Here is a 72,089-nt window from a genome sequence, read left to right as displayed (position 1 = left end):
CATAACGCTGCTGACAGGATCCAACGGACATATTAGAATGAACTGCAGGAGGATGAACTAAGATTCTTCTCCCCTTCCCACACCGACAATTCCGATGTTCTTCCCATGCTTGAATTCATGATAATTTTCCCTTTTTCACTTAAACTCATTTGTTTCCTTTTCTTTTAAGGATAAAAGGTTAAAAGATATTATAATACTGCTCCTTTGTGCCATGTTCATAGAAGAACTGAACATGGATGCACTGGCAGAAGAACAAAGTGCAAAGTGAGATGTGGCAAATCAATTTATATTTTCAACGTATGCATTGGCAAATCCTGAAATTGTAAAGTAAAGAGGAGCTAAAGATCAAATGCCACAGTCTTTACCTTCCCGAGGAGTTGATAAAGTCCCACCAGATACTACTGACTATGAGCCCACAGGTCCCTCCGCCCTCCGCTCGAGAATTATAATGATTTCACTTGGAAAATAAGAACACATGGCGCAGACATGCAGAACATGACACCAACAAAAACAAGTATGATAGATGACATCACACAAAAGAAAGAGTTTACAAGACATACAAGAGAATATAAATGATCTATAAATAAAGGCGCGCACACACACAATACACACATTTTCTCTCTCCTTCGTTGGCATCAAAGACACCAAAATGTGAGAAAAGGAAACTAATCAGTCCACTAAGCTATGCACTGGCTAAAGGAGCAGAACTCTCTTCATCCTATGACCCCCAGCAGTAACTTCCAAGCCTTCATTTACATAGGAAGCTGGGCATGTCCATTTATCTTCTATATTTAATATCTAACTTTCACTAACCTATTTTTCTTAGCACGCAAGCATGGCATCTCAGCAAGCAACATGCATGGGGAAGTGCCCATCTCAACATTACAATCATGTATAGGGGAAAGCTCACCTCAACATGCAAACATGCATTTTTTTCATTATGCTATTTATATTTAATAAATATTTTGGAACTATACAATAATCATAAAAGTATGTATTTTTAGTTTTAGCTCTCATATTATTACTGAATCATGCATAGGAAAAGGTCCATATCAACATGCAAACATGCATGGCGACAATTCGATTTCATTATGCTATTTATATTTTATAAATATGTTACAACTATACAATAATCAAAAAATAGAATATATGTATTTTAGTTTTGGTTCTCATATTATTACTCCCAATATTTATGTTTCATACAATCAAATATCATTAAAAAATATGCAAAATATTCCCACAACAACATGCAAGGTACCATATACTTTTAAGAAGTGGACAGGAGCTCAATTGACAGAAGTGACTAATTCATTCCCAATCTTTTAAGAAAGTTACGCATCAACCGAATTGGAACTCGGGTTATAATCATCTGATACACTGTACCAGCATACGTGTTTCTCAATGCGGATCCCCAAATATATAGAAGATTTACTTTTGAAAATTAGCACCAGATAAGACTACTATAGTTTCTCTCCTTTTTTTAAGGAGTCGGGTCCATTATAAAGGTTCAATAGAAGTACAAAGCACCCGAAATTCTAAGATTAACACCGAGGCCCCTAGACCACTAAACGACCACGGTCACCGCAAGAACTAGTCACGGAAGTGTCATTGTAGCCCTAGGAATTCCGATGACAGCGGGAAAGTCTTTGTGCATGTGCCCCTAAGAATGAACGCTCCAGAGTTGCAATCGTTGCCAGTGAACCCATAAGTCATGAAGAAAGCAATAGCAACATACTAAACGATCGAGTGCTAAGCTAACGGAATGGGTCAATTCAATCACGTCATTCTCTTAATGAGGTGATCCCGTTAATCAAATGACAACTCATGTCTATGGCTAGGAAACATAACCATCTTTGATTAACGAGCTAGTGAAGTAGAGGCATACTAGTGACACTCTGTTTGTCTGTGTATTCACACATGTATTATGTTTCCGGTTAATACAATTCTAGCATGAATAATAAACATTTATCATGATATAAGGAAATAAATAATAACTTTATTATTGCCTCTAGGGCATATTTCCATCACCAAGCCCCACATGCTACTAGCAAGCTAGGTGTACAATCAAGTAAATAAAACAAATTAATGCAAATTCTCCCAACACGCATTTACTACAACACGGTGTTGGTGGACGTGATTTTTTCAAGCACAAATAGTATGTGTACATGCACTTGTGGAGCAAGAAAGTAACTGTTGGGTGGACTAGAACAGAGCCCACAAATATTGCCCTCAATCGTCGAGTCTTGCTAGTTAAGATAATTGTTGATGTGGAGAGCAGGGACATAGCAGGATTTAACATTGAGGGGGGTAAGTAAGACTGTGTAACACCCCGAGAATCCTGCTACAGTAACTCTCTGTGATTAAGCTAATCATGTTGCTAAACAGGGCTTGATCACATTGGCATCACATTTCTTTTCAAACTCCTAATTCAAACTTCAATTAAAATTAAAGTGAAAAATAAAAGTTTTCAAAAATTTAAACAAAAATGTTCCGTGGGTGCCAAATAATACACTGGTAATTATGGTGGAGAAAACACATTTTTATAAAATACCTAAATACTTTTAAATGAAATAAAACAAAAAATAAAATAAATAAATAAAAAGAAAATACAACAGAAAACAGAACAGACAAAGAAAAAGAAAGAGGAGAAGGCCCCCCCCACTGGACCCCTGGCCCAACTGGGCCGACCCCCCCGGCCCAGCCGGCCTAGCCCATCTCCCACTCGCCCCCCCTTCCCTGTTCCCCCGACCGGGGTCGGAACAGGGCCGGTCCCCGCCGCACCACCTCGCCGGCGACGGGGAGGATAAGGACGCCAGCTCCCCCCGCCTCCTCGGGCCCCTCTCCCACTCACCCCCGCTCACCTCTGTGCCTCTCTCTTCCCCCCCAGATCCACGCCGCTCCTCCCTTCCCCACGCCCGACGCGGTCGCCGCCGTTCACCGTCGTTCCCACGGCCACCGTGCCCGCCTCGCCGCCCCACGGTGTCTCCAAGGACCGCCGTCGCCCGCTGCATCGTCTGGTGCAGCCCGTTGGAGACCGGAGCCCCTGCAACGACCTCCCCGAGCTCTTCTTCCCCGCACGGCCGCCGTCGATCGCCGCCCCGTTTCGCCTCCCCGAGCACGCTGCCGTCCCCCTACAGCCTCGCCGTGAGCTTCTCCCCCTCCTCCCCTGTCCCTTCGCTCTCGCGCGCCCCCTAGCTACTTCCCCACGCGCGCCCGAACGCCGCGCCGCGGAGCTCGTCGCCGGCGGGTCTCCGGTGACCTTTTGGTCACGGGCTCAAGCCCGCTGCACTCCCCACAGCGCGTAGATGCCCCCCAGCCCCTCCGCTTGCTCGATAGCCCGCCGTAGCCTCGTTTCCGTCGGGCACCCGTGCGCGCCGCCGCCTCCGCCGCTCGCCGGCGCCAATTCTGGCCAAGTCCGGCGAAGCCCCGGCCACCACTGGATGCGGCGCTGCGAGCTCCTTCGAATGGGCCTAGCCCCGCTCCTCCCCGAGCCCCGTAGCGCGATTCCGGCCAACTCCGGTGAGGGGCCGCCGCTGTTTTGGTCGCCGGAGTCGCTCCGGCGCCGGGCGCCGACGTGGCTGGCCTGGGGCCACCCCAGTGCCACTGCCAGTGGGCCCCGTGGGCCCCGTTGACTGGGTCAACCCAGTCAACGTGCTGACTGGGCAGGCCCAGCCACTGACATGCGGGCCCCGCCGCAAAATTAAAAAAAAGAAAAGAAAAATGTTTTTGTAATTAAAACTAATTAATTAATCTAATCACTCACTGACAGGTGGGCCCAGTAGCTAATTAACTAAAAATTAATTAGTTTAATCTTCTGTTAGCCCACTGTCTATGACAGGTGGGGCCCACTAGTCAGTTTGACCTGGTCAGCCGCTCTGTTGACCTGCTGACGTCAGCATTGCCTCATGCTGACGTCATAATTCATTTTTTTGCTTAATTCAAATAATTCCAGAAATTCAAATAAACTTTGAAAATTCATATCTTTTAAACCGTAACTCGGATGAAAATGTTTTCTATATGAAAGTCGCTCAGAACGACGAGACGAATCCGAATACGCAGTCCGTTCGTCCACCACACCTCCCTAACCTATCGAACTAGCAACTTTCCCCCTCTGGTCCGTTTGTCCGAAAACGCGAAACATCGGGAATACTTCCCGGATGTTCCCCCCCTTCGCCGGTACCACCTACTGTCGCGTTAGGGCACACCTAGCACCGCTCATTGTCATGTCACGCATTGTCATGCTTATGTTTGCATTGTATTTACTGTTTCTTCCCCCTCTTCTCTCCGGTAGACTACGAGACCGACACTGCTGCTGCCCAGTTCGACTATGGAGTTGACGATCCCTCCTACTTGCCAGAGCAACCAGGCAAGCCCCCCCCCCTTGATCACCAGATATCGCCCATTCTTCTCTATACTGCTTGCATTAGAGTAGTGTAGCATGTTACTGCTTTTCGATATCCTATCCTGATGCATAGCCTATCCTTGCTACTACTGTTGATACCTTTACCTGCAATCCTACATGCTTAGTATAGGATGCTAGATTTCCATCAGTGGCCCTACATTCTTGTCCGTCTGATGTGCTATACTATCGGGCCGTGATCACCTGGGCGGTGATCGCGGGTTTATACTTATATACTACATACATGACACCTGTGATGACTAAAGTCGGGTCGGCTCGTAGGAGTACCCGCAAGTGGATCTTTGTGGCGGAGCGACAGGGCAGGTTGAGACCACCCAGGTGAGAGGTGGGCCTGGCCCTGGTCGGCGTTCGCGGTTACTTAACACGCTTAACGAGATCTTCGTATTTGATCTGAGTCTGGCCATTTGGTCTATACGCACTAACCATCTACGCGGGAGTAGTTATGGGTATCCCGGCGTCCTGGTATCAGCCGAAGCCTTCTTGACGTCAGCGACTGAGTGGCGCGCGCCGGATTGGACTGGAACGCCACTAGGCTAGGTCTGCTTCCGGCCGCGTACGCAACGTGCAGGTGTGCATAGGGCGATGGGCCCAGACCCCTGCGCGCTTAGGATTAGACCGGCGTGCTGACCGCTCTGTTGTGCTTAGGTGGGGCTGCGACGCGTTGATCTTACGAGGCCGGGCATGACCCAGAAAAGTGTGTCCGGCCAAATGGGATCGAGCGTGTTGGGTTATGTGGTGCACCCCTGCAAGGAAGTTTATCTATTCGAATAGCCGTGTCCCTCGGTAAAAGGACGACTCGGAGTTGTACCTTGACCTTATGACAACTAGAACTGGATACTGAATAAAATACACCCTTCCAAGTGCCAGATACAACCCGGTGATCGCTCTCTAACAGGGCGACGAGGAGGGGATCGCCGGGTAGGATTATGCTATGCGATGCTACTTGGAGGACTTCAATCTACTCTCACCTACATGCTGCAAGATGGAGATGGCCAGAAGCGTAGTCTTCGACAGGACTAGCTATCCCCCTCTTATTCTGGCATTCTGCAGTTCAGTCCATTGATATGCCCCTTTACACATATACCCATGCATATGTAGTGTAGCTCCTTGCTTGCGAGTACTTTGGATGAGTACTCACGGTTTCTTTTCTCCCTCTTTTCCCCTTTCTATACCTGATTGTCGCAACCAGATGCTGGAGTCCAGGATCTAGAGATCCCGAGGATGATGCTACTGTCGGGAATCGTAGCATAATTTGAAATTTTCCTACGCTCACCAAGATGCATCTATGGAGTCTACTAGCAACGAGGGGAAAGGAGTGCATCTACATACCCTTGTAGATCGCCAGCGGAAGCGTTCCAATGAACGTGGATGACGGAGTCGTACTCGCCGTGATCCAAATCACCGATGACCGAGTGCCGAACGGACGGCACCTCCGCGTTCAACACACGTACGGTGCAGCGACGTCTCCTCCTTCTTGATCCAGCAAGGGGGAAGGAGAGGTTGATGGAGATCCAGCAGCACGACGGTGTGGTGGTGGATGTAGCGGGTCTCCGCAGGGCTACGCCGAGCTTCTACGAGAGAGAGAGGTGTTGCAGGGGAGGAGGGAGGCGCCCAAGGCTGTTGTATGTTGCCCTCCCTCCCCCCCTTTATATAGGCCCCTGGGGGGGTGCGCCAGCCCCAAGAGATGGGATCTCAAGGGGGGCGGCGGCCACAAGGGGGGGAAGGGGTTGCCTTGCCCCCCAAGGCAAGGGGGAACTCCCCCTAGGGTTCCCAACCCTAGGCGCATGGGGGGAGGCCCAAGGGGGGCGCCCCAGCCCACTAGGGGCTGGTTCCCTTCCACTTTCAGCCCACGGGGCCCTCCGGGACAGGTGGCCCCACCCGGTGGACCCCCGGGACCCTTCCGGTGGTCCCGGTACAATACCGATAACCCCCGAAACTTTCCCGGTGGCCGAAACTGGACTTCCTATATATAATTCTTCACCTCCAGACCATTCCGGAACCTCTCGTGATGTCCGGGATCTCATCCGGGACTCCGAACAACTTTCAGGTTCCGCATACATATATCTCTACAACCCTAGCGTCACCGGACCTTAAGTGTGTAGACCCTACGGGTTCGGGAGGCATGCAGACATGACCGAGACGCCTCTCCGGTCAATAACCAACAGCGGGATCTGGATACCCATGTTGGCTCCCACATGTTCCACGATGATCTCATCGGATGAACCACGGTGTCGAGGATTCAATCAATCCCGTATACAATTCCCTTTGTCAATCGGTATGTTACTTGCCCGAGATTCGATCGTCGGTATCCCAATACCTTGTTCAATCTCGTTACCGGCAAGTCTCTTTACTCGTACCGCAATGCATGATCCCGTGACTAACGCCTTAGTCACATTGAGCTCATTATGATGATGCATTACCGAGTGGGCCCAGAGATACCTCTCCGTTACACGGAGCGACAAATCCCAGTCTCGATCCGTGCCAACCCAACAGACACTTGTGGAGATACTCGTAATGCACCTTTATAGTCACCCAGTTACGTTGTGACGTTTGGCACACCCAAAGCACTCCTACGGTATCCGGGAGTTGCACGATCTCATGGTCTAAGGAAAAGATACTTGACATTGGAAAAGCTCTAGCAAACGAAACTACACGATCTTTTATGCTATGCTTAAGTTGGGTCTTGTCCATCACATCATTCTCCTAATGATGTGATCCCGTTATCAATGACATCCAATGTCCATAGTCAGGAAACCATGACTATCTGTTGATCAACGAGCTAGTCAACTAGAGGCTTACTAGGGACAGGTTGTGGTCTATGTATTCACACATGTATCACGATTTCCGGACAATACAATTATAGCATGAATAATAGACAATTACCATGAACAAAGAAATATAATAATAACCATTTATTATTGCCTCTAGGGCATATTTCCAACAGTCTCCCACTTGCACTAGAGTCAATAATCTAGTTACATTGTGATGAATCGAACACCCATTGCATCCTGGTGTTGATCATGTTTTGCCCTAGGGAGAGGTTTAGTCAACGGATCTGCTACATTCAGGTCCGTGTGTACTTTACAAATATCTATGTCTCCATTTTGAACACTTTCACGAATGGAGTTGAAGCGACGCTTGATATGCCTGGTCTTCCTGTGAAACCTGGGCTCCTTCGCAAGGGCAATAGCTCCAGTGTTGTCACAGAAGAGAGTCATTGGGCCCGACGCATTGGGAATCACCCCTAGGTCGGTAATGAACTCCTTCATCCAGACTGCTTCCTGTGCTGCCTCCGAGGCTGCCATGTATTCCGCTTCACATGTAGATCCCGCCACGACGCTTTGCTTGCAACTGCACCAGCTTACTGCTCCTCTATTCAAAATATACACGTATCCGGTTTGTGACTTCGAGTCATCCAGATCTGTGTCGAAGCTAGCGTCGACGTAACCCTTTACGACGAGCTCTTCGTCACCTCCATAAACGAGAAACATATCCTTAGTCCTCTTCAGGTACTTCAGGATATTCTTGACCGCTGTCCAGTGTTCCTTGCCGGGATTACTTTGGTACCTTCCTACCAAACTTACGGCAAGGTTTACATCAGGTCTGGTACACAGCATGGCATACATAATAGACCCTATGGCCGAGGCATAGGGGATGACACTCATCTCTTCTATATCTTGTGCCGTGGTCGGGCATTGAGCTGTGCTCAATTGCACACCTTGCAATACAGGCAAGAACCCCTTCTTGGACTGATCCATATTGAACCTCTTCAATATCTTGTCAAGGTATGTACTTTGTGAAAGACCAATGAGGCGTCTTGATCTATCTCTATAGATCTTGATGCCTAATATATAAGCAGCTTCTCCAAGGTCCTTCATTGAAAAACACTTATTCAAATAGGCCTTTATACTTTCCAAAAATTATATATCATTTCCCATCAATAGTATGTCATCCACATATAATATGAGAAATGCTACAGAGCTCCCACTCACTTTCTTGTAAACACAGGCTTCTCCATAAGTCTGTGCAAACCCAAACGCTTTGATCATCTCATCAAAGCGAATGTTCCAACTCCGAGATGCTTGCACCAGCCCATAGATTGAGCGTTGGAGCTTGCATACTTTGTTAGCATTCTTAGGATTGACAAAACCTTCCAGCTGCATCATATACAACTCTTCCTTAAGGAAGCCGTTAAGGAATGCCGTTTTGACGTCCATCTGCCATATCTCATAATCATAGTATGCGGCAATTGCTAACATGATTCGGACGGACTTCAGCTTCGCTACGGGTGAGAAAGTCTCATCGTAGTCAACCCCTTGAACTTGTCGATAACCCTTAGCGACAAGTCAAGCTTTGTAGATGGTCACATTACCATCTGCATCCGTCTTCTTCTTAAAGATCCATTTGTTTTCTATGGCTCGCCGCTCATCGGGCAAGTCAGTCAAAGTCCATACTTTGTTTTCATACATGGATTCTATCTCGGATTTCATGGCTTCTAGCCATTTGTCGGAATCCGGGCCCGCCATCGCTTCTTCATAGTTCGAAGGTTCACCGTTGTCTAACAACATGATTTCCAGGACAGGGTTGCCGTACCACTCTGGTGCGGAACGTGTCCTTGTGGACCTACGAAGTTCAGCAACTTGATCTGAAGCTTCATGATCATCATCATTAACTTCCTCCCCAGTCAGTGTAGGCACCACAGGAACATTTTCCCGTGCTACTTTCCGGTTCGGAAGGGGTGACTATCACCTCATCAAGTTCCACTTTCCTCCCACTCAATTCTTTCGAGAGAAACTCCTTCTCTAGAAAGGACCCGTTCTTGGCAACAAAGATCTTGCCTTCGGATCTGAGGTAGAAGGTATACCCAATAGTTTCCTTAGGGTATCCTATGAAGACGCATTTTTCCAATTTGGGTTCGAGCTTTTCAGGTTGAAGTTTCTTGACATAAGCATCGCATCCCCAAACTTTTAGAAACGACAGCTTAGGTTTCTTCCCAAACCATAATTCATACGGTGTCGTCTCAACGGATTTAGACGGTGCCCTATTTAAAGTGAATGCGGCAGTCTCTAAAGCATAACCCCAAAATGAGAGCGGTAAATCGGTAAGAGACATCATAGATCGTACCATATCCAATAGAGTGCGATTACGACGTTCGGACACACCATTTCTCTGAGGTGTTCCAGGCGGCGTGAGTTGTGAAACTATTCCACATTTCCTTAAGTGTGTACCAAATTCGTGACTTAAATATTCTCCACCACGATCTGATCGTAAGAATTTTATTTTCCTGTCACGTTGATTCTCAACCTCACTCTGAAATTCCTTGAACTTTTCAAAGGTTTCAGACTTGTGTTTCATTAGGTAGACATACCCATATCTACTTAAATCATCAGTGAGAGTGAGAACATAACGATATCCTCCGCGAGCCTCAACACTCATTGGACCGCACACATCGGTATGTATGATTTCCAATAAGTTGGTTGCTCGCTCCATTGTTCCGGAGAACGGAGTCTTGGTCATCTTACCCATGAGGCATGGTTCGCACGTGTCAAATGATTCGTAATCAAGAGACTCCAAAAGTCCATCTGCATGGAGCTTCTTCATGCGCTTGACACCAATGTGACCAAGGCGGCAGTGCCACAAGTATGTGGGACTATCGTTATCAACTTTACATCTTTTGGTATTCACACTATGAACATGTGTAACATCACGTTCGAGATTCATCAAAAATAAACCATTGACCAGCGGGGCATGACCATAAAACATATCTCTCAAATAAATAGAACAACCATTATTCTCAGATTTAAATGAGTAGCCATCTCGAATTAAACGAGATCCAGATACAATGTTCATGCTCAAAGCTGGCACTAAATAACAAGTATTGAGGTTTAAAACTAATCCCGTGGGTAGATGCAGAGGTAGCGTGCCAACGGCGATCACATCGACCTTGGAACCATTCCCGACGCGCATCGTCACCTCGTCCTTTACCAGTCTCCGTTTATTCCGTAGTTCCTTCTTTGAGTTACAAATATGAGCAACCGCACCGGTATCAAATACCCAGGAGCTACTACGAGTACTGGTAAGGTACACATCAATTACTTGTATATCACATATACCTTGGGTGTTGCCGGCCTTCTTCTTGTCCACTAAGTATTTGGGGCAGTTCCGCTTCCAGTGACCACTTCCCTTGCAATAAAAGCACTCAGTCTCGGGCTTGGGTCCATTCTTTGACTTCTTCCCGGTAACTGGCTTACCGGGCGCGGCAACTCCCTTGCCGTCCTTCTTGAAGTTCTTCTTACCCTTGCCCTTCTTGAACTTAGTGGTTTTATTCACCATCAACACTTGATGTTCTTTTCTGATCTCTACCTCAGCTGATTTCAGCATTGAATATACCTCGGGAATGGTCTTTTCCATCCCCTGCATATTGTAGTTCATCACAGAGCTCTTGTAGCTTGGTGGAAGCGACTGGAGGATTCTTTCAATGACCGCGTCATCCGGGAGATTAACTCCCAGCTGAGACAAGCGGTTGTGCAACCCAGACATTCTGAGTATGTGCTCACTAACAGAACTATTCTCCTCCATTTTACAGCTGAAGAACTTGTCGGAGACATCATATCTCTCGACCCGGGCATGAGCTTGAAAAACCAGTTTCAGCTCCTCGAACATCTCATATGCTCCATGTTTCTCAAAACGCTTTTGGAGACCCGGTTCTAAGCTGTAAAGCATGCCGCACTGAACGAGGGAGTAATCATCAGCACGCTGCTGCCAAGCGTTCATAACGTCTTGGTTCTCAGGGATTGGTGCTTCACCTAGCGGTGCTTCTAAGACATAATCTTTCTTGGCTGCTATGAGGATGATCCTCAGGTTCCGGACCCAGTCCGTATAGTTGCTGCCATCATCTTTCAGCTTGGTTTTCTCTAGGAACGCGTTGAAATTGAGGACAACGTGGGCCATTTGATCTACAATACATAGTGTAAAGATTTAGACTAAGTTCATGATAATTAAGTTCATATAATCAAATTATTTAATGAACTCCCACTCAGATAGACATCCCTCTAGTCATCTAAGTGAAATATGATCCGAATTCGACTAGGTCGTGTCCGATCATCACGTGAGACGGACTAGTCAAGATCGGTGAACATCTCCATGTTGATCGTATCTTCTATACGACTCATGCTCGACCTTTCGGTCCTCCGTGTTCCGAGGCCATGTCTGTACATGCTAGGCTCGTCAAGTTAACCTAAGTGTATTGCGTGTGTTCCGAGGCCATGTCTGTACATGCTAGGCTCGTCAACACCCGTTGTATTCGAACGTTAGAATCTATCACACCCGATCATCACGTGGTGCTTCGAAACAACGAACCTTCGCAACGGTGCACAGTTAGGGTGAACACTTTCTTGAAATTATTATAAGGGATCATCCTACTTGCTACCGTCGTTCTAAGCAAATAAGATGCAAAAACATGATAAACATCACATGCAATCAAATAGTGACATGATATGGCCAATATCATCATGCTCCTTTGATCTCCATCTTCGGGGCACCATGATCATCTTTGTCACCGGCATGACACCATGATCTCCATCATCATGATCTCCATCATTGTGTCTTCATGAAGTCGTCACGCCAACGATTACTTCTACTTCTATGGCTAACGCGTTTAGCAATAAAGTAAAGTAATTTATATGGCGTTTATTTAATGACACGCAGGTCATGCAAAATAATAAAGACAACTCCTATGGCTCCTGCCGGTTGTCATACTCATCGACATGCAAGTCGTGATTCCTATTACAAGAATATGATCAATCTCATACATCACATATATCATTCATCACATCTTCTGGCCATATCACATCACATAGCACTTGCTGCAAAAACAAGTTAGACGTCCTCTAATTGTTGTTGCAAGTTTTTACGTGGTTTGTAGGTTTCTAGCAAGAACGTTTCTTACCTACGTATGACCACAACGTGATTTGCCAATTTCTATTTACCCTTCATAAGGACCCTTTTCATCGAATCCGTTCCGACTAAAGTAGGAGAGACAGACACCCGCTAGCCACCTTATGCAACTTGTGCATGTCAGTCGGTGGAACCAGTCTCACGTAAGCGTACGTGTAAGGTCGGTCCGGGCCGCTTCATCCTACAATGCCGCCGAAACAAGAAACGACTAGTAGCGGCAAGAAGAATTGGCAAACTCAACGCCCACAACTGCTTTGTGTTCTACTCGTGCATAGTAACTACGCATAGGCCTGGCTCTGATACCACTGTCGGGAATCGTAGCATAATTTGAAATTTTCCTACGCTCACCAAGATGCATCTATGGAGTCTACTAGCAACGAGGGGAAAGGAGTGCATCTACATACCCTTGTAGATTGCCAGCGGAAGCGTTCCAATGAACGTGGATGACCGAGTCGTACTCGCCGTGATCCAAATCACCGATGACCGTGTGCCGAACGGACGGCACCTCCGCGTTCAACACACGTACGGTGCAGCGACGTCTCCTCCTCCTTGATCCAGCAAGGGGGAAGGAGAGGTTGATGGAGATCCAGCAGCACGACGGTGTGGTGGTGGATGTAGCGGGTCTCCGCAGGGCTACGCCGAGCTTCTACGAGAGAGAGAGGTGTTGCAGGGGAGGAGGGAGGCGCCCAAGGCTGTTGTATGTTGCCCTCCCTCCCCCCCTTTATATAGGCCCCTGGGGGGGTGCGCCAGCCCCAAGAGATGGGATCTCAAGGGGGGCGCGCGGCCACAAGGGGGGAAGGGGTTGCCTTGCCCCCCAAGGCAAGGGGGAACTCCCCCCCTAGGGTTCTCAACCCTAGGCGCATGGGGGGAGGCCCAAGGGGGGCGCCCCAGCCCACTAGGGGCTGGTTCCCTTCCACTTTCAGCCCACGGGGCCCTCCGGGACAGGTGGCCCCACCCGATGGACCCCCGGGACCCTTCCGGTGGTCCCGGTACAATACCGATAACCCCCAAAACTTTCCCGGTGGCCGAAACTGGACTTCCTATATATAATTCTTCACCTCCGGAACATTCCGGAACCTCTCGTGACGTCCGGGATCTCATCCGGGACTCCGAACAACTTTCGGGTTTCCGCATACATATATCTCTACAACCCTAGCGTCACCGGACCTTAAGTGTGTAGACCCTACGGGTTCGGGAGGCATGCAGACATGACCGAGACGCCTCTCCGGTCAATAACCAACAGCGGGATCTGGATACCCATGTTGGTTCCCACATGTTCCACGATGATCTCATCGGATGAACCACGGTGTCGAGGATTCAATCAATCCCGTATACAATTCCCTTTGTCAATCGGTATGTTACTTGCCCGAGATTCGATCGTCGGTATCCCAATACCTTGTTCAATCTCGTTACCGGCAAGTCTCTTTACTCGTACCGCAATGCATGATCCCGTGACTAACGCCTTAGTCACATTGAGCTCATTATGATGATGCATTACCGAGTGGGCCCAGAGACACCTCTCCGTTACACGGAGCGACAAATCCCAGTCTCGATCCGTGCCAACCCAACAGACACTTTTGGAGATACCCGTAATGCACCTTTATAGTCACCCAGTTACGTTGTGACGTTTGGCACACCCAAAGCACTCCTACGGTATCCGGGAGTTGCACGATCTCATGGTCTAAGGAAAAGATACTTGACATTGGAAAAGCTCTAGCAAACGAAACTACACGATCTTTTATGCTATGCTTAAGTTGGGTCTTGTCCATCACATCATTCTCCTAATGATGTGATCCCGTTATCAATGACATCCAATGTCCATAGTCAGGAAACCATGACTATCTGTTGATCAACGAGCTAGTCAACTAGAGGCTTACTAGGGACAGGTTGTGGTCTATGTATTCACACATGTATCACGATTTCCGGACAATACAATTATAGCATGAATAATAGACAATTACCATGAACAAAGAAATATAATAATAACCATTTATTATTGCCTCTAGGGCATATTTCCAACAGCTACAAGGAGTTCGGCTTCGAGGAGTAGTTAGGAGGTCCCAGGCAGGAGGCCTTGCCTTTTCGATCGTTGCTACTTTGTGCTAGCCTTCTTAAGGCAAACTTGTTTAACTTATGTTTGTACTCAGATATTGTTGCTTCCGCTGACTCGTCTGTGATCGAGCACTTGTATTCGAGCCCTCGAGGCCCCTGGCTTGTATTATAATGCTTGTATGACTTATTTTTGTTTTAGAGTTGTGTTGTGATATCTACCCGTGAGTCCCTGATCTTGATCGTACACATTTGCGTGCATGATTAGTGTACGGTCAAATCGGGGGTGTCACAGACTGTTTTTGTATTATGAGCTTAATGAAGGGGGCTGGAAGTGCTTAAATATCATGAACATGTTTTCTAGTGAGTAGTAACATCAACTCAAAAAATGAGTAGTAATATGAAGAAAATCTGAACCTTGGGCATCGCTTAGCCCCTGCTCTCCACCCCCCTCCCCCGATCCTTGGTAGAGAGACAATTAAGAGCTGGAAGTTATGAATAATATGATCTAAAGAGTCGAGACACCCAACCTACTCTATGAGTTCATTTGTTGGTTCGGCTCAAGATGATAGTGGACGAGCAGTCCACAACCAATTCTATCATTATGGATGTTCAAGAGGGTTTTTCATTTTTAGGGTGTGTTTGGTTGAAGGAATACCACGGATGGTTCGGGGTTATCCTTGGTTTTTCGGCTCATCAGGTTGTTTGGTGCACACTTGTCACACATAGACTCAACAATTTTATTAAAAAATAAAAGAGATAGAGTCTTTTTATGGATCTCATTAAGAGAGAAAGATAATTTGATTACAAGATTGTTACAACGACGGCACCAACACCACATCCACCTAAATGAACATGATGACTACTCCCTATCACCCACAATTCTAAGGAAGAAGAGGATACAAGGTCGGTTTGTGTGAAAATTGCCCCTGCATCTTCCGGAGGAGTGGCACACGAGCCGATCACGGTCCAAGTTTTATGGTCTTCGCTGACTGATCTTCCTCTTCTCGACACTACCAGATGCTTCCGCCGGGAAAATCCTAAGAAACCCATGGTGGCGATGGGCCCCGGGGTGGTTCCACTGCGTTCATCCTCGGCGACGACTCGAAGACAACAATAGTATAGCGGCAAGAATAGCAGTGGCATGGCAATGTTTCGGGAGCAGCGTCAGCGGCGCGTTGCGCTTAGCATCGGTCGTACAAATCGTGCAAAACTGCAGGAAACGCAGCGACATGGGGACAATCTGGGATCACTGGTAGCGACACGTTACACTCAGTTGTGATTTACAAATTGGGCGGCAGTAATAACAAGGCACCTGGCTAGGTGTGCTCATGGTGTAGCTGTGGCTAAGCGTGCCCGATAGGCAATACGCAGTCACGACTTGTCCATGGCCATCGATTTCGGGTGGCATGACAGTCCGGAAGGCGGTGCTCACCCAGCATGTGGCTTGCTAACTCCTCTTGTGCGTTGTCATGATGTCACAATTCTGTCTCACTGATAGTGTGTGTAGCCATGGTGGGTGGCCGGCGTGGCCTCCCAACAGTCGGTTTGTCCTCCTCCCCCTCCCCTCCCCCTCCCCTAGTCAGCCGATGCGACTCCAAGCTGCTTGATGGTGGATCTTGGTAGTACGGCAACATCCAGCGACAGGTCCAGATGACTGATTTACGTCCAGTGAGGTGGTGTTCCGCTCGGTAACGCGGATGTCATGTGGTCTTGGGTTGCTGGCAAGGGTGGCGACATGTGGTGATTTTGTCTCCTACAGATCCACCATTGGCTACGACTAGTGAGGTTGATGCAGTGCTACCGGATCATCCTTATTTGGTATTTTGGCGGTGGCGATGACCTTCCTTCCTCACTAATGATTTATTCGCATCTCACGTGAGGACCATGCATGCATGTAACTGCTGATATTGTGGAAAATGAAAGCGACAACACAAGATGACTGTATTGATCATGTGGATAGTCGTTGCCTTAGTTCGCCCATCACTGTATTGATCACCTGAGAGTTTTCTTTTCATTCGCCTAGTCATGGCTTCAGTCTTGGATGACTTTGCTCTTTGCCAACATGATTTTTTGTGTGTGTGCGCGCACGCATTGACATTAATTGTGAGCATTCTAGTCATGCAGAAGTTTGATGCGTGCTCATTGTGTTTGTATCATCTACACAGTTCTACCGGCTGACTCGGTCACTTCATATAGAGTCAACCCAATGTGTTTCTTATCCCTCAACAAAACTCACACAGAGAAACATTCGTCCCTTGCACCAAGCTCATCCCACTCAGTCAAACAAGGAATTTGCTTGGTCCATCCATAAAAAATAGTAGATCACTGGATGGCCGCCCCGACCTACCAACCCCTTGTTCTCTGACCAAAACGGACCCTAGATACGTTTCACATCCTGATTTAATAAGAAAACGTGTACCAAGATTTATATTTTACTGGCGCTGTCATCTGCTTGATCTTTAGCAGCAATTATTACCGGCTCCGCGGAGTAAGTTCCCTCTTCCACAAAATATATCATTACCTAGCTATCTTATGTGTTCAAATAATGCTCCTCAGAAACTACAAGCACGTACGTACAACCAAAACAAACAACACATGGCGATCGACAGTCAACAGACGAATTGTTGCAGCGAGCTAACCCAGATGTTGTCGTTGAATTTTCTTAATGGCAAGTTGTGGTCAGAGAAGTGCAGCTGCTGCCCCGTCATTTTGATACTCTACTCCTAGCTGATGAGCGCAGAGTTTCTACTGGATAGGCGTTGGAATTCTATTGCGAAAGCTAGTCTTCGATCGTGGACTCGTTCTGCTACATATGCACGAGCAAACAATGTGTAGTAATCAGATGCGTCTGATGATGTACTACATGCCTTTTCTTGAGGGGGCATGCGCATCTGCAGAATTTTGATCTGCCAAACCTCCGACGATTGCGGTGCGGTTGGATCCAAAAGTCGTTATTTGCTTCCGGCAACCAGCATTGAATTTCTTGAACGCGTCTAGGGAGCGGCTAGCTGCTCCCTAGCGTTCCCGAGCGGCCACCACCAGAAAAGGAAAGATTCTGTGACGCCCGGATAATTAAGCTACAGTGAACCTCCGCTAATGATGCCACGTCACCTCGGTTACTATCGATAAACTCGCATTAGTTCGAAACCTAGTCCGAATTTCAAATTTAAAACAAAGGCAAACAATAAAAGTTTTCAAGCGTTAAAACTAAAATGTTCGGAGTGAACCAAATATTGCATAGGTAATTATGGTGGAGAAACCACACATTTATAAAATGTTTAAGTATTATAAGATGAATAAAACAGCAGTAAAAACAATTTTTAAAATACCTTTTCTAATTAATAAAATGTCAAACTAATTTATTTGAGGACTAGACTTTTTGTGACTATGGACTAAGTTGAAATACTAATTTAGATGCTACGTATATATTTTACTAAAACTAAAATAATAGGAAACAAAGAGAAAACAGAAAAGAAGAAATAAAAGAAAATAGAAAATAGAAAAACAGTAACTAAACTAAAACAAGAGAAAGAAAACCCCCTCCCCTACTGGGCCATGGCTCAGCTGGCCCCTGCCAGGCAGGCCGGCCCACGTACTTCCGTCTCCCCTTTCCTCTGTTCACAGAACAGAGGCGTGGCAGACATCCATGGCGCCCTGGCCATGGATGGCCTCCACGTCGCCCCTCTGGTCCTATAAGCACGCCCCCGCGAAAACCCTAGACCGCTCTCGTCCATTCCCCCCAGGATCCGCCATCGGCCCCCTCCTCCTCCGCTCGATTTCGAGCTCGATTTGCTCCGCGGTCACCACTGCCTCGTCCTCTTGCCGCGGCCACCAGGGGCGAATCCACGTACAGCACAGTGGGGCCGAATGCCCCCACTCGATTTTTTGGCCCATTTATACTAGGCCCATATCATACAAAGTTGCCCCCACTCAGCCCGCAGTGTTTGCCCCCGCTCAGCTTACTTTTTTCTGCTTATTTTCCTTTAGCCCATGTATGAGAAACAAGGACTCAGCCCATCAAGCCTGCTAAGCAGCCTAGCAGAACATACGTAACTAGGAAACGTGAGATCTGTTCCTAGAAAAGAGAGGAAATGTGAGATCTTCTGGAAAACAAAATTAGGAAATGTTTAGACGAAGATGCGACCCAGCCGCCATGCTGCCTGCAGCCTTGCCTAGCCATGCCCTCGCCAGATCACCTCCGGCGACCGGCCTGGCCGCCCGCCATGCACGCCGGCCAGCCGGCCGGCTTGCGACTAATTCTTTTAGTCCTTTCAACTTTAAAGATCGCTGCCTCTGCGGGGATCTCCGTGCTATTGATGCAACACCAATGAGGTAAGTATTAGGGTTCTTCATCAGTTCCTCTTTCTTATTTTCTGTTATAATTTCTAAATTCTTGTTCCTTTCCTATTTCTTTGTTAAGAACAAAGTGGGCGAACATTTTGTGAGCCATAGCCTTGTTTGCTTGATAGACAAGAAATCTTAATGAGTGATAGTTCTTTCAGGGATAATGATGTGATAGTTAAAACATGAAAGATCGTTATCGGAGGAAAGAAAAAGGTAATGTGGTAAAACATTTTCTTATTTGTCAATGTTTTTTATGTTGCATTCCGTCTTAATTTTAGCTTCATTTTTGTATAACTTTTGGGCTAGAAAAATTATCCAGGAAGATAGGTGATTTCTTTTGCAATTTAGGAACACAAATATCAATATATCTGAGGTCATTTTGTCTAAAGTGATTAGTTTACCTTGACTTTTGCTATGAAATAGACTTTGTTTTTTGTGATGGAATTATCTTAATAAAACATATTATTTTTCGGTGTTGCTTCTTATTCACTATATACAATATGGTTGTGTGGTCAATCTTTGTAAATGTTCTGGCTATAAGCTTCTATACATCTTTGCCCCCTCTCAATTTTAATCCTGGCTCCGCCCCTGGCGGCCACCATCATCGCCGTCGCTCGGGAACACGTCCTGGAGGATCTCCGCGCTCGGCTTCATCCGTTCAGGGGACCATCTTGAGCAGAGGAGCTGCGTAGCCGACGCCATCACCGTCTTCTTCAACTGGCCGCCACCAACTCGCAGTCGATGTCGTCGCTCCGGTCCACCCCAACCCTCCCCGAGCACGCCGACGAACCCACAGTGAGCTCCTCCCTCGGATCCCCCTTCCCCCCTTTCGTTTTGGACACCGTAGGCCGCCTTCACCATCGTACCCGATCTCGCGTGTACGCGTACGTATGTGCGTGTGTGCTCTGCGCTGCTGCTATGCCTTGCACTGCTGCTGCTTTGGGCTGCTGCTTCGTTGCTAATCTGGTTGCTGGCCGCTGCGTGCCGCTGCTCCTAGGCGCCGCCGCCGCTGTCCTATCTCCTGTTGCTGCTTGTGTCGTTGCTGCTCGCGCGCCGCTCGCCTTGCCTGCTATTCCGCCCGGCCGCGCCTGGCCACCGCAGCCGTCGCCCACACGCGCGCTCGCCTTCCCCTGGCCGCGCACCGCGCGTGCACGCGCGCCCGCGTGCTTGCCTCCGCTCCTGGCTGCCGATGCTTCTTGCTCTGCTACGCGACGCTGCTCATGCCGCTTACTGCTGCTACTTACTGCTCATCGGCTAACTGCTGCTGATGCTTGGCCACGGCCACTTTTGCTATGCCCCCGTGCATGCTGTGTTGGCCATGGGAACACATCCACTTGATGTGAGGCTACCCCCCGTTCAATCAGTATTGGGTTAATTAGTAGTTAGGTTAAGGTACTAGCAGATGACATGTGGACCCCATTAATTAGGTTAGCGTTTATTTATTTGTTTAGGTATAGCCTATGACATGCGGGTTTCACTTTTACTATTCACATTTTGACAAGTCAATGTTGACTGGGTCAACCCAGCTCCCTGGCCCCCACATGTCCTTGACTATGGTTAGCCCATCACTATGTAATAATTGCATTTCTGTCAAAATTCGAATAAATAAATAAATTCAGAATATTATTAAATCTTTGGAAAATCATAGAAAATAAACCATAACTCCGATTAAAATAATTTATATTTGGAAGTTGCTCAAAACGACAAGACGAATCCGAATACGCAGCCCATTCGTCCGCCACACATCCCTAGCATAGCGAACACGCAACTTTTCCCCTCCGGTTCATTTGTCCGCAAACACCAAACACCGGGGATACTTTCCCGGATGTTTTCCCCCTTCGCCGGTATTACCTATCCCTGCGTTAGATCACCTTTAGCACCGCGTATTGCCATGTTACGCTTTGTGATGCTTTGATTACTCTGTTATTTATTGTGTTCCCCCTCCGTTACTTCTTTCCGGTAGACCCTGAGACCGCTGTCGGTACCCCTGTGATCGACTACATCAACGACGAACCCTTCTTGCCAGAGCAACCAGGCAAGCCCCCCCTTGATCACCAGATATCGCCTATTCTTCTCTATACTGCTTGCATTAGAGTAGTGTAGCATGTTACTGCTTTCCGTTAATCCTATCCTGATGCATAGCCTGTCATTGTTGCTACAGTTGTTACCCTTGCCTGCTATCCTACTGCTTAGTATAGGATGCTAGTGTTCCATCAGTGGCCCTACACTCTTGTCCGTCTGCCATGCTATACTACTGGGCCGTGGTCACTTCGGGAGGTGATCACGGGAGTATATTGTATACTTTATATACACGACACATGTGGTGACTAAAGTCGGGTCGGCTCCTTGAGTACCCGCAAGTGATTCTGATGAGGGGGCTGAAAGGACAGGTGGCTCCACCCCGGTAGAGGTGGACCTGGGTTCCTGACGGCCCCCGACTGTTACTTTATGGCGGAGCGACAGGGCAGGTTGAGACCACCTAGGAGAGAGGTGGGCCTGGCCCTGGTCGGCGTTCGCGGATAAATAACACGCTTAACGAGTTCTGGGTATTTGATCTGAGTCTGGCCATTTGGTCTATACGCACTAACCATCTACGCGGGAGTAGTTATGGGTATCCCGACATCGTGGTATCAGCCGAAGCCTTCGTGACGTCAGCGACTGAGTGGCGCGCGCCGGATTGGACTCGAACGCCACTAGGCTAGGTCTGCTTCTGGCCGCGTACGCAACGTGCAGGTGTGCATAGGGCGATGGGCCCAGACCCCTGTGCGCATAGGGTTAGACCGGCGTGCTGACCTCTCTGTTGTGCTTAGGTGGGGTTGCGACGTGTTGATCTTACGAGGCCGGGCATGACCCAGGAAAGTGTGTCCGTCCAAATGGGATCGAGCGTGTTGGGTTATGTGGTGCACCCTGCAGGGAAGTTTATCTATTCAAATAGCCGTGTCCCTCGGTAAAAGGACGACCCGGAGTTGTACCTCGACCTTATGACAACTAGAACTGGATATTTATAAAACACACCCTTCCAAGTACCAGATACAACCCGGTGATTGCTCTCTAACAGGGCGACGAGGAGGGGATCGTCGGGTAGGATTATGCTATGCAATGCTACTTGTAGGACTTCAATCTACTCTCTTCTACATGCTGCAAGATGGAGGTTGCCAGAAGCGTAGTCTTCGACAGGATTAGCTATCCCCCTCTTATTCTGACATTCTGCAGTTCATTCCACTGATATGGCCCTGTACACATATACCCATGCATATGTAGTGTAGCTCCTTGCTTGCGAGTACTTTGGATGAGTACTCACGGTTGCCTTTCTCCCCCTTTTCCCCCTTTCCATTCTACCTGGTTGTCGCAACCAGATGCTGGAGCCCAGGAGCGAGACGCCACCGTCGACGACGACTCCTACTACACCGGAGGTGCCTACTACTACGTGCAGGCCGCTGACGACGACCAGGAGTAGTATAGGAGGATCCCAGGCAGGAGGCCTGCGCCTCTTTCGATCTATATCCCAGTTTGTGCTAGCCTTCTTAAGGCAAATTTGTTTAACTTATGTCTGTACTCAGATATTGTTGCTTCCACTGACTTGTCTATGATCGAGCACTTGTATTCGAGCCCTCGAGGCCCCTGGCTTGTATTATGATGCTTGTATGATTTATTTATGTTTTAGAGTTGTGTTGTGATATCCTCCCGTGAGACCCTGATCTTGATCGTACACATTTGCGTGCATGATTAGTGTGCGGTCAAATCGGGGGCGTCACAAGTTGGTATCAGAGCCGACTGCCTGTAGGAATCCCCCTTTCCAACTCCTTGGCCGAAGTCGAGTCTAGTCGTTGAAAAACTTTTACTAACATGGCTGTGTGGCTTACGGGCCCACGTCGCCATTGGGTGGTATTAGGATCTTTTACTCCTTGTCTATACTCTGGGACTCTGATCTCTCTTCTATTCGGGTTAAGTGAATTTTACTAAATCTAACATTAGGATCTCGTTATCACTTTCACCCGGAGAGCCCCTTATTACTGATGATCGTCTGCTGCACGTGAAGACCCTGAAAATACTCTCCGCTGATAACCCGAGAACTTGTGTTCATCGCTTTTGCAATTCCCTTTCATCGATAAACTCCTATGGATAACCACGTATACTCGCCATTCATACAATGTTTCCCAGTTGATCGTGTTATTACAAGATACCCCGAAATTCTCTCTGTTGTTCCGAGAATCCTTTGAGCTTACTGCCTTGCTGTTCTTTGTCACCTGAATACCCCTACGGATAATTCTCGCACTTACCGAGTATCCGGGCATCCCCAGTTGATTCAAGTATTCCACAATAGTCTTCAGAATACTATTCGATCTTCCGAAAATCCTCAGGAGCCTATTGCTCTTGAAATTCTTGTTTGCTTGCATTATGGTTAATCCCACAAGTCTCGTAATCTTATTGGCATCTCTTGTCATTATCATTTTGAGTCCGTTGATTCAATTTGTTGCAAATGCTCGCAATCCTCAATCAGATCCTAGGATTCTTCCTTCTGGCTCAAACGTCATTTTAAACATGAGCTGGTATCGACCAATCAAATTGCCATCAATTGTACCCCTAAGGCTATTCAACTTATCCATCCTTAATCAGAGCGTTTGCTTCTGATCCCTTGATTTGGAAATCATAATTCCTTTGCATTTGAGCTTTGAGTTAGCCAGTTGTTTCTATAATCTGATCCCCTTGCATCCTTTCTTCCTCTAGTTGAGTACCGATGCTCACATCTGATCCCTTGTGGACCACCAAATCCTTTGTTAGATTATTATCCGACAGTGTCCTTCATATTGAATAACCTTGTGAGCCTTTCCACGGGTATATAATGCCTTTGGTAAATTGTATCATCTGTTTTTGAACAATGCTCTTCTTGCGAGCTTGTAATATTTACTCCGAAGTTTGTGGTATATGTTCCTAAGATGCCTTGATGGGTTGAACCTATGCCTTTCATAATATGTGTGAACTCGAAAGTTTTCATGAGTCATACTCTTCTGGTATTTTGCCAGATAAAATTTTTCAACACTGCAACTTCATCAAACGCGAGAAGTGAATGAAAGGTTATGCATTGAAGAAGTGGGAGTCGACCTTGAACTTTGCGTTCATGCCCATGGACACGATGTAGATCTTATCATTAAAGCTTTTCTTAAATTAATTATTCCCTTGGTATAAGTTCATCTTATATCTGGGATCTGGCCTTTTGCAATCGTGGTTCCGACCATGTTCTCTTTTAAATACCATTTCTCGTACAAGTTAAGCACTTGTCTTCTGTAAGAGCAATACCCCAGTCCAACCTCTACTTTGGTTTGTCGTCGAGTATTACCCCCCCTGGTATCTCGAGATTATCACGGAACTGCATAACTTATTATGAGTTCTCCATCAAGTGCTACATTCTCATTGATTCCAAATTTTCACGGGCTTCGAGTTTTTAAACACTCAAAACCACCGATAACTGAATCGAGTCCGCACTGCGATTAAACAACTCTTAGTAATCTTCTTTACTTATGAGCTTGTACCCGATCACGTCATTCCTAGCCTGATTGGCTACATCATTATCGTGCCGATTTTAACTGTGCTACCTGGTCTTTATTCCCGGAGCACCACTTTCGACGATGAGCTAAGCTTACGTCGATTTTCCTCGTCATATCATTTCGCCTTGAACAGCAAGCTTGATTTCGAGTTTGTGTCGTACCCCTGGTTCCAATAACTTTTTGCTTCATCATTCCTTTGACTTGATGTCATCGCCGATCGATTACCTCTTCATAAATTCTCGCTACAAATGTGTCGTGAACATCATCAACATTCTGAGCTCTTCCAAGATATCTATCGAATTCTGGATGAGAAATACCATCCTTGCCCTCGATGATTTGTTTTATCATCGACCATTTTATTGCCTTCCATTCAACACAAACTTGTTTGTGTTTTGTGTTGTACCTTGATTTCCTTGCTATCTAGCTTATGATATGTTCTACCCTGGAGTATTACCATCTTTTATGTCAAGTATGTCGTAAGAATCTCACCACCTCGTATGACATCTTGGTACAGTGATACTTTTCCCCATCACCATTCTTTCTTGGTCCCCGTGTTGTTTCTAACAGGAATACCGACAAATGGTCTGTGATGTGTAAATTCTAAACTTCTAGCAACCCTATTGCTTTGAAGTTATTGGTCTATAGTTTCATTCTACGTCTATGGCATAATGAATCACCATTCGAACATTGATTGTGCTACCTAGCCCATATTTCGGGTGCACATTTCAACCAATGTTTAACTGTGTATGTTTTCCTCGAGCATACATCATTAAGTCATTCGATCTAGCTAATGTTATCTCCTTGTTCACATAGTGGTGGAAATCCATCTTTTGGAAATCTCAATGGATTGTCGCTGAGTCAATCAGTCACCTCCTCACCTCTCCTTGATGTAATGATGAACCCTTGTTCGGAACTCGCTTCCATAGTTCATCTCCCGAGAATCTTCGATGTCGTTTCGACAATTTGTGTTGCACCTTTCTTCTCAGGCACCCTGAGTCTGAGTTATCCTGACACCAATCAGATCCGAATCTCGGTCAGATATGATGGTTGGAACATATTTCCAAGAGTTATAACATTGGCCTATTTATGACCCGGTAAGGTGATGACATGCCAAACACACCTGGCCGGAGGACCTATTGTTATAAGCTTTCCTTTCAGCAAGGTTATCCATTCTTCCATGAGGAAATTGGAAGACTTATTCTATAAGTTGTTCCTGATGGATCCTTTTTGTTTCCAAAGTCTGATCTTCACCTGTTGACCATGTCAATGCTATCTCGAAGCATGTCTATGGTACTTCGATTTTCAACAAGAACATTTGAAGCCCAATGCTAAATGTTTCTTGCTCAATTATCCAAACACCGTTGTACGGGTAATGTCATGAAATTTCTCTCCCCTTTCCTAAAGGGTTTTCTACATTATATCCTCTCATGGATATCATGCTCTGCTTGCCTTTGGGAAGGTTATACCCCTGAAATATGTGTTTTAACACATTTTCCTTTCCATTGTTCTGTTTAATCTGATAATCACATTTTTCCTTTCCATTGTTTGGATTAACGTTTCTTGTAATCTGACTTAGCTGAGCAGTGATAATTCCCTGCTTAGGGAAGCACCTTGTTGCACCACTCTGTCAGTAAGGCCCTGTTACTATTGTTGATGACATTCCGGTAACCACCGATGGACGAGAACCTTGCCTATTGGTCCGCCTCGTTCCAACGAGCAGGAAAATGGTTCTCTTCGTCCCTCACCCTTGGTACCAACGTTGTTGCCAACAAAACTGACAGGCTACCCTCTGACATGCCTTGCTACCATGACCGTGCAAGATGTTACCATTCCTCCTACTTTTAATCCACAGGGTGGGCCCATAACCCACAGTTCCACAGGATCGAAACCTGACTCTCTTGTACACCCCCTGTTCCCAAGGTTATTCCTCACGTTGGCTTCGTATGTAATTCACGTGCCACCTTTCGTGAGATCATCAATTTTGGTATCAGACACAATACTTATTCCCGTTGCTCTGAACCCTACAGGCATCGAGCGATTGCCTGCCCGCTCGAAACTTCCCCACGATACCTCCTTACTTTGCTCTCGATATTGTCTTAAATTTCCATTCGAGAGTTACTTTCTGCCACCTTCCCCGATGTTATCAACCAGATAGTCAACCGTTCAGAGGTCTGTTATTCCGAAGTTACCCCTTGTCCTTCGTAAGTACGATGGAGTTCCCGAAGAAAGGATGCCAGCTTCATCATGATTACCTTAAGCATGAAAAATGAAGACATCAACGTAACGGATCAACTTCTTCAAGAAGAGCAACCAAGACCGGGAAGATTCGTTAGAATTCCGTAACCAGAATTTTCCCCTTACTCTACCTCTTAAATCTCGGGACGAGATTTCTTGTAGTGGAGGAGAATTGTGACGCCCGGATAATTAAGCTACAGTGAACCTCCGCTAATGATGCCACGTCACCTCGGTTACTGTCGATAAACTCGCATTAGTTCGAAAACTAGTCCGAATTTCAAATTTAAAACAAAGGCAAACAATAAAAGTTTTCAAACGTTAAAACTAAAATGTTCGGAGTGAACCAAATATTGCATAGGTAATTATGGTGGAGAAACCACACATTTATAAAATGTTTAAGTATTATAAGATGAATAAAACAGCAGTAAAAATAATTTTTAAAATACCTTTTCTAATTAATAAAATGTCAAACTAATTTATTTGAGGACTAGACTTTTTGTGACTATGGACTAAGTTGAAATACTAATTTAGATGCTACGTGTATATTTTACTAAAACTAAAATAATAGGAAACAAAGAGAAAACAGAAAAGAAGAAATAAAAGAAAATAGAAATAGAAAACAGTAACTAAACTAAAACAAGAGAAAGAAAACCCCCTCCCCTACTGGGCCATGGCTCAGCTGGCCCCTGCCAGGCAGGCCGGCCCACGTACTCCCGTCTCCCCTTTCCTCTGTTCACAGAACAGAGGCGTGGCAGACATCCATGGCGCCCTGGCCATGGATGGCCTCCACGTCGCCCCTCTGGTCCTATAAGCACGCCCCCGCGAAACCCTAGACCGCTCTCGTCCATTCCCCCCAGGATCCGCCATCAGCCCCCTCCTCCTCCGCTCGATTTTGAGCTCGATTTGCTCCGCGGTCACCACTGCCTCGTCCTCTTGCCGCGGCCACCATTGTCGTCGTCGCTCGGGAACACGTCCTGGAGGATCTCCACGCTCGGCTTCATCCGTTCAGGGGACCATCTTGAGCAGAGGAGCTGCGTAGCCGACGCCATCACCGTCTTCTTCAACTGGCCGCCACCAACTCGCAGTCGATGCCGTCGCTCCGGTCCACCCCAACCCTCCCCGAGCACGCCGACGAACTCACGTTGAGCTCCTCCCTCGGGTCCCCCTTCCCCCCTTTCGTTTTGGACACCGTAGGCCGCCTTCACCATCGTACCCGATCTCGCGTGTACGCGTACGTATGTGCGTGTGTGCTCTGCGCTGCTGCTATGCCTTGCACTGGCTGCTGCTTCGTTGCTAATCTGGTTGCTGGCCGCTGCGTGCCGCTGCTCCTAGGCGCCGCCGCCGCTGTTCTATCTGCTGTTGCTGCTTGTGTCGTTGCTGCTCGCGCGCCGCTCGCCTTGCCTGCTGTTCCGCCCGGCCGCGCCTGGCCACCGCAGCCGTCGCCCACACGCGCGCTCGCCTTCCCCTGGCCGCGCACCGCGCGTGCACGCGCGCCCGCGTGCTTGCCTCCGCTCCTGGCTGCCGATGCTTCTTGCTCTGCTACGCGACGCTGCTCATGCCGCTTACTGCTGCTACTTACTGCTCATCGACTAACTGCTGCTGATGCTTGGCCACGGCCACTTTTGCTATGCCCCCGTGCGTGCTGTGTTGGCCATGGGACACATCCACTTGATGTGAGGCCACCCCCCGTTCAATCAGTATTGGGTTAATTAGTAGTTAGGTTAAGGTACTAGCAGATGACATGTGGACCCCATTAATTAGGTTAGCATTTATTTATTTGTTTAGGTATAGCCTATGACATGCGGGTTCCACTTTTACTATTCACATTTTGACAAGTCAATGTTGACTGGGTCAACCCAGCTCCCTGGCCCCCACATGTCCTTGACTGTGGTTAGCCCATCACTATGTAATAATTGCATTTCTGTCAACATTCGAATAAATAAATAAATTCAGAATATTATTAAATCTTTGGAAAATCATAGAAAATAAACCATAACTCCGATTAAAATAATTTATATTTGGAAGTTGCTCAGAACGACGAGACGAATCCGAATACGCAGCCCATTCGTCCGCCACACATCCCTAGCATAGCGAACACGCAACTTTTCCCCTCCGGTTCATTTGTCCGCAAACACCAAACACCGGGGATACTTTCCCGGATGTTTTCCCCCTTCGCCGGTATTACCTATCCCTGCGTTAGATCACCTTTAGCACCGCGTATTGCCATGTTACGCTTTGTGATGCTTTGATTACTCTGTTATTTATTGTGTTCCCCCTCCGTTACTTCTTTCCGATAGACCGTGAGACCGCTGCCGGTACCCCTGTGATCGACTACATCAACGACGAACCCTTCTTGCCAGAGCAACCAGGCAAGCACCACCCCTTGATCACCAGATATCGCCTATTCTTCTCTATACTGCTTGCATTAGAGTAGTGTAGCATGTTACTGCTTTCCGTTAATCCTATCCTGATGCATAGCTTGTCATTGTTGCTACAGTTGTTACCCTTGCCTGCTATCCTACTGCTTAGTATAGGATGCTAGTGTTCCATCAGTGGCCCTACACTCTTGTCCGTCTGCCATGCTATACTACTGGGCCGTGATCACTTCGGGAGGTGAACACGGGTATATACTATATACTTTATATACGTGACACATGTGATGACTAAAGTCGGGTCGGCTCGTTGAGTACCCGCAAGTGATTCTGATGAGGGGGCTGAAAGGACAGGTGGCTCCATCCCGGTAGAGGTGGGCCTGGGTTCCTGACGGCCCCCGACTGTTACTTTGTGGCGGAGCGACAGGGCAGGTTGAGACCACCTAGGAGAGAGGTGGGCCTGGCCCTGGATCGGCGTTCGCGGATACATAACACGCTTAACGAGTTCTTGGTATTTGATCTGAGTCTGGCCATTTGGTCTATACGCACTAACCATCTACGCGGGAGTAGTTATGGGTATCCCGGCGTCGTGGTATCAGCCGAAGCCTTCGTGACGTCAGCGACTGAGTGGCGCGCGCCGGATTGGACTGGAACGCCACTAGGCTAGGTCTGCTTCCGGCCGCGTACGCAACGTGCAGGTGTGCATAGGGCGATGGGCCCAGACCCCTGCGCGCATAGGGTTAGACCGGCGTGCTGACCTCTCTGTTGTGCTTAGGTGGGGCTGCGACGTGTTGATCTTCCGAGGCCGGGCATGACCCAGAAAAGTGTGTCCGGCCAAATGGGATCGAGCGTGTTGGGTTATGTGGTGCACCCCTGCAGGGAAGTTTATCTATTCGAATAGCCGTGTCCCTCGGTAAAAGGACGACCCGGAGTTGTACCTTGACCTTATGACAACTAGAACTGGATACTGAATAAAACACACCCTTCCAAGTGCCAGATACAACCCGGTGATCGCTCTCTAACAGGGCGACGAGGAGGGGATCGCCGGGTAGGATTATGCTATGCGATGCTACTTGGAGGACTTCAATCTACTCTCTTCTACATGCTGCAAGATGGAGATGGCCAGAAGCGTAGTCTTCGACAGGATTAGCTATCCCCCTCTTATTCTGGCATTCTGCAGTTCAGTCCACTGATATGGCCCTTTACACATATACCCATGCATATGTAGTGTAGCTCCTTGCTTGCGAGTACTTTGGATGAGTACTCACGGTTGCCTTTCTCCCTCTTTTTCCCCCTTTCCTTTCTACCTGGTTGTCGCAACCAGATGCTGGAGCCCAGGAGCCAGACGCCACCATCGACGACGACTCCTACGACACTGGAGGTGCCTACTACTACGTGCAGGCCGCTGACGACGACCAGGAGTAGTTAGGAGGATCCCAGGCAGGAGGCCTGCGCCTCGTTCGATCTGTATCCCAGTTTGTGCTAGCCTTCTTAAGGCAAACTTGTTTAACTTATGTCTGTACTCAGATATTGTTGCTTCCGCTGACTCGTCTGTGATCGAGCGCTTGTATTCGAGCCCTCGAGGCCCCTGGCTTGTATTATGATGCTTGTATGACTTATTTATGTTGTAGAGTTGAGTTGTGATATCTTCCCGTGAGTCCCTGATCTTGATCGTACACATTTGCGTGCATGATTAGTGTATGGTCAAATCGGGGGCGTCACAGATTCGGTCCCCCTGGCCCCAGAAAAGGAAATCTAGCTACAAACCCACGCCAACCCAACAAACCACACACAGGACACGGTCCCCAGGCCATCACATGCCCTTCCCTCCCCTCCTGAAGCACTCGAAGCTCTCACGCCCTCTTGGCCATCAACCTTCTCCCCATATGCCCCTACCTGCCCCCACCTAGCTTCTTCTCCACGAAACAAGGGGTTCCCAGTTCTGGATCTCCATCACCGGAGCTGCCATGGCAGATGAATCAAGGTGAAATAACAATGCTATGGAACAATTTGCTGCGAAAAAAGAAGAAAAAGAGGGAGGACAGATAGAAAGTACCAGGCAGCACCAACAAGGGTGAAAAAAGAGGTTGATCCTTTCTCCTCATGTCCAGATCCTCACTCCTTGACTTTCCCTTTCACCCCCACACCAAATTTCTCTTTGAAAAATAGCTTCTCCATACTTAAAAGACAACACAAACAAGGATAAAAAAATGGGGAGATCCGGTACCTGTGCAATTTTAACTAATTATTGTGCAACTAGATCATAAGACAAGTCAACTTTTGCAGCAATGTGTGCAACAAAACACAGAAAATATGCAAATATGTATAAGAGAGCACATATAGAGTCTTATTTCACACATAATGCAGAAGAACCAGTGTCACTGTAGCAAAAAAAAAGCACATTGTAGGTACAATGAAAATATAACTACCAACTAGACAAGAAGTATATGTTTTTTTTCCTTTGATCTTTCCACACAGTAGTATATGTCACTTTGTAGCTTAGAATTGTGTGCAAAAATCTACATCAGTTCATGCACCCCCATAGCCTGTAAAACCTGCACATGATGCAAAAAAAGAAGCTTGAGAAAAAAATGAACCAGCACTAGCTTGTATTTGTGCAACTTAACGGGTACAAATGTGCAACCGACAACACTCCCATATCCATCCACTTGTGGGGTTTGAATTTCATTAGTTGGCATCTTCAACTCATATAAAAGTAAAAGATGCCAACTCAGATAATTTCAGATTCATTTTGGTTTTAGCTAAAAATCTGTATGCAGAATTCCAAAACTAAACTTTATGTTGGCTGTTGTGCAACTACATCATCTATTTTGTGCAACTGCAAGTACTCCTGCATGCAAATCATGTTGCGTGTTTATGCAGCTATGTAATGAATTTTGAACCGAGGAACATGATGAATTTAGCCTATCTAAACACAAGAAAATAGATAAAATAGTGAATTTAACAGATTATAAACTTCCAAATAAGTAGTGCAACTATAGTCAAGTGCATTTGCAAACCTAGAAAATCATATGCATGTGAACACATGAGGATGCCAACTACTGAATGATTCTTGTGCAACTAAAGAAGTTGAAGATGCCAACTCATGTGGCACTGTTGCGTAACTATTAAAAAATTGATGATGCCAACTCCTGATTGGTTCTTGTACAACTTAAATAGTTGCGGATGCCAACTCATGTGATATTGTTATGTGACTATTCAAAAAGTTGAGACTGCCAACTCCCAAATGGTTCTGGTGCAACTATGAAAGTCGAGGATGCCAACTCGTGTGATACTGTTGTGCAACTATTTGAAAAGTTGAGAATACCAACTCTTAATTGATTTTTGTACAACTATAAAAGTTTCAGGATGCCAACACCTAGCTAGTTCTTGTGCAACCGCGTAAAAAATAATATCCCAGGTTTCTTTGTGTAGGAAAAAAAATCCTAATGCCGTTTTATGTTACCTCGGCAGCTGCTGCAGACGATGTGCCAACTCCAGCTACAACTCCAACCTGCGTGGTCGCCTTCCATTTCCGCCGTTTCACGAAGAGGAATGGGTCACCAACCTAAAGGATGCATGGAAAAAGTAACTTGTGTATGTGCAAAAAAGGGAAATGCACCCTCACTGCTTGCTCGGTACCCCTGTTTTTGAGTTGAACGAATAGTCACGACTAGTCGATGAGTCGTAACTAGAAGTCGACTCAGACACCTCGACTAGATCGGCATGGCATGACTCGTCAAGAGTCGCTACCCCAGAATGACTTGTCGAGTCGAAAACCTTGCACGATACTTACCTCGTCATCCTCTGCCTCCCCATCGATATCAGCACGACGCGGCTGCCGCTTGGCGGGCTGTTTCGAGTTCCACTGAGAAGAATTGTTTACAGGCCCCTGGATAGAACAAAAAAAACACATAACATGGTCAGGAACACCCCCCCCCCCCCCCCCCCAAAATAGTTATTATAATTGCAAAACAAAACTGCCACAAGGATAAATGAAAAATGATGAAAAAAGCAAACATACCTCTCCTTCACTAGGAGCCGCATATCCTTCTACAACCATTTTTGGTCTGTGAAAAGAAAAGCGAACAAACAAATTAGTCGAAGCAACCAAATGTATTAAAGAGAAAAAATGAGCAAAAACAATTGATATCAAAAAAATGCCATGAGGTAAGCAAGTAATGTTGATTTTTCAAAGCACACCTACAAAAAAAACAAAAATGTGTGCAACTTGATGCACTGTATGGCCAACAGGTCACACATGAGTGTGCAACCAAAAAATCAGCATACACACTGCATGGTCATGATTTAGGCATTGAAGCCAAAACTAAACTAGTTGTCAACCATGCAACTATATAGCCCTTCCCTATACAACTGCATAAGTGTGACTAAGCCAGCTAGGATATGTATTGCTTTGATTTGCAAACCCATGTATGAATGCATACCCTTGTGACAACAGAGCACACATGAGTGTGCAACCAAATGAACACATATACTGCTTGAACATGGTTTACACAATGCATCCATCTGAATACTATCGTTTGTGCAACTGGTTAGCTCTCACTGTGCAACTTCATAAGTTGGCTAGCCAACTGAGATTTGTATATGCATGATCCAACTACATTTACGTTTCTGTGCAACTATGACAACAAAATAGCCAACTGGTTATTTATATGCATGCAACTTATTAGAAAACAGAGAAACCACACAAATACATTTTGAGAGGGTTGAGCAATAACATTAGAACTATCCTCTCGGTACTCTTATGTACTTCCCTTCTTCTATTCCAACTCAAATCGCCGCCCAAAAATCAAAACATACAAACGTTACAGTGTTAGTTGACTAAACAAAACACTTATTTCACCACCCAATCATTCAGTTTCTGCAAGGACGATGGAACACACATATAATTGGACTATTTTGCTTTAGTCATGTACTGAGTAGCAGACTAGCACTCAATTAGAAAAAGGAAAACAAACATTAAAAATATAAATATAAACTAGACTCGTGTGCCAGAACTACTAGCAAATACTACTACACTGTATTGACATGCAGGCACCCAGAATCGCTAGGCTATGATGGTCCAGTCAACGAATTTCAGACGAGAAGGTGTCAATGCTCTCCCACGGGACCCTTCTGCCTGAATCAGGCCAGAATCGCTGCCGGCGCTGGGACCTGACACTGCTGCACCTCCGCTTGACAGATCATGACCGGAAAGACCACATCAGACACCACCACCACCGGAGGCTGCTCCATCTTCGCCATCGCGTGACACAGCCATCAAACGCCACCGTGACCAGAGAATCCTCCACCTCCGCCATCACGGTGTCCAGGCACGTGGAGGAGATCATCAAAGAGCAAGCAGATGGGGGAGTGGGCTCAGTCGGAGCGGGAAGGGAAGGAATCTCAACCAACCTCGGGCAGACGAAGGAGACGACGGCCGCATCCCGTCGACGACGGCGGGGCACGGCGGCGATGGGGCTGGATCTGGTTGCGCAGGGAGGAGCGGGGCAGTTGGAGAGGACGCCATGGTGGAGTGGGCTGGTGGTGGTGCGGCCAAGCCAACCGCCGTCGTGGTGGTGCGACGACGACCTCGGGGCAGAGCCACGCGGGGGTGGTCCTCCCCTCCCTCGATCCGCCGGTGGAGCGTGGTGGCCGATTAGTGGGAGGCTCCTGGTGGTCGGCGTTGAGGGGAGAGGCCGGTGTGCCCCGTCTGATCCAGATCCGTGGGGAGAGTGAGAGAGAGAAGCGGGTGCTGCGGGGAAGACAGAGAGAGGCTGTCGGTGGGCCGGGAACTTGTCAGATAGCGGTTGTGATGGCCGGATCGTGCGACCGCGAGCCGGCCGCTCGATGTGTCCAAATAGTGCGTATGCACTTTTTAGATTTTAGGAAAAAATTATACCATTGAAAACAATGTTTAAATATGAATCCAATGGTATAATTTTTTATCATATGCGTTAACATTTTATTAGTTAAATTCATGGTCAAAATTTGACACAAAATACTATGAAGACCAATAAACTAGGACCGAGGTACTACTTGCCCATGACAAATTATGTTGGTTTAGAGTGCAACCGCAAAATTGTACTACCTGAGAGTGCGACCATGTCTTTCTGGGAGAGCCCCTGCGCCGCGAAGAGGGACGTAAGGTTCGCGAGCCCCGATGTCGGGGGAGGGATGTTGTTCTCGGCGCCGTTGAAGCTCGCCGTCGTCGAGTCCCTCCGCCCCATCTTCACCTCCCAGCTCGGCCCACCCAGCTACAGCATGTCACAGTAGTGTTCGACTTTGTTGAAGGGTACGTAGTACAGTAGTAGCTACCTAAGCATGACTATGAATGTATGGATACTTACGAAAGCGACGCTCTCCTCGGCCGCGATGGCCAGGATGTCGGCGCAAGAGACGACGCCGGGACAACACCCCTCGACGGCCGCCTTGACGGCGTCGATGACCTCGAACCCCCTGGCGGAGTTCTTGTTGGGCGTGGCGTTCTTCTCGCCGCGCAGGCCCGGCGCGTCGTCCAGCAGCAGCGAGGCGTCGCAGCCCTGGACGAAGCAGTCGTGGAAGAAGAGGCGGACGATGGAGGCGCCCACGCGCCGCTCCCTGGCGATGGCCGGGTGCAGCGCCGAGCGCACGGCTTTGAGCATGCCCGGGCACGAGCGGGAGTAGAATCCCGACGACCCAGCTGCGCCGACGCTCCTCCGCTGGCGATGGCAACCAGCGCGAGGAAGAGCGAGAGGACAGCAATGGCGCGCGCTGCCATGATCGGTCTATTCTAGTCAGCTAGATAGTGCCTTGAGAGAGCTTGTTTGCTAGATGTGGTGGAGCAGTGGCGGATCCAGGAATTGAACTTAGCCGGGGCGAAACATTGAAGGTATAAAAAATTGATCGACGAATGCAAGTCCGTTGAACCAAATCTCATAAAATTCAAATATGAAGCTAGATGCACTCGAGAATTTACATGACCAATGATTCAGAACATTTCAAGATTCTCGAGAACTAGGTTGTAACCACCTAAAATCACAAAATATAACATAAACGTCACACATAACTACTAACTTGGACTCCCGCTGCTTGAATAATTCATTCCATGGCCCAAAATGTCCAACTCCATGACTAAAAGATACCTACAACAGGTGAACAAGCTGATATCAATACATGTATTGGAATAAGTAGACAAATAGTTTGAAACAGATAACAAAAGTATTTACCCTAAGTCGTAAGTATACGGGGAGGGTTGGGTAGATGGCCTCTACGGTCTCTCAAGCTGTGAAAATGTTCTATGATCTTCTTGTCATCAGTTCCAGCAAATATATCTCTCTCTACATAGCATATCATCATATCATTCAACCAATCATCAGATATCTTATTTCTCAAATCTGTTTTAATGATATTCATGGCTGAGAAAACTCTTTCAACAGATGCCGCCGCTACTGGCAAAGTCAAAGTAAGTGTGATGAGCCGGTAAACCAAAGGAAAGTGTAAATGTTCCTTAGTTTCAACCAACTTGAGAGCAAGATTAGCGAGACTGCCACAACTGCAAAAAACATCAGACCTTTTCATCATATCAATGTATATCTTGAGTTGACCATCCAAATGATATTGTTCTTCTGGATCGAACTCGACTGAGTACATAGATGCAAGCTCAAGTAGGTTCTCATGATTAAATCTGCCAAATGAGTCTCTTGGATCTAGACTAGCAATGCATATCAATAACCTTGTTGAAGTTTCACTAAACCGGTGATTCATCTCAGCTATGTTTCTGTCAAGAACCTCATTGAATATTTCAACTTTGTAGTGATGGAAGCAACTAACCATTTTGCGGGAACTCCTTGGGTAACCCCTTGCTGGTATATTCTCATCCATACTAGGCACTGGTATCTCCCTTTTAATACAAAACGAAGCAACTAAATCCTAGAATAGAAGTTTGCAAAGTGTTATCATGAGAGCCCTCATTATACACTTCAGGTTCAGGAACTAGATCTTCTACAATGTTTGCATCTGAGGCTTTAGTGGATAAAATGTTCGCATCAGGTTCAGGAACATGAACAGGAGCTTGAAATTCATTAGATGGAGTTCCAAAATAAGCAGCAATTCGCTTCATCTTCTTAAAGATCCCCTACATTACAAAATCACCATGTCAAGTACTGACCCTGTTCAAAAATTGGCTAGAAATTGAAGGAACAGAAGCTTGAGATTCAGTAGCAAAGAATGGATTGCACTATTTACCTGCTGGCTGCGCTTGCTGATTTTGCAAACAGCAGATGCGCGTTTGCATGAGCTCGATCTCGATCCACGGCCGCCGCTGCCTCCTCCCACACAGGCCACGCTCGGCACCGTTGCTTCTTTCCGTTCGCCCATAGGTGCCCGCGGCCGGTGGCCCGGCGAGGCAGAGCTCTTCGGCGACGAGGCGGCGGCCCGGCGAGGCGGAGCTTTGTGGCGGCGACCGACGAGGCGGCGGCCCGGCGAGGCGGAGCTTTGTGGCGGCGAGCCGGCGACGGCTAGGTTACTCTCGCTGCTGCTCCGCTCGATTGGGGATTTTCTGGTGTTCCTGTACGAGTACGACGCGGTCGAAGGATTGGGTGTCGTGTGGCCGTGCTAACTGGTTTTAGGCCGTGGACTGGGCTTTTGTGCCTCCCGTGCAAATTCCCACATATTGGCCGATGTACTGAAAGAATGAACCGTATTTTTTGTATACGTATTTTCGGCTACCCGGGGCGGCCGACCATGCTCGCCCCTACCGTGGCGCCGCCACTGTGGTGGAGGAACTCGGGGCGGCCGGTATTTATAGGAAGAAAAAGCTATCTCACGCCGGAGGCCATGATTATACTAACTACTAGTCTGCCATGTGCCATCATATATTATTAGATTGCATCATCATGCCCCCATCGTCTTCACCAACTCCGGTGGACTTTGAGGGTTGATCTAAACGAGCGCGGCGCTTTGGAATAACGCGTTTCACACCAGATGCATATGTAACGTAGCTCGTGAAAAATGAACAGTTTTGATAGAAAAAGCTGCATGCCGACACTGTGCCATCGACACGGTTAAGTAAGAGTCATGGCAATCATGCTTGCATACATGTGCAAGCATGTCTCCGTCTCCTCATGTTTCTTTCCTGTGCTACGGACGGTGTTTGCTAGCTTACTACTCTACATAGTTCTCTGGGTCAAATTTAATCAAGAAAATCATCAGCGTGCTAATGTAACACTCGCATGGACTTTAAGGCGACACTTTGGCACAGGAAGAGTACATTAACACGCTTATGATTTTCTTAATTATTTTTTGCATCACTGTTTCCGTATCCAACAAATGTCAAGGTTAGCCTACCTACTGCCTGCCGGTACATGATCATGAACGAGATGATGATCCGACTATCTTGCCTGCTGATTTTTCTCATAATGGTTTTTTCAAGTTTCGGGGACATACAGACGTCTGACCGGGTCTCCGGCGGTACTATTTGGCCCATGCTCATCCTTAGAAACTGGAGGCATGCATGGTGGTCATGGTCAAAACATTTATATATCTATATCAAGCATGGACAATTCAACCTGAATTCCTCTCCTCAAGGTAGCATATACATACGTGCATCAGCAAATTCTATAGCATGGCCCTGTACGTAGAGTAGGTCCGTATGTGAAAAAGATCTATCCCCTGACCGTATAGTACCGCATATTACTCTTACCTTCTTCACTTTTTACTGAAGAATTAGGAGAAGTCTTATTCCTAGTACTACTCCTGCGCCTAACAGTATTACGTTTAGTCAAAGGGGAGTGTAATACCCTTTGGGCACCAATCATACGTCCACTTAGTTAATTAGCTTGAGCCTTAACCTTTTGATTTGAGTGTGCCTTGTTCACAGTTGTACCGTTTATTAACTCTATTTCTTAGTAGATGCTTGCTGTTCTGTTCTGGTGCTTTACGGGTTAGAACTTTCAAAGTACTCCACACTCTAGTCAAAAGAAATTCAGTGCTGATTGCCGGAAGCAAATAACGACTTGTGGATCCGACCGCACCGCAATCGCCGGAGGTTTGGCACACCAAAATGCTGCACATGCGCATGCCCCCTCAAGAAAAGCCATGGAGTACATCATCAGACTACTAGTCGTGCATATGTAGCAGAACGGGCCCACTGTCGAAGACCAGCTTTCGCAACAGAGTTCCAACGCCCATCCAGCAGAAACTCTGCTCTCATCAACGTACTACCAAAATGCTGCGGCAGCAGCTGCACTTCTCTGACCACAAACTTGCCATTATGAAAATTCAACGACAACATCTGGGTTAGCTCGCTGCAACAATTTGTCTGTTGACTGTCGATCCTTGTGTGTCGTTTGTTTTGGTTGTACGTACGTGCTTGTTGTTTCTGAGGAGCATTTCTAGGGTCCGTTTTGGTCAGAGAGCAAGGGATTGGTAGGTCGGGGTGGCCATCCAGTGATCTACTATTTTTTATGGATGGAACATACAAATTCCTTCTTTGACTAAGTGGGATGAGCTTGGTGCAAGGGACAAGTGTTTCTCTGGATGAGTACAATTTCTTTTTTGTTGGAGGGATAAGAAACACATTGGATTGTGATGACTCTACATGAAGTGATTGAGTCGGCCGGCAGAACTGTGTAGATGATTTTTTGTCGATAAAGGGTGGGCTTTATAGATTTAAAATAAAGTATTAAGGGGAATGAGTACACATCCAACTTTTGCATGACTAGAATGCACAGAATCAACATCAATTCACACACACGCACACACACACACACACACAACACATATCGAAGACCGAAGCCATGCCTAGGCAGATGAATAAAAGGAAAGAAAACTCTCAAGCGATCAAAAAACGATCGGTGAACTAGTGAAATGACCATCCACATCATCTATGGTCTCTTGACATCAAGGACGACGAGAAAGGTTCTTCGGTAGCAATGCTGCTCAAGCTCCGCTGTCGCAGGATCCAACCCGAAGGGCAGATCATGGGTTTTAACCCTGAAGATCAAGTCTGAGCAAACTCCAAACCATGCATACAAGAAGGTAATGACGTCAAAACACTGTCATTGCCAGGTGTGACCAACTAGGGTCAGACCTAGGGCTTTTACCCCAGAGCTTGAGACCATGTACTCGAGAAGTACCACCAAATCGAAGTCATCTTGCGTTGACCCCTCCACTTTCCACAATCTTAGCAGTTACATGCATGCACGGTCCTCACGTGTGATCAAAGAAATCATTTGTGAGCGGGGAATGTCACTGGCATTGCCATAATCCTAGTTTAGGATGACCTGGCAGCGCTGGATCGATCTCGCTAGTGGTAGCCGATGGTAGAGAAAACACTACCACGTGTCGCCACCCTTGCCAGCAACCCAAGACCACATAACACATGCATTTTCGAGTGGAAGAGTGCTTCATGGGGATGTAGATGGCAGTTGTCCGAGTTAATTGCATAAAACCACCACATTTGGGGCATCGTTTGCAGAAAACGACGAGGTCACTATTTTTTGCAAAAGGAAAAATCACCGCGCTTCTAGTAATCCTTTTGCAAAATCACTGATCGGAGTATTTGGACCGTTTGATCACTTTCTGACAAGTAGGCTCGGGTTGTAAGATGCTGATTTGGCAACAAATTGACATACAACCCCCTAGATCTTAAAAAAGAAAGGAATCAACCCCCTCCCCCAGGCATCAACTCGTTGTGCTCCTCCTCCTCTCTCTCTCATTCTGCCGACGGATATCCGGGCGTGCTCTCTGGCCTCGGACACCACGAAGAACTCCTCGCCGAGCAGCAGCAGCAGCTCCACTGCGCCTCTTCTGCGCCAGCCGAACCACGAGCAGCACCAGCTCCACCTGCTACTGCTGACGACGACACCACCCAACCGCTGCGCACACTGGTCGCCGCCGCCTCGCCAAGAGGGCTCGCCCTCGCGTGCGCCGACCTGCCGCACCGCACCTCGCCGGGAGGGCTCGTTCTCGCGTCCGCTCCTCCTACCGGTCATGGGAACTGCTAGACTGGCCGCCGTGGCGTCCGACGCTCCTCCTACAGCGAGTCCCCCTACTGCCCTCCTCCTACCGGTCGCAGGGCTGCCAGACCGGCGACTGCGGCGTCGTCCTGCCCCCCCTCCCCGCGACGCTGATGGCCGACGGCGGCCGTTGCAGGTAGCCAAGGGGCAGCCATGGCGGGCGCTGAAGGGCGCGCTCGCGCGCGAGGTCAGGGACATCGCCTTGCCGGAAGCCAGGGGCGCATGCTCGCGCGGGAGGAGGGAGAACGCCTCGCCGGGGCGCGTGCTCGCGCGGAAGAAGGGTGGCCGCCTCGCCGGCTCGCGTGCTCGCGCTGGAGAAGGGTGGCCGCCTCACCGGAGCTGTTAGGCAGTCATTCTCTTTGCCGGGGTGCGTGCTCGCGGGAGGAGGGTCCTCCTGCACCACGCACACGAGCGGCGACTGCTCGCCGGCCGACGGCTCCGCTCTCCCCGTCCCAGCCGACGACGTCGGGCCCTGCCCCTCCCAGTTCACGCACACAACGTGGTTGTTGTAATGTGTGTGAGAGTGGAAGAGAGGAGAAGGTAGAAGACTTGGTTAACACTCACACATGGCCTTTTTTTCCCAAGTTAGCACCTGACTAGCGGGCCCCACCTGTCGGAAACGCGATCAAACGCGGCAAAGCACGCGATCAGTGCTTTCTACAAAAAGTTTACCAAAAACGCGGTGGCTTTTGCAATAGTGACCTCGTGGTTTTCTGCAAATGATGCCCCAAATGTGGTGGTTTCTTGCAATTAACTCGCAGTTGTCCGGACCTGCCGCTCTATCTTGTCGCTAGATGTGTTGTCGTACCGCTAAGATCCAATGTTGAGCAACTTGGAGTCGCGCCGAACGACTGGGTGGAGGAGGGCAATGACGACAGTCGAGAGGCCACACCTGCCACCCACCATGGCTATGCACGTTGTCTCTGAGACCAAACCGCACCACTATGACATCACACAAGAGGAGCAACCCACGAGCTGGATGTGGGGACCGTCTACCGCCAGCCACCGCAGTGGCGCGAGCATGGCCTTCCGGACTTCATGCCGCCCGCAACCAGTGGCCACCAGCAAGCCATGACTGTGTACTGCCCCCGGGAGCCGCTTAGCCACAACTACTCCATGAGCACAAAACAAAAGGTGCCTTGATGTTGCTGACGCGCGATACATACAACCACAACTAAGTGCAATGCGTCTCTACCGGTGATCCCCGATTGTTGCCATGCTGCTGCATTTCATGCCACTAATGCGCGATTTGCAGGACCGATGCTGAGCGTTGATGCTGCTCCCGGATCATTGCCATGTCGGTGCTTTTCTTGTCGCTACTACTATTCTCTTCGAGTCACTGCTGAGGATCGATGACCGTCATGGAACCACCTACAGGACCGCCGCCACCATGCATGGGCTGCTCAGGCTTTGCCCGACGGCAGCATTTGGTAGCGGCGAGGAGAGGAAGGTCGGACGGGGAGGACCATAAAACTTGGAACATGATCGCGTCCCGTGTTGGCTGTCTGGACGAGGCAGGGGTAACTTTTACATAGACCGACCTTCTATCTTCTTCTTCTTCCTTAGAACTCCGGGTGATAGGGAATAGTCAACATGTTCATTTCGTATATGTGGATGTGGTTTTGTGTCGTTAGGGGCTTCAGAACTCTATTCCAACCCTCTTGTAATCAAATTACCTTTCTCTCTTAATGAAGTGACGTGCATTTTCAAAAAAATGAGTCTATCTCTTTTCCTTTTTTTGAATAAAACTGTTGAGTCTATGCGAGACAAGTGTTCACCAAACAACCCGATGAGCCAAAAAAACAAGGATAACCCCAAACCATCCGTGGTATTCCTCCAACCAAACACACCCTCAAAATAAAAAACCAGCTTGAACATCATAACGTTAGAATCGATTGTTGACTGTTTGTCCACTATCATCTTGAGTCAAACGGACAAACTAACTCATAGAGTAGGTTGGGTTTCTCGACTCTTATTGTATTACTCGTAAGTTCCATCTCTCATTGTCTCTCTCGTTCTCTCCACCAGGGACGGGGGGCATGGGGGGTGAGCAGGGGCTAACCCATGCCCAAGGTTCAAATTTCCTTCATATTACTACTCATTTTTTTGTCACCACTCATTAGAACACCATGTTCATGATATTTTAGCACTTCTAGAACCCTCATTAAACTCATAATACCAAGCCAGTCTTACTTGCCCCCTCAATGTAAAATCCTAACTTTGTCCCTGCTCTCCACATCAACAATTATCTTATAGGACTTGACGATTGAGGGTAATATTTTGTGTTCTGTTCTTGTCCACCTAACAATTTCTCTATTGCTCCGGAGCTGCATGTACACATACTATTTTGTGTCGTGGTGGGCGCACGACAGATACCAAGGGATGGCTAAAGATAGGAGGAGGATCGAGGGCACTGGTGGGCTCCAGAGGCGAGGTCGTGATGAGCGAGCGCGGGACGCAAGACATACCCAGGTTCGAGGCTCTCCGGAGAGATAACACCCCTAGTCCTGCCGAGTGTAGTTGATGTGTATCAGTACAGAGTTGCTCCTAGAGCTGTATGGAGGAGCAAGGAAGGCAGGCCGAGGCTTAGGCTGCTCCCTCTCCTTGGGTGTTGCTTGCTATGTGTGTGTGAGTGAGTGATCCTCTGTGTTCGATCGCCCGTATGCCCGAGGGCTCCTGGGATCAAGCTTCGTCGTCGCGGGATCCAACCCGAAGGGCAGATCATGGGTTTTAACCCTGAAGATGAAGTCTGAGCAAACTCCAAACCATGCCTACAAGAAGGTAATGACGTCAAAACACTGCCATTGCCAGGTATGACCAACTAGGGTCAGACCTAGGGTTTTCACCCTAGAGCTTGAGACCGGATACTCGAGAAGTACCACCAAATCAAAGTCATCTTGCGTTGACCCCTCCACTTTCCACAATCTAAGAAGTTACATGCATGCATGGTCCTCACGTGAGATCAAAGAACTCATTTGTGAGCGGGGAACACTAGTAGAAAACGACCCATTTGTCCCGGTTCCAGAGGGACTTTAGTCCCGGTTCTGGAACCGGGACAAAATGGTCGGGACTGTAAGTGCATCTAGTGCCACCCCTAGTTCGTTTTGGAGTATTGATGACAAACTTGGTTGAGGGACTAATGTGTTTGTGAGAATTGCAGGATAACACCGGTAGTAGTCCCACATTGATTTGGTTTAGCTACCGGAGATGACCCCTAAAAATGTGTGAAGACACTGAAGAAAATGATGGTCTGGGAAGATATTCACAACGAAGATTATGACTAGAGAAGACATTCACGTGAAGACTATGGAGTGCGAAGACATAGTTGTTTTGTAGCTTCCTTTTCTTCTTTGTTGAGTCATAGGAACCACCGTACTGTTAAGTGGGGTCCAAGTGAACAAAGTCAGAGTGACTGAAGTGATGCTCAACCAAATCCTATGTCTTCGAGCGAAGACAATGAGAGCAAATCTTATCCAGAGCTGGATGAGTCAGCTTTACTTGTAGCCCAAGTCAAGCAGTCACGTGTGTTTGAAATCTGACCATTGGACACATGTAAGTTCCTTAGTGACCCAGGGTCATTTCGGACAAATCAGGTCGGGTGCCTCCTGGCTATAAATAGCCCACCCCCTACACCATAAATTGGTGGCTACTCAGAGTTAGTGCACGGCTTTTGTAGTTTGAGAGCAACCCACCTCCGAAGCATTTGAGAGAGAGATCCTTGCGAGGACAAAGCCAAAGCACCCAGAGCCAAAGAGTGTTAGGCATCACTGAAGTCTTTCTGTCCGCGTGATCTGAAGACTTATTACACTTGAGGACTGTGTATCCTCCAGCCGGTTAGGCGTCGCGTTCTGAGCATCAAAGAGTCATTGTGGATTGCCGGTGAACGAAGTCTGTGAAGGTTTGGAAGTCTACCTTGAAGACTTACCAGAGTGATTGGGCGAGGACTAAGTGTCCTTAGCTCAAGGGGAATAAGATGAAGATGCGGTCTTCTGAGTTGAATCTCACCCTCCCTAACCAGACGTACAGTTGTCACATCAACTAGAACTGGTCCAACAAATCCTTGTCCTCACCAAGCAACTGGTTCTATCTCCTCCCTCTCTTTACTTATAGTTTGTCTTCATGAAGTCATTGCCTGCCTGCATGAATTGATTGACTTCGGTGTGTGAAGACTGTTGTTGTTTGGCTTCATACTATCTTCCATCCTGATCCATACTACCTAGCTGCTAATAGTCTCCGTGCTTTCACTTCATTGCTTACTTGACTATGGCTTGTCTAGGGTAGTCTACTTTCCGCTGCATATCAATAGGTTCATTTCTATTGTTTGCTTCAAAGCCCCCGTGTTTTGAAGACTTTCATAAAAAATGCCTATTCACCCCCCTCTAGTCGATAACTAGCACTTTCAATTGGTATCAGAGCAAGGTGCTCCCTTGTTCTGTGTGATTCAGTTTAACCACCTGGAGTTTTAGCTATGTCAACTGCAGGGATAATCAAAGTCTCCGCTGCGTGCCCTGTCTTCGATGGCACTGATTACCCCTACTGGAAGAATAAGATGCGTATGCATCTTGAAGCCATTGATGTCGACCTCTGGTATGTCGTCAAGAATGGCGTTCCCAAGTCCGGTGAAGTGGTCACCCCTGCTGATGTCAAGAGGTTCATTCAACTGGATTCTACTTCCAAGAACAACATCTGTGGTCATCTGACCAAAGGACAGTATGGTCGTGTGAATGCTCTGGAAATTGTGAAGCTCGTCTAGGACTGGCTCTCCAAGGTCAATGAAGGCATCTCAACCCAGAGAGACTCAAGGATCAGTGTTCTTCGCAACCTCTTCAACCGCTTCAAGAGAAATGACAATGAGAATGTCCAGCTCACATTTGACCGCCTCACCGATATCACAAATGAGCTTCATGCTCTCGGTGCTACTGAGATCACCAAGCATGAAATCATCAAGACACTCCCGAGATCACTTGATAGCTCGTTTGACACCCTTGCCCTGATGATTCAAGAACGCCCTGACTTCAAGACTCTCGATCCATCTGACATACTTGAGAGGCTCAACACACATGAGTTCCAGTTATCTGAGAAAAGAGATATCTATGGTCCCAGCTATGGCCGTACTCGCGCTTTGAAGGCAAAGGCTGTTTCCTCATCTGAAGAAGAATCTGACTGCAGTTCTGGGGATTGATACGTATCCAACGTATCTATAATTTTTGATTGCTCCATGCAATATTATATTCTGTTTTGGACATTAATGGGGTTTATTATACACTTCTATATTATTTTTGGAACTAACCTATTAACCGGAGGCCCAACCCAGAATTGCTGTTTTTTGCCTATTTCAGAATTTCGCAGAAAAAGAATATCAAACGGAGTCCAAATGGAATGAAACCTTCGGGACCGTGATTTTTGGAACAAACGTGATCCAGAGGACTTGGACCCGACATAAAGAAAGCAACCAGGAGGGCACGAGGTAGGGGGCGCGCCTACCCCCCTGGGCGCGCTCTCCACCCTCGTGCGTCCCACGTTGCTCCACCGACGTACTTCTTCCTCCTATATATACCTACGCACCCCCAAACTACCAGATACTGAGCCAAAAACCTAATTCCACCGCCGCAACCTTCTGTACCCGTGAGATCCCATCTTGGGGCCTTTTCGGAGCTCCGCCGGAGGGGGCATCGATCACGGAGGGCTTCTACATCAACACCATAGCCTCTCTGATGATGTGTGATTAGTTTACCTCAGACCTTCGGGTCCATAGTTATTAGCTAGATGGCTTCTTTCTTTTTGGATCTCAATACAATGTTCTCCCCCTCTCTTGTGGAGATCTATTCGATGTAATCTTCTTTTGCGGTGTGTTTGTTGAGATCGATGAATTGTGGGTTTATGATCAAGTTTATCTATGAAAAATATTTGAATCTTCTCTGAATTCTTTTATGTATGATTGGTTATCTTTGCAAGTCTCTTCGAATTATCAGTTTGGTTTGGCCTACTAGATTGATCTTTCTTGCAATGGGAGAAGTGCTTAGCTTTGGGTTCAATCTTGCGGTGTCCTTTCCCAGTGACAGTAGGGGCAGCAAAGCACGTATTGTATTGTTGCCATCGAGGATAACAAGATGGGGTTTATGAAGGAAATATGCCCTAGAGGCAATAATAAAGTTATTATTTATTTCCTTATATCATGATAAATGTTTATTATTCATGCTAGAATTGTATTAACCGGAAACATAATACTTGTGTGAATACATAGACAAACAGAGTGTCACTAGTATGCCTCTACTTGACTAGCTCGTTGATCAAAGATGGTTATGTTTCCTAGCCATAGACATGAGTTGTCATTTGATTAACGGGATCACATCATTAGGAGAATGATGTGATTGACTTGACCCACTCCGTTAGCTTAGCACTCGATCGTTTAGTATGTTGCTATTGCTTTCTTCATGACTTATACATGTTCCTATGACTATGAGATTATGCAACTCCCGTTTACCGGAGGAACACTTTTTGTGCTACCAAACGTCACAACGTAACTGGGTGATTATAAAGGTGCTCTACAAGTGTCTCCAAAGGTACTTGTTGGGTTGGCGTATTTCGAGATTAGGATTTGTCACTCCTATTGTCGGAGAGCTATCTCTGGGCCCACTCAGTAATACACTTCACTATAAGCCTTGCAAGCATTGTAACTAATGAGTTAGTTGCGGGATGATGTATTACGGAACGAGTAAAGAGACTTGCCGGTAACGAGATTGAACTAGGTATCGAGATACTGACGATCGAATCTCGGGCAAGTAACATACCGATGACAAAGGGAACAACGTATGTTGTTATGCGGTTTGACCGATAAAGATCTTCATAGAATATGTGGGAGCCAATATGAGCATCCAGGTTCCGCTATTGGTTATTGACCGGAGAGGTGTCTCGGTCATGTCTACATAGTTCTCGAACCCGTAGGGTCCGCACGCTTAACGTTACGATGACAGTTATATTATGAGTTTTTATGTTTTGATGTACTGAAGGTTGTTCGGAGTCCCGGATGTGATCACGGACATAACAAGGAGTCTCGAAATGGTCGAGACATAAAGATTGATATATTGGAAGCCTATGTTTGGATATCGGAAGTGTTCCGGGTGAAATCGAAATTTTTCCGGAGTACCGGGAGGTTACCGGAACCCCCCGGTAACTTAATGGGCCTTAGTGGGCCTAGGTGGAAGAGAGGAGAGGAGGCCAGGGCAGGGCCGCACGCCCCTCCCCCCCAGTCCAAATAGGACAAGGAGAGGGGGGCGCCGCCCCCCTTTCCTTCCTCCCCTCCACCTCTTCCCCCTCTCTCTCCTAGTCCAACATGGAAAAGGGGGGAGTCCTACTCCCGGTAGGAGTAGGACTCCTCCTGGCGCGCCTCTCCCCTTTGGCCGGCCGAACCCCCCTTGCTCCTTTATATACGGGGGCAGGGGGGCACCTCTATACACATAATTGATCATTGATCTCTTAGCCGTGTGCGGTGCCCCCCTCCACCATATTACACCTCGATATATCGTAGCGGTGCTTAGGCGAAGCCCTGCGTCGGTAGAACATCATCATTGTCACCACGCCGTCGTGCTGACGAAAATCTCCCTCAACACTCGGCTGGATCGGAGTTTGAGGGACGTCATCGAGCTGAACGTGTGCTGAACTCGGAGGTGCCGTGCGCTCGGTACTTGATCGGTCGGATCGTGAAGACGTATGACTACATCAACCGCGTTGTGTTAACGCTTCCGCTTTTGGTCTACGAGGGTACGTGGACAACACTCTCCCCTCTCGTTGCTATGCATCACCATGATCTTGCGTGTGCGTAGGAATTTTTTTGAAATTACTACGTTCCCCAACAGTGGCATCCGAGCCTGGTTTTATGCGTTGATGGTATATGCACGAGTAGAACACAAGTGAGTTGTGGGCGATATAAGTCATACTGCTTACCAGCATGTCATATTTTGGTTCGGCGGTATTGTGAGATGAAGCGGCCCGGACCGACATTACGCGTACGCTTAGGCGAGACTGGTTTCACCGTTGCAAGCACTTGTTGCTTAAAGGTGACTGGCGGGTGTCTGTCTCTCTCACTTTAGTTGAACCGAGTGTGGCTACGCCCGGTCCTTGCGAAGGTTAAAACAACACCAACTTGACAAACTATCGTTGTGGTTTTGATGCGTAGGTAAGAACGGTTCTTGCTAAGCCCGTAGCAGCCACGTAAAACTTGCAACAACAAAGTAGAGGACGTCTAACTTGTTTTTGCAGGGCATGTTGTGATGTGATATGGTCAAGACATGATGCTGAATTTTATTGTATGAGATGATCATGTTTTGTAACCGAGTTATCGGCAACTGGCAGGAGCCATATGGTTGTCGCTTTATTGTATGCAATGCAATCGCCATGTAATTGTTTTACTTTATCACTAAGCGGTAGCGATAGTCGTAGAAGCAATAGTTGGCGAGACGACAATGATGCTACGATGGAGATCAAGGTGTCGCGCCGGTGACGATGGTGATCATGACGGTGCTTCGGAGATGGAGATCACAAGCACAAGATGATGATGGCCATATCATATCACTTATATTGATTGCATGTGATGTTTATCTTTTATGCATCTTATCTTGCTTTGATTGACGGTAGCATTATAAGATGATCTCTCACTAAATTTCAAGATAAAAGTGTTCTCCCTGAGTATGCACCGTTGCCAAAGTTCGTCGTGCCCAGACACCACGTGATGATCGGGTGTGATAAGCTCTACGTCCATCTACAACGGGTGCAAGCCAGTTTTGCACACGCAGAATACTCAGGTTAAACTTGATGAGCCTAGCATATGCAGATATGGCCTCGGAACACTGAGACCGAAAGGTCGAGCGTGAATCATATAGTAGATATGATCAACATAGTGATGTTCACCATTGAAAACTACTCCATTTCACGTGATGATCGGTTATGGTTTAGTTGATTTGGATCACGTAATCACTTAGATGATTAGAGGGATGTCTATCTAAGTGGGAGTTCTTAAGTAATATGATTAATAGAACTTAAATTTATCATGAACTTAGTACCTGATACTATCTTGCTTGTCTATGTTAATTGTAGATAGATGGCCCGTGCTGTTGTTCCATTGAATTTTAATGTGTTCCTTGAGAAAGCAAAGTTGAAAGATGATGGTAGCAATTACACGGACTGGGTCCGTAACTTGAGGATTATCCTCATTGCTGCACAGAAGAATTACGTCCTGGAAGCACCGCTGGGTGCCAGGCCTGCTGCAAGAGCAACACCAGAGGTTATGAACGTCTGGCAGAGCAAAGCTCATGACTACTCGATAGTTCAGTGTGCCATGCTTTACGGCTTAGAACCGGGTCTTCAACGATGTTTTGAACGTCATGGAGCATATGAGATGTTCCAGGAGTTGAAGTTAATATTTCAAGCAAATGCCCGGATTGAGAGATATGAAGTCTCCAATAAGTTCTACAGCTACAAGATGGAAGAGAATAGTTCTGTCAGTGAGCATATACTCAAAATGTCTGGGTATAACAATCACTTGATTCAACTGGGAGTTAATCTTCCGGATGATAGCGTCATTGACAGAATTCTTCAATCACTGCCACCAAGCTACAAGAGCTTCGTGATGAACTATAACATGCAAGGGATGAATAAGACAATTCCCGAGCTCTTCGCAATGCTAAAAGCAGCGGAGGTAGAAATCAAAAGGAGCATCAAGTGTTGATGGTCAATAAGACCACTAGTTTCAAGAAAAAGGGCAAAGGGAAGAAGAAGGGGAACTTCAAGAAGAACAGCAAGCAAGTTGCTGTTCAGGAGAAGAAACCCAAGTCTGGACCTAAGCCTGAAACTAAGTGCTTCTACTGCAAGCAGACTGGTCACTAGAAGCGGAACTGCCCCAAGTATTTGGCGGATAAGAAGGATGACAAGGTTAACAAAGGTATATGTGATATACATGTTATTGATGTGTACCTTACTAATGCTCGCAGTAGCACCTGGGTATTTGATACTGGTTCTGTTGCTAATATTTGCAACTCGAAACAGGGACTACGGATTAAGCGAACAATGGCCAAGGACGAGGTGACGATGCGCGTGGGAAACGGTTTCAAAGTCGATGTGATCGCCGTCGGCACGCTACCTCTACATCTACCTTCGGGATTAGTATTAGACCTATATAATTGTTATTTGGTGCCAGCGTTGAGCATGAACATTATATCTGGATCTTGTTTGACGCGAGACGGTTATTCATTTAAATCAGAGAATAATGGTTGTTCTATTTATATGAGTAATATCTTTTATGGTCATGCACCCTTGAAGAGTGGTCTATTTTTAATGAATCTCGGTAGTAGTGACACACATATTCATAATGTTGAAGCCAAAAGATGCAGAGTTGATAATGATAGTGCAACTTATCTGTGGCACTGCCGTTTAGGTCATATCGGTGTAAAGCGCATGAAGAAACTCCATAATGATGGACTTTTGGAATCACTTGGTACTTGCGAACCGTGTCTCATGGGCAAGATGACTAAAACACCGTTCTCCGGAACTATGGAGAGAGCAACTAATTTATTGGAAATCATACATACAGATGTATGTGGTCCGATGAATATTGAGGCTCGTGGCGGATATCGTTATTTTCTCACCTTCACAGATGATTTGAGCAGATATGGGTATATCTACTTAATGAAACATAAGTCTGAAACATTTGAAAAGTTCAAAGAATTTCAGGGCGAAGTTGAAAATCATCGTAACAAGAAAATAAAGTTTCTACGATCAGATCGTGGAGGAGAATATTTGAGTTACGAGTTTGACCTACATTTGAAACAATGCGGAATAGTTTCGCAACTCATGCCACCCGGAACACCACAACGTAATGGTGTGTCCGAACGTCGTAATCGTACTTTACTAGATATGGTGTGATCCATGATGTCTCTTACTGATTTACTGCTATCGTTTTGGGGTTATGCTTTAGAGACGGCTGCATTCACTCTAAATAGGACACCATCAAAATCCGTTGAGACGACGCCTTTTGAACTATGGTTTGGCAAGAAACCAAAGTTGTCGTTTCTTAAAGTTTGGGGTTGCGATGCTTATGTGAAGAAACTTCAACCTGATAAGCTCGAACCTAAATCGGAGAAATGTGTCTTCATAGGATACCCTAAGTGGACTGTTGGGTACACCTTCTATCACAGATCCGAAGGCAAGACATTCGTTACTAAGAATGGATCCTTTCTGGAGAAGGAGTTTCTCTCGAAAGAAGTGAGTGGGAGGAAAGTAGAACTTGATGAGGTAACTGTACCTGCTCCCTTATTGGAAAGTAGATCATCACAGAAACCAGTTTCTGCGACACCTACACCAATTAGTGAGGAAGTTAATGATAATGATCATGAAACTTTAGATCAAGTTATTACTGAACCTCGTAGGTCAACCAGATCAAGATCCGCACCAGAGTGGTACGGTAATCCTGTTCTGGAGGTTATGTTACTAGACCATGACGAACCTACGAACTATGAAGAAGCGATGGTGAGCCCAGATTCCGCAAAATGGCTTGAGGCCATGAAATCCGAGATGGGATCCATGTATGAGAACAAAGTATGGACTTTGGTTGACTTTCCCGATGATCGGCAAGCCATTGAAAATAAATGGATCTTCAAGAAAAAGACTGACGCTGACGGTAATGTTACTGTCTATAAAGCTCGACTTGTTGCGAAAGGTTTTCGACAAGTTCAAGGGATTGACTACGATGAGACCTTCTCACCCGTAGCGATGCTCAAGTCTGTCCGAATCATGTTAGCAATTGCCGCATTTTATGATTATGAAATTTGGCAAATGGATGTCAAAACTGCATTCCTGAATGGATTTCTGGAAGAAGAGTTGTATATGATGCAACCGGAAGGTTTTGTCGATCCAAAGGGAGCTAACAAAGTGTGCAAGCTCCAGCGATCCATTTATGGACTGGTGCAAGCCTCTCGGAGTTGGATTAAACGCTTTGATAGTGTGATCAAAGCATTTGGTTTTATACAGACTCTTGGAGAAGCCAGTATTTACAAGAAAGTGAGTGGGAGCTCGGTAGCATTTCTGATATTATATGTGGATGACATATTACTAATTGGAAATGATATAGAATTTCTGGATAGCATAAAGGGATACTTGAATAAGAGTTTTTCAATGAAAGACCTCGGTGAAGCTGCATATATATTGGGCATCAAGATCTATAGAGATAGATCAAGATGCTTAATTGGACTTTCACAAAGCACATACCTTGACAAAGTTTTGAAGAAGTTCAAAATGGATCAAGCAAAGAAAGGGTTCTTGCCTGTATTACAAGGTGTGAGATTGAGTAAGACTCAATGCCCGACCACTGCAGAAGATAGAGAGAAGATGAAAGATGTTCCCTATGCTTCAGCCATAGGCTCTATCATGTATGCAATGCTGTGTACCAGACCTGATGTGTGCCTTGCTATAAGTTTAGCAGGGAGGTACCAAAGTAATCCAGGAGTGGATCACTGGACAGCGGTCAAGAACATCCTGAAATACCTAAAAAGGACTAAGGATATGTTTCTCGTTTATGGAGGTGACAAAGAGCTCATCGTAAATGGTTACGTTGATGCAAGCTTTGACACTGATCCGGACGATTCTAAATCGCAAACCGGATACGTGTTTACATTGAACGGTGGAGCTGTCAGTTGGTGCAGTTCTAAGCAAAGTGTCGTGGCGGGATCTACGTGTGAAGCGGAGTACATAGCTGCTTCGGAAGCAGCAAATGAAGGAGTCTGGATGAAGGAGTTCATATCCGATCTAGGTGTCATACCTAGTGCATCGGGTCCAATGAAAATCTTTTGTGACAATACTGGTGCAATTGCCTTAGCAAAGGAATCCAGATTTCACAAGAGAACCAAGCACATCAAAAGACGCTTCAATTCCATCCGGGATTTAGTCCAGGTGGGAGACATAGAAATTTGCAAGATACATACGGATCTGAATGTTGCAGACCCGTTAACTAAGCCTCTTCCACGAGCAAAACATGATCAGCACCAAGACTCCATGGGTGTAAGAATCATTACTGTGTAATCTAGATTATTGACTCTAGTGCAAGTGGGAGACTGAAGGAAATATGCCCTAGAGGCAATAATAAAGTTATTATTTATTTCCTTATATCATGATAAATGTTTATTATTCATGCTAGAATTGTATTAACCGGAAACATAATACTTGTGTGAATACATAGACAAACAGAGTGTCACTAGTATGCCTCTACTTGACTAGCTCGTTGATCAAAGATGGTTATGTTTCCTAGCCATAGACATGAGTTGTCATTTGATTAACGGGATCACATCATTAGGAGAATGATGTGATTGACTTGACCCAGTCCGTTAGCTTAGCACTCGATCGTTTAGTATGTTGTTATTGCTTTCTTCATGACTTATACATGTTCCTATGACTATGAGATTATGCAACTCCCGTTTACCGGAGGAACACTTTGTGTGCTACCAAACGTCACAACGTAATTGGGTGATTATAAAGGTGCTCTACAGGTGTCTCCGAAGGTACTTGTTGGGTTGGCGTATTTCGAGATTAGGATTTGTCACTCCGATTGTCGGAGAGGTATCTCTGGGCCCACTCAGTAATACACATCACTATAAGCCTTGCAAGCATTGTAACTAATGAGTTAGTTGCGGGATGATGTATTACGGAACGAGTAAAGAGACTTGCCGGTAACGAGATTGAACTAGGTATCGAGATACTGACGATCGAATCTCGGGCAAGTAACATACCGATGACAAAGGGAACAACGTATGTTGTTATGCGGTCTGACCGATAAAGATCTTCGTAGAATATGTGGGAGCCAATATGAGCATCCAGGTTCCGCTATTGGTTATTGACCGGAGAGGTGTCTCGGTCATGTCTACATAGTTCTCGAACCCGTAGGGTCCGCACGCTTAACGTTACGATGACAGTTATATTATGAGTTTTTATGTTTTGATGTACCAAAGGTTGTTCGGAGTCCCGGATGTGATCACGGACATAACGAGGAGTCTCGAAATGGTCGAGACATAAAGATTGATATATTGGAAGCCTATGTTTGGATATCGGAAGTGTTCCGGGTGAAATCGGGATTTTTCCGGAGTACCGGGAGGTTACCGGAACCCCCGGTAACTTAATGGGCCTTAGTGGGCCTAGGTGGAAGAGAGGAGAGGAGGCCAGGGCAGGGCCGCACGCCCCTCCCCCCCAGTCCGAATAGGACAAGGAGAGGGGGGCGGCGCCCCCCCTTTCCTTCCTCCCATCCACCTCTTCCCCCTCTCTCTCCTAGTCCAACATGGCAAAGGGGGGGAGTCCTACTCCCGGTAGGAGTAGGACTCCTCCTGGCGCGCCTATCCCCTTTGGCCGGCCGAACCCCCTTGCTCCTTTATATACGGGGGCAGGGGGGCACCTCTATACACACAATTGATCATTGATCTCTTAGCCGAGTGCGGTGCCCCCCTCCACCATATTACACCTCGATAATATTGTAGCGGTGCTTAGGCGAAGCCCTGCGTCGGTAGAACATCATCATTGTCACCACGCCGTCGTGCTGACGAAACTCTCCCTCAACACTCGGCTGGATCGGAGTTCGAGGGACGCCATCGAGCTGAACGTGTGCTGAACTCGGAGGTGCCGTGCGTTCGGTACTTGATCGGTCAGATCGTGAAGACGTATGACTACATCAACCGCGTTGTGTTAACGCTTCCGCTTTTGGTCTACGAGGGTACGTGGACAACACTCTCCCCTCTCGTTGCTATGCATCACCATGATCTTGCGTGTGCGTAGGAAATTTTTTGAAATTACTACGTTCCCCAACAGTTTATATCATATTGCATGAGTTTATCCCTCTACATCATGTCATCTTACTTAAAGCGTTACTCTGTTCTTTTGAACTTAGTACTCTAGATGCATGCTGGATAGCGGTCGATGTGTGGAGTAATAGTAGTAGATGCAGGCAGGAGTCGGTCTACTTGTCGCGGACGTGATACCAATATACATGATCATACCTAGATATTCTCATAACTATGCTCAATTCTGTTAATTGCTCAACAGTAATTTGTTTACCCACCGTAATACTTATGCTCTTGAGAGAAGCCACTAGTGAAACCTATGGCCCCGAGGTCTATTTTCCATCATATTAATCTCCCGTCAACAAGTTATTTCTGGCGCTGTTTTTATTTTGCTTTCTTTACTTTGCATCTTTGTCATAAAAATACCAAAAATATCGTCTTATCATATCTATCAGATCTCACTTTCGTAAGTGACCGTGAAGGGATTGACAACCCCTTTATTGCGTTGGTTGCGAGGATTTTATTTGTTTGTGTAGGTGCGAGGGACTCGTGCGTGGCCTCCTACTGGATTGATACCTTGGTTCTCAAAAACTAAGGGAAATACTTACGCTGCTTTACTGCATCACCCTTTCCTCTTCAAGGGAAAACCAACGCAGTGCTCAAGAGGTAGCAGGGATCCTGAAGACATTGGAAAGGAGCTTGCTATGCTTGTGAAGAAGTTCCAGAAATTCACCAAGAAGAAAGGCTTCAGAAAGTCTTCAAGATTCAGCTCGAGAAATGATGAAGCTTCTTTTTTCGCGAATACACAAGCTGCGTATCTTTGTATTGATAGAAGGAGAAAGTAGCATGGGATTACAACACTTACAGGGCCATGTACACAGGAGGCATGGTGCACGAGCGTCGAAGCAAACTTGGAACCAGGGTTCTGCTCAGCCCTAATGTCTAACCTAGTAGCTACTCGCCAGGGATGATGTTAAGTAGCCCTTTGGCACTTGCCTTTGCCCATAGGCGCACCTCATCCTTCATGGTGTCGGAGACGAGGGTGAGCTAGGGAGTGGCTCGGTCGAAGATGCACGCGTTGCGGTGTTTCCAGAGCCACCACGCCGTGAGTATGATGAGGGAGGAGAGGCCTTGTCGCACGGGGGCCGGTGAGCGGTCGATGCAGGAAGACCACCATGTTTGGAAGGGGGTGTCCTCAGATGGAAGATCGACGACAATGCAAGCCCAGCTGAGGACCTCGTGCCAGACCTGACGCAAGAACGAACAGGCCGCGAGGAGGTGATGCATGGACTCGAGCTCTTGATCACATAGAGCGCACGTGTCCTCGTGTGGCAAGCCATGGCGGGCAAGCCGCTTCGCGGTCCAGCAGCGGTCTTGCATGGCAAGCCAAAGGAAGAACCTGACACGAAGAGGTGCCCATGGACGCCAGGTGAGCCGCCAGTGGGGATCTTCGCAAGCACCAAAGAAAAGCGCCTTGTAGCAGGAGCTCGCCAAGTATGTGGCGGAAGCAGTCCAATGCCAGGAGAGCACGTCCGGCATGGAGGAAAGCGGTGTGTGGCGCACCAGGCGCCAGAGGTCGACGTACTGCACCATGGCCGCCGGGCCAAGTGCGCCTCGAATGTCGTGGACCCAAGAACACAGGTGAAGGCCGTCGCGCACACTACGGTCTTTGCGGAGGCGACGCGGGACGAGAGTGTAGACGAGAGGGGCGATCTCAGCAACGGACTTGTCGTTGATCCAGTGGTCGGTCCAAAAGCGACAAGTGTCGCCAGAGCCAAGTTGCCAGCTTGTGGAGGCGCGGAAGATGGCGTTTGCGTCGGCCTCGTGAGGGATGGGGAGGTGGCTCCATGGCCGCGAGGGGTCTGTGCGCTGGAGCCACAACCAGCGAACGTGCAGAGACAGGCCCGTGCGGTAGATGTCACGGATGCCAAGGCCGCCGAGGGAGATGGGGCGGGACACCCATTGCCAGTTGACACGGCATTGGCCTCCGTTGGCCTCCTTGTGGCCCGCCTAAAGGAATCCGCGGATGATCCGATTCACCTTCTTGATGGCCGCTTTGTTGAAGGCGATGGCCGTGAGGAAATGCGTGGGGATGGCGCAGAGGACGTGCCGCACCAGGGCAAGGCGATCACCTTGAGAAAGCATGGAGGCGCGCCAGGTGGATAGCTTGCGGCCGAGATTGTCGATGATTGGCTCCAGACTCGTCGAGCAGGTCTTGCGGATGGCGAGAGGCAGCCCAAGGTAGGTGATGGGGAAGTGCACCACAGGGCACTGCATCTCGGAGGTGATCGTGGTGATGTGATTGTCAGTGCCCTGGATCGGGGTTGCTGAGCATTTGTTGAAGTTCGTGTGCGGCCCAGAAGCCCTTCCGAAGACTTGGAGGAGGGTGCGCACGGCAGCAATGTCATGGCTATCCGGATGAAAAAAAACTACGACGTCGTCCACGTAGAGAGATATGCTTGATGCCGCATGCCGGCTGGTGAGGCGGTGCAGGAGGCCAGTGTCCACAACGCGTAACAGCATAGTATTTAGGACGTCGATCACGATCGTGAAAAGCATGGGAGATACCGGATCACCCTGTCTCAGGCCATGGGCATGGTCAATCCGGGGGCCTGGGTGACCGTTGATGAGCACCCTCGTCGAGGCCGTGGAAAGAAGGATAGAAATCCACTCGCGCCAGCGTGGCCCGAAGCCAAGGTGCGTCAGGACCTGGAGGAGAAAAGGCCAGGACACGCTATCAAAAGCCCGCGCGTTTCAAGCTTGAGGAGCATTCGCGGCGCCTTGAGGTAGTGGAGGAGACGGGCCGTTTGCTGCACGAGCATGAAGTTGTCGTGGATGCACCGTCCTCCGATGAAAGCACTTTGGTTGGTAGAGACCATGGATCGTAGGTGAGGTGCCAGCCGAAGGGAGAGCAGCTTCGCGAGAAGCTTGGCAAAAATGTGGATAAGACTAATCGGCCGGTAGTCATAGAGTGATCTCGCGTCCGCACGCTTCGGGAGCAAAGTGAGCAAAGCCTCATTGAGTTTTTGAAAGCTTCGGCCGTTCATGGAGTATAGCTTGTCGAAAGCCTCACTGAAGTCGTGCTTGATCGTGTCCCAACAAGCAACTAGGAACTCGGAAGTGAAGCCATCGGGGCCGGGCGCCTTGCCGGCCGGCAGGCTTTTGACGGTGTCCCAGATCTCGTCATCGGTGAAGGGCGCGTCTAGCACAAGCAGGTCGAACTGCGGGACTTCGAGAGCATGGAGATCGAGCGTGATATCTCGCTCTATAGCGGTACCGAGCACCTCGGAGAAGTGGTCGAAGGCGGCGTCAATCATGGCGTCATGATTGGTGACAGTGTTGGGGCCCACCTGGAGGCTCGTCATGAGATTGCGTTGCTTGCGGTGGGCCGCATGGATTTTGTTGTAGGATAGCGCAACATCGTCACTTCGTAGCCAGGAAAGGCGCACCCGCTGTCGTGCGATCGATCTCTCAAGGGAGGCGGGACCTAGGTACGAGACCTTGAGTTTTCGTCGCAGCCAGGTCTCGAGGTGGGAGAGTGGTCTGGAGTCTTGCACCGCGTCGAGGCGCGTGATGAGCTCCCACGCAACCTTGAGCTGCAGGGAAACGTTACCAATCGTGCGCATACTCCATCGCTGCAGCTGTCTCGCCGTAGCCTTGAGACGTGTCACGATCCTTCTGAAAGGATCGGCGTCAGGCACAGCGGATGTCCATGCCTCAGAAACCACGTCGTGGAAGCCCTGAAGCCTCGGCCAGAATCTCTCGAAGTGGAAGCGTCTAGCCCCGGGTGGCCGTGCCACACAGTCGACCAGGAGCGGGCAGTGGTCCGATACTGCCGAAGAGAGGCAGTGCAGGAGGCAGTGTGGGTGAGCAGACTCCCATCCAGAGGTGCATAGGATGCGGTCGTTGCGGACTAGGGTCGGGTTGTCGCGCTCGTTAGACCACGTATAACGGCGGCCGTGCATGTATAAGTCACGAAGCTCCTCATCGGCAATGAATCGTCGAAATCTACTCATGATGCGGTGGTTGAGATTTGCATTGCTCTTCTCAGCCGCCGAGAGGATCATGTTGAAGTCACCACCAAGGAGCCACGGGCCTATGCGGGATTCACGCACATCATGCAGCTCGGCCAGGAACTCGAGCTTGGCCTCGTCGTCCTGTGGTTCGTAGACCCCGGTGATCCACCAATGGCCATCGCTAGCCTGTGGGGTAACGAGGGCCATGACATGATGCGTTCCAACGAGAGGATTCGAGAGGGAGAGGTCCGATCGTCGCCAGGCGAGCAAGATGCCCCCACGGGTGCCGGTGGCGGGGAGGAAGAAGTAATCCTCGAAGAGTGGACCAAGCGTGTCAAGCACAATGGAATCGGTGACAAGCGCTAGTTTAGTTTCTTGTAGACAAACGATGGACGGGGCGGCAGCGGTGATCACGCTGCGAACAGCCGTTCACTTGGCGCCGGAGTTGAGGCCACGAACGTTCTAGAAGATGGCTTTAAAGTTGTAATCCATAAAAAGAAGATGCATGCGTTTGGGTTACAAGATCAAGGGCGCTAAGCCTCGATGAGCTGTGCGCTCGCCGCACGGGTGGTCTCGGGCGGCGAAGATGGGAGCTGCCAACCAAAGAAGTCCGCGAAGGCCTGTAGGACGTCCACGGCCAGGGGCTGCTCGAAGAGGAGGGCATACTTGTCGAGAACGTCGTTGGGGGTGGGTGAATCATCATCCGCAATGAGGCCAAGGCGCCGGAGGAGCACCCGTTTAGCTTTCATCTCCAAACTGAGGCCAAGATCGGCTCGGGTGATCCGAAAACTGCGCCTTGGCGTAAAGTTAGCTGGCAGTTCTTTCCTTCTACGCCGTGGCTTGGGAGCAGGCAAAAGGGAAGAGGCCCTGACGGAAATCGCGTCGACAAAGGAGGCAAGGGGGGCGTCGTTCGCGGCCATCTGCATGGACTGCATGGCCAGGTCATCCATCCCAGCCATAGCTGGCTCCTGGTTGGGTGGCTGAGCCTCAAAAGTAGCATCGGGCGGGGTAGAGCTGGGGCCGGGGTTGGTGGAAACAGGAGAGAGGACGATCGACATGCAAGGGGACGCGCCATGGAGCGACGGGACGGGCGCGGGCCCGGGGGAGGTGACGGGGTCATGCACGTTGGCCCCAGGGACCCGATCGGCGACAGCAGCGGCATCCAAGGCTGGGGCCTCGCCAGGCGGGGCATCCGAGGCCGAGCCGGCCAACCAATCCGAGCCAAGCGGCATGGCGGAGGCGCGTGCGTCCGGCGGCGACCACACCGGCGGCCGTCCCGGCGAGGAGGAGGGCGCGCGTTGTCCGGTTGGGCGGGAGGGAAGTCATGCTGCCGCGGCCAATGTGGGGGGAGCGGGGGAGAGCTTGGCCCCGAGTCAGCATCGCCGGCGGAGGGTGGCGAGGGCGGGGGTGGAGATGGGCGGCGGTAGTCAAGACAGGAGGCGACATGAATGCGCACGGGGAAGCGCGTGAGCCTGAGCGCAAAGCGCTCTGCACGATCCGGGTCGGCGTCGAGGTCCACCGCGTCGTCGTCTTGCACGAGCAGCTCGGAGGAGCGCGGGATCGCATTGGGGTTGATGGTCCAGGCCGTGAGCTTGAAGACGGACATGTCGGACATGTCCCGGGTTTCCGGCGCGAGGTGCTCGATTTTGCAGAACGGGGAGAGCAGGGTCTCGGCGGCGGAACCGTTCCAGGCGTGGTCAGGGACACCGAACAGCTTGAGTAAGACGAGGAACCGCGCCTTCACCGGCTCGGAGCCCGTGGTCTGGCCCCATTGGTGGAAGATGAGACGGAAGCAGGGAGTGCGCACCCGGCTGGTGGCGACGCGGGCGCGGAGCGAGGGGTCGGTGAAGCGGAGGAGGAAGTCCTCCGGAGCGTGCCGGTGGACCGAGAAGTCGCCGTCGGCAAGGCCACACTAGGAGCCAAGGGCCTCGGCAATCTCATCACAAGAAACACCAGTGCGCCAATCCGCGATGATGACCAGGAGCGCGCGCTCCAGAGCGCGCTCGGCGTCGATGACCTCCTGGGAGCGGGGCAGGTAGCACACAGCCGCAGCAGGGCGGGAAGCGGGGTGGCCGGAGAGCGGGGTGGCGACGGAGGAGCCAACCGAGGCTGGCAAGGAGGGGCACGAGGACGTCGCAGGCACCGTGGTCGTCGGTGAGGGGTCGTCGAGCGGGCCCGTCGCGGTCCACCCGGAGGACACGGGGGAAGCCGACGAGGGGCGCTGGCTGGCGGTGCATGCCTGCCCGGAGGACGCAAACGTGAGCAGCCCAGACAAGGAGCCGGTGGACGCCGCCAAGCCAGCCGACGCAGGGCGGATGCCGGCCGTCGATGGGGAGGGGACGCGACGCCGGAGAGGAAGGGCGAGCGGCTGTCGGCGGAGGGAGGGGTGGCACGGGGGAGATGGCACTGCTTAGCTACGTGGCCGAAAAAACGACACCTTGCGCAACGGATGTCCTTCCGACACTCAGAACGCGGGTGGGCATCGAGGCAGCGCGGGAAGTCCCCCTCGCGCAGCCAGGAGGGGTGGGGATCGCGCGGGCGAGGGCGCTTGCGGCCCCGGGCAACCTGCCATGCGTCATGCGAGCCCGCCGCGCCCGTCGGCATCCGGCAGATCTCGGAGCGGATTGGGGGGCGAGCGGCAGGGGGCGAGGGACGCGTGGCAGGCGGTGAGGAGACGAGGCGCGGGGCGCCGGTGCCGGAGAGCGGCACAGGGCCTGGCGGTAGGAGAGTGGGGATCCCTCCGCGGAGGGGCTAGACTCGAGCCAGCGATCCTTGCGGGAGCGCCCGACGGCGGGGGGGGGGGGGGGGGGGGGGGGGGGGGGGGGAGCCATGACGGCGAGCTGGGCGGCGCGGTCGGAGTGGCCTACGCCGGGGGCGGTGGACGCCGGGGCCGGAGTGGCCGCCGGCGTGGGAGCAAGGAGCGCGGTGGAGCGTGGGAGCGGTGGAGCGTAACGAGTCCGTTTCTGATTCAAAATATTGATATGACTCATGATGAAGCTTCTACTCATGACCACAAGAAGAGAACATGCCACAAGTGCAAGAAACCTGGTCACTACATCTCTGAGTGTCCACAGTGGGACAATGAGAACAACAACAAGAAGAAAAGCAAGGAACATGATTCTGATGACAAGAAGAAGAAGAAATCCTTAAAGTCTTCTTCCAAGTCTTCGTCCAAGTCTTCATCATACAAGAAGAGCTCATCTGGCAAGGCTCGTGCTTTTGTTGGCAAGGACATGGATTCAGAGGAGTCTACTTCTGAGGAGGTAGAGGTGGAGTCTGAGGAGGAGTCCGACTCTGGCGTTGCAAGTCTGGCTCTAGCTACAGCCTACGTTTCCAAGTCCATTTTCAACACTGAAGACAATGGCTCCGTCACCAACGTTGATGCTAATGACAAGGACGACTCTGCCCCCACCTACTGCTTCATGGCACGCGGTGCCAAGGTAAACTCACACGATGCCTACTTTCAAACATCAAGTGAAGATGACTCTGATTGTGAATCCAAACCTAGTTACAAAACACTTGCTAAAATTGCAACTGAACAACAGAAAGCTATGGAACATATTCAAAAATTGCTAGACAAAAGCGATGACCTGTTGGACGCGGAAATGACCCGACCTCAGTCCTTAATTGAAGATATCAAAAAAATTCATGTTAAGTACGAGGAACTTGAAAGTCGTCATGAAACGCTCTCAACAACTCATGAAAAGCTTTCCTACGATTATCTTCAAAGGAAGCAAGAACTTGAGAAATTGAGAGCGGCTCATGAAGATCTTCAAAAGGAGAACGAGTCACTTCGCGCTCAATAGATCAGTCCTGCTCAGGAAGGATCTGAACCACCATGTCTAAAATGCCTTGAGCGTGATAACGCTACCTCTGTTGCTGAATGTTCTACTGCTGCTACTGTTGCAATATCTTCAACTGCTGATGTGGTAACTAACCCCTCTGCTGACGATACCACTACTATTGCTGATGAGAATGTTAGGTTGAAGACATTGCTTGAGATAGGAATGTACAAAATTCTCAAAGGGCATCAGACACTATGGGATGTCCTCAAAAAGCAGATTCTGAACCGAAACCCTAGGAAAGAGGGTGTTGGGTTCGAGAGGAAAATGAATGTTGATGGATCTTACTAGAAGCCTGAGCAGTACCCCAAAATCACATGGGTTGCTGCAACGGGTCCTTCAATGGATCCATCCACCTTATCTGGCTTCACTTGTGCTAATCCGATTATCATTGATGAATCCTTTGATGCAAACTATAAACTGTTTAAGAATCAGAATGGTGAAGTGTTTGCCAGGTATATTGGTACTAACTGTAGGAATGGACCACCTTTGAAGAGGATCTGGGTGCCCAAGAGTTGTCTTGAGAATCTTTAGGTGAATGTCATCATGACACCACCAGGGAAGAAGACAAACCCCAGACCAAAGGCTTCATATGGTCCAAAGGCTTCATACAGATAGAGGACTCACCAGAGTCACCCTAACGCCAATGTTTTGCAGGGAAATCTGTTGGGGATCGTTGCAGAAATTAAAAAATTCTACGCATCACCAAGATCAATCTATGGAGTTTACTAGCAACGAGAGGGGAGTGCATCTTCATACCTTTGAAGATCGCGAGACGGAAGCGTTGCAAGAACACGGATGAGGGAGTCATACTCGTAGCGATTCAGATCGCGGTAGATTCTGATCCTAGTGCCGAACAACGGCACCTCCGCGTTCAACACACGTGCAGCCTGGTGACGTCTCCCGCACCTTGATCCAGCAAGGAGGAGGGAGAGGTTGAGGAAGAGGGCTCCAACAGCAGCACAACGGCGTGGTGGTGATGGAGTGGCACTTCTCCGGCAGGGCTTCGCCAAGCTCACGCGGAGGAGGAGAGGTGTTGGGGACGGGAGGGGCTGCGCCTTGGATGTGGTGCTGCAGCCCTCCCTCAACCCCTCTATTTATAGGGAGAAGGGAGAAGGGGGCCGGCCCCTCTAGATGAGATCTAGAGGGGGGGCGGCGGCCATGGGGGAGGGGGCTTGCCCCCCAAGCAAGGGGGGCGCCCCCTTTAGGGTTCCCCCAACCCTAGGCGCATGGGCCCTAGGGGGGATGGCGCCCAGCCCACTTAGGGGCTGGTTCCCTTCCACCTACAGCCCATAGGGCCCTCCGGGGCAGGTGGACCCTCCCGGTGGACCCCCAGAACCCCTTCGGTGGCCCCGGTACAATACCGGCATACCCCCGAACACTCCCGGTGACCGTATGATGACTTCCCATATATAAATCTTCACCTCCGGACCATTCCAGAACTCCTCGTGACGTCCGGGATGTCATCTGGGACTCCGAACAACATTCGGTAATCACATATAAATCTTCCTTATAACCCTAGCGTCATCGAACCTTAAGTGTGTAGACCCTACGGGTTCGGGAATCATGCAGACATGACCGAGACATCTGTCTAGCCAATAACCAACAGCGGTATCTGGATACCCATCTTGGATCCCACATGTTCCACGATGATCTCATGGGATGAACCACGATGTCGAGGATTCAAGCAATCCCGTATGCAATTCCCTTTGTCAATCGGTACATTACTTACCCGAGATTCGATCGTCGGTATCCCAATACCTCGTTCAATCTCGTTACGGCAAGTCACTTTACTCGTTCCATAATGCATGATCCCGTGACTAACTACTTAGTCACATTGAGCTCATTATGATGACGCATTACCGAGTGGGCCCAGAGATACCTCTCTGTCATACGGAGTGACAAATCCCAGTCTTGATCCGTGCCAACCCAACAGACACTTTCAGAGATACCTGTAGTGCACCTTTATAGCCACCCAGTTACGTTGTGACGTTTGGTACACTCAAAGCATTCCTACGGTATCCGGGAGTTGCACGATCTCATGGTCTAAGGAAATGATACTTGACATGAGAAAAGCTTTAGCAAACGAACTACACGATCTAGTGCTATGCTTAGGATTGGGTCTTGTCCATCACATCATTCTCCTAATGATGTGATCCCGTTATCAATGACATCCAATGTCCATGGTCAGGAAACCGTAACCATCTATTGATCAACGAGCTAGTCAACTAGAGGCTCACCAGGGATATGTTATGGTCTATGTGTTCACACACGTATTACGATTTCCGGATAACACAATTATAGCATGAACAATAGACAATAATCATGAACAAGGAAATATAATAATAACCATTTTATTATTGCCTCTAGGGCATATTTCCAACAGTCTCCCACTTGCACTAGAGTCAATAATCTAGTTACATTGTGATGAATCGTACACCCATAGAGTTCTGGTGTTGATCTTGTTTCGCCCGTGGAAGAGGTTTAGTCAATGGATCTGCGACATTCAAATCCGTATGCACTTTACAAATATCTATGTCTCCATTTTGAACATTTTCACGAATGGAGTTGAAGCGACGCTTGATGTGCCTGGTCTTCTTGTGAAACCTGGGCTCCTTGGCAAGGGCAATAGCTCCAGTGTTGTCACAGAAGAGAGTCATCGGCCCCGATGCATTGGGAATAACTCCTAGGTCAGAAATGAACTCCTTCATCCAGATTGCTTCATGTGCTGCCTCCGAGGCTGCCATGTACTCCACTTCACATGTAGATCCTGCCACGACGCTTTGCTTGCAACTGCACCAGCTGACTGCCCCACCATTCAAAATATACACGTATCTGGTCTGTGACTTAGAGTCATCCAGATCTGTGTCGAAGCTAGCATCGACGTAACCCTTTACGACGAGCTCTTCGTCACCTCCATAAACGAGAAACATATCCTTAGTCCTTTTCAGGTACTTCAGGATGTTCTCGACCGCTGTCCAATGTTCCATGCCGGGATTACTTTGGTACCTTCCTACCAAACTTACGGCAAGGTTTACATCAGGTCTGGTACACATCATGGCATACATAATAGACCCTATGACCGAGGCATAGGGGATGACATTCATCTTTTCTCTATCTTCTGCCGTGGTCGGGCATTGAGCCGTGCTCAATCTCACACCTTGCAATACAGGCAAGAACCCCTTCTTGGACTGATCCATATTGAACTTCTTCAATATCTTGTCAAGGTATGTGCTTTGTGAAAGACCTATGAGGCGTCTCGATCTATCTCAATAGATCTTGATGCCTAATATGTAAGCAGCTTCTCCAAGGTCCTTCATTGAAAAACACTTATTCAAGTAGGCCTTTATACTTTCCAAGAATTCTATATCATTTCCCATCAATAGTATGTCATCCACATATAATATGAGAAATGCTACAGAGCTCCCACTCACTTTCTTGTAAACACAGGCTTCTCCATAAGTCTGTGTAAACCCAAATGCTTTGATCATCTCATCAAAGCGAATGTTCCAACTCCGAGATGCCTGCACCAGCCCATAGATTGAGCGCTGGAGCTTGCATACCTTGTCAGCATTCTTAGGATTGACAAAACCTTCCGGCTGCATCATATACAATTCTTCCTTAAGGAAGCCGTTAAGGAATGCCATTTTGACGTCCATTTGCCATATTTCATAATCGTAGAATGCGGCAATTGCTAACATGATTCGGACAGACTTCAATTTCGCTACGGGTGAGAAGGTCTCATCGTAGTCAACTCCTTGAACTTGTCGATAACCCTTAGCGACAAGTCGAGCTTTATAGATGGTAACATTTCCATCTGCATCCGTCTTCTTCTTAAAGATCCATTTATTTTCTATCGCTCGCCGATCATCGGGCAAGTCTGTCAAAGTCCATACTTTGTTTTCATACATGGATCCTATCTCGGATTGCATGGCTTCAAGCCATTTGTTGGAATCTGGGCCCGCCATTGCTTCTTCATAGTTCGAAGGTTCACTGTTGTCCAACAACATGATTTCCATGACAGGGTTGCCGTACCACTCTGGTGCGGAACGTGTCCTTGTGGACCTACGAAGTTCAGTGGTAACTTGATCATGATCGTCATCATTAACTTCCTCTCTAGTCGGTGCAGGCACCACAGAAACATTTTCTTGTGTTGCGCTACTTTCTGGTTCGAGAGGGGTCATCTCATCAAGTTCCACTTTCCTCCCACTTACTTCTTTCGAGAGAAACTCTTTCTCCAGAAAGGACCCGTTCTTGACAACGAAGATCTTGCCTTCGGATCTGAGGTAGAAGGTATACCCAATGGTTTCCTTAGGGTATCCTATGAAGACACATTTTTCCGACTTGGGTTCGAGCTTTTCAGGTTGAAGTTTCTTGACATAAGCATCGCATCCCCAAACTTTAGGAAACGACAGCTTAGGTTTCTTTCCAAACCATAATTCATACGGTGTCGTCTCAACGGATTTCGACGGAGCCCTATTTAAAGTGAATGCGGCAGTCTCTAAAGCATAACCCCAAAATGATAGCGGTAGATCGGTAAGAGACATCACAGATCGCACCATATCCAATAGAGTGTGATTACGACGTTCGGACACACCATTACGCTGAGGTGTTCCAGGCAGCATGAGTTGTGAAACAATTCCACATTTCCTTAAGTGTGTGCCAAATTCGTGACTCAAATATTCCCCTCCACGATCTGATCGTAAGAACTTTATTTTTCTGTCACGTTGATTCTCAACCTCACTCTAAAATTCCTTGAACTTTTCAAAGGTCTCAGACTTGTGTTTCATTAAGTAGACATACGCATATCTACTTAAGTCATCAGTGAGGGTGAGAACATAACGATAGCCATCGCGAGCCATAAACGCTCATTGGACCGCACACATCAGTATGTATGATTTCCAATAAGTTGGTTGCTCGCTCCATTGTTCTGGAGAACGGAGTCTTGGTCATTTTTCCCATGAGGCATGGTTCGCACGTGTCAAATGATTCATAATCAAGAGACTCCAGAAGTCCATCTGCATGGAGTTTCTTCATGCGTTTGACACCAATGTGACCAAGGCAGCAGTGCCACAAGTATGTGGGACTATCATTATCAACCTTACATTTCTTGGCATTCACACTATGAATATGTGTAACATCACGTTCGAGATTCATTAAGAATAAACCATTGACAAGCAGGGCATGACCATAAAACATATCTCTCATATAAATAGAACAACTATTATTCTCGGATTTAAATGAGTAGCCATCTCGCATCAAACGAGATCCAGATACAATGTTCATGCTCAAAGCTGGCACTAAATAACAATTATTGAGGTTTAAAACTAATCCCATAGGTAAATGTAGAGGTAGCGTGCCGACGGCGATCACATCGACCTTGGAACCATTCCCGACGCGCATCGTCACCTTGTCCTTCGCCAGTCTCCGCTTATTCCGCAGCTCCTGCTTTGAGTTACAAATATGAGCAACCGCACCGGTATCAAATACCCAGGAGCTACTACGAGCGCTGGTTAGGTACACATCAATAACATGTATATCACATATACCTTTGGTATTGTCGGCCTTCTTATCCGCTAAGTACTTCGGGCAGTTCCGCTTCCAGTGACCGTTTCCCTTGTAATAAAAGCACTCAGTCTCAGGCTTGGGTGCATTCTTTGTCTTCTTCCCGGCAGCTTGCTTACCGGGCGCGGCAACTCCCTTGCCGTCTTTCTTGAAGTTCTTCTTACCCTTGCCTTTCTTGAAACTAGTGGTTTTATTCACCATCAACACTTGATGTTCCTTTTTGATCTCCACCTCCGCTGATTTCAGCATTGAATATACCTCAGGAATGGTCTTTTCCATCCCCTGCATATTGAAGTTCATCACAAAGCTCTTGTAGCTAGGTGGGAGCGACTGAAGGATTCTGTCAACGACCGCATAATCTGGGAGATTAACTCCGAGCTAAGATAAGCGATTGTGCAAGCCAGACATTTTGAGTATGTGTTCGCTGACGGAACTATTCTCCTCCATCTTACAACTGTAGAACTTGTCGGAGACTTCATATCTCTCGACCCGGGCATGAACTTGGAAAACCATTTTCAGCTCTTGGAACATCTCATATGCTCCGTGCTGCTCGAAACGCTTTTGGAGCCCCGGTTCTAAGCTGTAAAGCATGCCACACTGAACCAGGGAGTAATCATCAACACGTGTTTGCCAGGCGTTCATAACGTCTTGGTTTGCTGGGACGGGTGCTTCACCTAGCGGTGCTTCAAGGACATATGCTTTCTAGGCAGCTATGAGGATGATCCTCAAGTTCCGGACCCAGTCCGTACAGTTGCTACCATCGTCTTTCAGCTTGGTTTTCTCTAGGAACGCGTTGAAGTTGAGGTTGACATTAGCGTGGGCCATTTGATCTACAAGACATATTGTAAAGATTTTAGACTAAGTTCATGATAATTAAGTTCATCTAATCAAATTATTAATGAACTCCCACTTAGACAGACATCCCTCACTACAAAAAAAATACACTTCCGTGATGATACGTGTTTGTCACAGTAGGTCGCGTTTTTTGTCATGCATGTACATCCATGACAAATTTATGACAGAATCAAGATAGTCATACCTGCGCTGTCGTAGAAGTGTTCCATGACATTACCAAAATTATCATCACGGAAGTGTCCACTTCCATGACGATAAATCACGCGTCACAGAAGTGCTTTCGTCAAGGGTGACCGACACGTGGCATCCACCGTAACGGAACGCCGTTAAGCTATCGGGTCGGGTTTTGGATCTGGTAACCCGTTAACAGCCCCGACCAATGGGGATATTCCACGTGTAAAATCATCATTGACTGGAGGAAACACGTGTCGGCTCATCGTTGGGACAGATGTCATCCACTCATTGGACAGAAGGCGCCTATGATACGTCGACACGTGGCACGGCCCAATAGAGGCCCATTCCTGTGAAAAGGCCGGCCCGTTTGACTTGGTCAAAAGGTGGTGGGCCGGCCCATGGAAAGCCTGTTAACGGCCTGTTCGCATATAGCCCATTTACAGCCCGCTAACCCAAGGCCCGTTACGCCCTATCCGAATTAGGCCCAGTAGCGTCATCTGGGCCATCCAATATGATTCAAGCCCGTTTTCACTTCTGGCCCATGTATGGCCCATGACGTCTTTCGGCCCATATGAGGCCCTATGTAACTCTTGGCCTATTAACGGCCCGTGGTGAAACTAGCCCGTAATGAACAGTGTATCACTTTACACCCATTAACGGCCCGTGGTGAAACTGGCCCGTAATGAACAGTGTATCACTTTATACCCATTAACGGCCCGTTATTCCGTTGGGCCATTTCCAGCCCATGTTATCTTTCGGCCTTCTCAGAACCCATTTATTCTTGGGCTCATTTCCAGCATTCGTTTACTTACGGCCCGTTACTGTCATTTTCTGCTTGTGGGCCAAATTCAGCCCGTGGTTACAATCGGCCCGTTTGTGGTCCGTTAATACGTTGGGCCGTTTTCATAGCGTCATCAAATACGGCCTATTAACGATGGCCCGTTATGGTCGGCCCATGAACGGACGATTCCAACTCTAGCCCGTTTACGGCCATAATGTGGTCTGTTTGGCCCATGTTTGGCCAATCGATCATACGGCCCGTATAAGGCCCATTGATGATACGGCCCGCAGAAGGCCCATTGTTTCTACAGCCCGTAGAAGGCCCATTGTTTCTACGGCCCGTAGAGGGCCACTGTTTCTACGTCCAGTAGGGGGCCCAGTGTCACTACAGTAAATATTAGCCCATGGTTATTGTGGCCTAGTTTTAAAAAATAGGTTATTGCAGCCACTAGCTAACCGTGGAAAAAGAACTGCAATTACTACAAGCAAACAAATAAACAAGACAACAAGGAAATAAATTAGCAAGCAACTAACGCTAGGCTATCACGGCTATTACACATATTACATCCACTGGGCATCAAAGTTCGCCACCAGTGCAAATATAGGGAACAAAGCAGCATATCATATACACTGGTTGTCAAAGTTGGCGACCAGTGCAAATAAACGCCGCAACAAAACAAATCCAGAACTGAAACCACTTCAGAAGATCTCAAGAAACAATATCCTGGGTACCCATAATGCTGTCAAGATGCTTAGCAAGCTTATTAACTTTCTCTTGTTTGGCGCTTAAATCCTCCAGCGCTTGCTGTTGCACCAGAAAATATGCATCTGAATTCTGCAGGGACTTCCTTAGTCCTTCAGCTTCCTGTCGCAGCACATCTGATCGATGTCTTTCAACTTCAAGTTGAGACTCAAGAAGACGAACTGATTCAGGCAGCGAGTTCGAAGAGCTTGTGCCAGCAGTAGTGGCCAGTAACTCGAACACTACATCAAGACAGGACTTTTGGGTTCCCTCACTGTCGTCAAGATTGTTTTTATCAGGTTTCTTGGAGACCAACAGGGATGTCTCACTATCTTGAACCTTATCTGCATTACTTCCTTTACCATTGGATAACGCGGTACT

The 72,089-nt window shown here is 48.2% G+C and overlaps 2 pseudogenes; one reads left to right on the top strand and one right to left on the bottom strand.

The window, feature by feature from the left end:
* Positions 1-61, top strand: part of LOC123096744 (peroxidase 4-like) — a 6,143-nt pseudogene extending 6,082 nt beyond the window's left edge.
* A 30,870-nt stretch (positions 62-30,931) lies between these two features.
* On the bottom strand, positions 30,932-37,686 carry LOC123096473 (peroxidase 4-like; annotated as a pseudogene).
* Between the last annotated feature and the right edge of the window lie 34,403 nt (positions 37,687-72,089).

The sequence above is a fragment of the Triticum aestivum genome, chromosome 4D (assembly GCF_018294505.1).
Source record: "Triticum aestivum cultivar Chinese Spring chromosome 4D, IWGSC CS RefSeq v2.1, whole genome shotgun sequence".
Classification (NCBI taxonomy): Eukaryota; Viridiplantae; Streptophyta; class Magnoliopsida; order Poales; family Poaceae; genus Triticum; species Triticum aestivum.
Note: the sequence above shows the minus strand (reverse complement) of the source record. Positions and strands in the feature narration are given on the sequence as shown.